At 37.7% G+C, this 61569-nt stretch overlaps 1 protein-coding gene and 1 long non-coding RNA gene across 3 annotated transcripts; one reads left to right on the forward strand and one right to left on the reverse strand.

Annotated features, from left to right (window-relative positions):
• Positions 1-41111: 41111 nt before the first annotated feature.
• On the reverse strand, positions 41112-44572 carry LOC132037890 (uncharacterized). The gene is made up of 2 exons (XR_009410082.1): positions 44381-44572; positions 41112-43947 (listed from the first exon to the last, which is right to left on the reverse strand). It is a non-coding gene; the product is annotated as an uncharacterized LOC132037890 (long non-coding RNA).
• Positions 44573-51467: 6895 nt separating this feature from the next.
• Positions 51468-60703, forward strand: LOC132037891 (probable 1-acyl-sn-glycerol-3-phosphate acyltransferase 4). 2 transcript variants are annotated; one of them, XM_059428530.1, is made up of 5 exons: positions 51468-51609; positions 54657-55346; positions 55498-55572; positions 59900-59955; positions 60148-60703. In XM_059428530.1, the coding sequence occupies exons 2-5, from the start codon at positions 54775-54777 to the stop codon at positions 60597-60599; spliced, it is 1155 nt and encodes a 384-aa protein (XP_059284513.1). In that variant the 5' UTR covers positions 51468-51609; positions 54657-54774; the 3' UTR covers positions 60600-60703. The 2 variants fall into 2 exon arrangements, with proteins under 2 accessions (XP_059284513.1, XP_059284514.1); XM_059428531.1 differs by lacking the exon at positions 51468-51609 and adding an exon at positions 51714-52334.
• Positions 60704-61569: the final 866 nt, after the last annotated feature.

Raw genomic sequence — 61569 nt, forward strand, 5'->3', positions numbered from 1 at the left:
ATCCAACTCGGATGAGACATTCTTGGTGAACGGGCAGAGAGTGAAGCATTACTACGGGGAGGCCACTGACCGTGTGAGGTACTCCATTGATCTAGAAGAGGCTTGAGAGAAGCCTACGTCGTGCTGCCATGTTAAATCAAGCGCTTCTCGAGAGGCAACCCGTGTTTGTAAAAAAAAAAATGGAAAAATGAGAAAAATACAAAAAAGTGTCGTGCCACGACCTTAACTAAGGCGCTTGTTGGGAGGCAACCCAACTTTTGTATGATATATGTCATGTTTGTTCATATTGTAGGAATTGGGCGGAAAGAAAAAATAAAAGTGCCCAGTGATTTGCGCATTGGTCCCGCGATGCGGAGCCATCGCGTGTGGTTAATATTTGGACTGCAATACAAAAATCAGGGTTTCCTTCCGCGAAGCGGAGGAATCGCCTGATTGAAAAAAAAATTCAGTGTCCAGTGATCCTCGCGTTTCTTCCGCGATGCGGACTGATCGCGCGGGTCAACCCGGGTTTGTATTTTTTTCTCCTATTTATGTTATAACCCATGGCGACCCTTCCTATTCCCTCACAAAGCACTCTCTCTTCACACACAATCCCTCTCAAACGAAAAATCCCCATCCCTATTCCCTCTCTAACAAAAACAAATTCAAGTTATTCAAATCCATCCTCCATTAACTTCACAAAGGTGAGTGGGTTCATCTTCCATGTTTTCCCCCTTTCCCCTTGTTCTTGATGTTGGTAAGTTGTAAAGTTGGGTTATGGGTATGGGCGAATTTTGGGCGGGGATTGGTATTGCTTGGGTTGTATGAGTTGTTTATGGCTAGAATATGACTCCCATTGCACAAGGGAGGGGTTTCCAAACCCACAATTGTTGTCAAAAGCTAAGGGACGATTCTATTCCCACAAGGTGCTCGATAAAAGTCCTAAACCAAGTTTTTGTCGAAATTGTGAAGTCTTGAGTAGCAATGGAACGTTAAACAAGCATAGGAACCCTTGTGCATCTCTTTTCACCATAAAATTCGAATTGTAATGGAGAATTAGAAAGTTGTGATTTTCCACCCCAAGCCCTACAACATGAATTTGCTTACTTTGTGTTTTGTTTACTTTGTCATATAGGAGTAGTTAACTTCTTTGATTTTGATTTTTGTAACATAGTCTGAAGTAAGTGTGGGGTTGTTCCCTAAAATTGTGCTAAAAGAAAAAATTTGCACTTGAGGTCCGAAAATCGAAAGGGGCCACACATTCTCGACTTAAGTGCATGTAATAGAATTAAGTGTGGGGTTGTGCCACGACTCCCTTTTATTTATTAACTTGTACTTCTCTCTTGGTATTGTGATTGTTTTGCAGGCAAGATGGTTCACACCAAGTCCAAGGGCAAATCCGTCGCCTTCTCTTCCCAAGGCACAAAAAGAGGAAGAGCACAAAACCCGTCCAAAGCGCTAAAAGGGCAAACATCCGGCATGGGAAAGCATCCCGCAGTTGCCATTCCTCAGGCATCTAAAAGGAAGCCTCACCCCCATCTATTTGGGGACGGGGAGGAGTGGTATGCGGGTTTCGACACCTCGAAGGGTTACAATCATGAGCGCGTGATCAGTCTAGTCCCTTTGAAGAGAAATTTTCGGGACATATACAACCGCATAGTCGCCATAGGGTGGAAGTCTGCGTTTGAGCAACCGGGGCCAGTGAATATTGATTTGGTCATGGAATTTTACGCTAGCATTGAAAGTTGCGGGAACCGAGATTCTGTGTTCGTTCGAAAAAATTGGGTGCCATTGACGGCTTCGACTTTGTGCGGGGCAATTGGAGTCCCGGATGTGCCTACCGAGCCCTTGCTAGAATTCATCAAAAGACCCGATTACAGGGCTATTCGGGAAACTCTTTGTGGAGCCAACTTTAAAGCTCAATGGGCACGATACTCAGGGCCTCTTCGGAAGCATCGGAGCATGAGTATGAGTAATTTTTGTAGAGAAGCCCGGGTTTGGTTGCGCCTTTCCGAATGCTAGAATCATGCCACTTGATCACTTCTCGGAGGTACAAAAGGACAGGGTGTGCATAGTTTATTTCTTGATGACAGGGCAGCCAGTGAACATCGAGTATTGGATGTTGAAGGAAATGCGCAGAGTGCGAGCTGGCAAGTCTAAAAGGCTGAGCTTTGGTAACACTCTCACTGCTTACGTAATGAGGCTTGACGAGGGGTTGGCATACTCTACTGATAGAGTGCCTGAGGCGTCCACTGACGCACTCGACATCTAAAACGTCATGGCCCCACTTCCTCAATGAGTTACTTATAACATGTCCATAACTTCAATTTCTACTCAATGAATTTTACTTATTTTTTCTCTTTTTTTGTTGCAGCTTGGTTGTTTGATTTCTCTTAAATCAGGAATGATAATCTATTTTTAGTAGATAACCATTTTAAAATTTTTGAGGCGCTTACTTCATCAAACTTTAAATATTTCATATTTCAACTACAGCACAAGTGAGGTTTGGAAAGGGTAGGATGTATGCAGACATTACAGCTACCTTTATAGGGTAGGGAGGCTGTTTTCGATAGACCCTCGGCTCAAGAGAAATACAATTGTACTATGATTTTTAGTGATAAGTTTCTTCCATAATTGTCAGTGATGGGTTTGTTTGAACAGAGAAAAATTCTGAAAAAAACTGAATTTACTATGCGAAATTTAGGGAGGAACCAAGGGCACTACAGACGGTCGAGGAAAGAAATTCTCTCAGATGGAGATGGATCGGAACTTAGTTGTACAAAGGTCTGACGGGCCCACAAAAGTTCACTTTGATTAAATATAAGAAATTTACACACAGTTAAAGTTAGTTGTACGAGCCACATGGTAAAATTTAGACCACATTAGAGGAAAGATTTTATACATCTTTCCAGACTACGTTTTCTAAATAAATAACAAAAAAAATCTATTATCGGGACCATTTACTCCTGATCATCTCTGTAGGCTTATCCTTGTTCATTTCTTTAATTTTTCTATTCTTGTATAGTTTATGACTTAAATTATCTTAGCAATTTTTGCTCTTATATGTCTATCATTAAGAGAATATAATGTAAAACCCAAATTCCATTTTTCACAATCCAAATTACATATGTTGCATGATAATACTTTTGATACGGTTTAAGAATTACCAAGACTAAAATATCCAACATTAAACTTCACAATACTTTCGAAATGAAATATAATTGCACGTCAAATATATGCTTTTTGATTTATTTATGTAATTTCTATAAACAATTATACTTATTAATATGGTGTACACGCGCTTCCCAGAGACTAGTATATAAGAATATGCACTAAACATTAATTAAAAAATATTTCTTGTCTTGGCAAAAGAAGAAGATTCTTTTCACGAGCTAGCACACTTAACTACTAAGTGTGGATTGAGCTCTTGTGAATTTAATTGCTTTTCCTTCTCTGTATTTTTGGAATATATTGATTTTGATAAAAATTTACTAGTGCCACAACAAATAGTTGATACCAGACCAAAGTAAATCTAGTTTCACTTGACAAGGCTTTTCATCTCATTTCATGATACATAACACCATTGCACCTAGATCATTTTCAACTATTAATAGCTTGAATGATCAAACAGAATGTATTAAAATTATGTGGGAAGTCAACTCGTATAAAATTTATCACTCTATAAAGAAAAAAGCTACAAACTCATTATAGTAGGAACCTTCCTGTTTGAAATACTAACAAATTTGACAAAAATTTGCACTTTTATGTACTCCAGAGCTTAAAAGTGCAAAGAAATGTCTCGCAAAAAAAAATAGTTTTCCATGAACATATGCAAAAAGAAAAGGTCAAACTAGAAATTCGTGAAGATGTGGGGTAAAGTTCTGCCTTTAATAGGCATATCTTTCCTATTATTCGACGAAAGATAAAATATAATAGTCTTTTCTTACAAATCATTACTTACACAGTTGCAATCATCAGAATTTTTGCCACCTTCATTCTTGTTGTGTCCTTAGCTCATTCTGTGAAAGGGGACAAATTAGGCTTTGAATGTAGATTCCCGTTGAAAGAGTAATATAATCAAATTTACTAGACTTTAGATATCTGATAGAGTTTTCCTTTGGATTGTATCTTAAAGGTTAATCAGCTCATTTGTGGAATTACACTAAGTATGTTGTTGTTATTGTTGTTACTAACCAGAATTTAGTTAGTATCACTACTAAAAACCGGGCTCAAACCGAGGGCAGAAACCGAAGGACGCCCTCGATTTTTTAATGAAAAAAAACCCATAACCGATGGCCTACGCATCGTCGGTTTAAAGTGGGTTAGTTTTTCCAAACCGGCGGACACCGTCGATTTTCGTAAATTTATTTCGCTCGATTTTTACTTAAAATCTGATATAAAAAAACCCGAGGGACTCCCTAGATTTATTAGAAATGATAAATGAATGAAATGTAGCAATTAGGAGTCGAACCCAAGTATATGGATGATAACATTTAACAATTTTACCACTAGCCCACTCAAGCTCTTTAATCAATTACTTCCGTTCTTTTATTTATATTTGTCAATTGCAGTTTTGCGCTTTACAAACCAATGCTGTCCATCGAATTTTTAAAATAATAATTAAAAACAGATGGACGTCGTTCGGTTCTATAAAAAAATATTAAATATTTTCTAAAAAAATATTTCACTTATTTTTCTGCCAAAATATCGACGGATGGCCGTCGGTTTTTCTTTATTTATTTTTTAAAACATTCATTAAAAATCGACGTAGCCTCTCGATTTTTTACGTCAGTTTTTGTCCGTCGGGTTTCCAGTTTTTTTAGTCGGAAAAGGGTCAGATTCGCCCTTATACTCTACAAATAAGCTATATTTACCATTTGTTATTTTCAACATATTTGCCCTTGTCATCCAACTTTAGGGCCATAGTTTCCCCTATACTCTAAAAAAAGTCATTTTTATCACTATTCCATTAAATTCCCATGTCCAACCTGAATTTTCCTATGTGATGCCTACGTGACTTCTTCTTTTTTTTATCAAATTAAATCTATTCACCCATTTAATTATATAGTTTAATTGAAAAAGTAAGAAGAAAAATAAGCAATTGGATTCCCAAAAGTATATAAATAAATAGAAGAAGCAGCAAGATATGAAGTATCTCTTCGTTTGTGGACCACAGAACCCCAACATTAATCTCCATATTCATGGTATTGTTCTCTTATTCCGTATGTCTTATAACCCACAAATTACGGCGCATTCGATGTCAATTGCTTAGTCTTTTGTTAATCCTCAAGTACTTTTGATGTCGTTTGTCGTGTTTTTGTGTTGATTTGTAGAATAACAAGTGTTGGAAGCACTATGAGGCAAAATGAAGCAAAAACAAGCTAAAGTGAACCAAAACACCACTGCGAGTCGCATGTCTTGCGTGATGCGAGTCGCGTGTCTTGCAGCAGCCGATGATAACAGAGATACTCGGGCGAAGATAGTGGTGCAGCACATGCAAGCACCACATGGAGTCACACCTGATGCAGCAGATGCTGCACCACAGCTGTTTGAAGATGTAGTACCTGCGAGACTTTGTTGCAACCTGCGACTCGCAGGTTGCACATGTGACACCAAGTGCAATTCGCACCAAATGCGCAGGGGTATTTTTGTCTGGAATTTGTTCCCGTTTTGGAAAGTCTATAAATAGATTTCTAGGGTTTTGGACTCATTATTCTACAGATTTAAAAGTTGTCTTTTTGTGGAGCTCATTTATTATTGGTTGGTGAAGCTTTTAAGAGATTCTTTTGCTTATGTCATCTTCTCCATTCAATACTCTTGTAAGTTTTATGAAAACACTTTATATTATTACTTTACTTTTAATGAATATTAGTGGCTAAACTCTTTAGCTAAGGTTGTGGGACCAAATGTGTTAGTTATGTGATTGAGTTTCATATTCATACTTCATTTATAAGCTAATGGTGTTTTCTATTAACTCTTCAAGCGTTAATGTCTTGTGATGGTGTACAACATTACTTGTGCCTTAATACCATTACTTTGCTTGGAAAAGAAAGTAGAGGTTAGGAAAAGAGTTAATAGCAACAATTTGGGTCATTAAATCCATCTAATAGCTTGAGCTAGGAATAGGAGAGCTAGTTGAGACTAAATGGGTGTTCTCATATAAAACATTCTAGGGCTTGGAAAAGCCTAGAATGAAATTTGCTAATTTGGTTGGAAAACTTTTGGCAAGAATCACGTGACCCTTGGTTCAATACACCTAGGCATATGAATGAGTTGAAGTGATACCCAAGCGCATTACTTTCCATTGGGACCACAACCTTAGTTCAATTTCCAAATAGTTAAATCTCATACCCGCAACTCATAGACATCATGGTCAAAGACCAAAATCAAATATTATTATATTCCCCTTCCCTTGAAATATAGATTAAAAGTCAAGCGTTACACTTAACAAGTATATTTCTTCATTGTATTCTCTGTGGGATTCGATCCCAACCTCGTTGGGTTCTATATTTGACAACGACCGCTTACTCCTACTATTAAAGGTGTAATTTGGGCGTATCAGTTACTAACCAGAATCTAGTTAGTATCACTACTAAAAACTGGGCTCAAACCGAGGGCAGAAACCGAAGGACGCCCTCGATTTTTTAATGAAAAACAACCCATAACCGATGGCCTACGCATCGTTGGTTTAAAGTGGGTTAGTTTTTCCAAACCGGCGGACACAATCGATTTTCATAATTTTATTTCGCTCGATTATTATTTAAAATCCGATATAAAAAAACTCGGGGGACTCCCTAGATTTATTACAAATGATAAATGAATGAAATGTAGCAATTAGGAATGGAATCCAAGTATATGGATGATAACATTTAACAATTTTACCACTAGCCCACTCAAGCTCTTTAATCAATTACTTCCGTTCTTTTATTTATATTCGTCAATTGCAGTTTTGCGTTTTACAAACCGATGCCGTCCATCAATTTTTTAAAATGATAATTAAAAATAGATGGACGTCGTTCGGTTCTATAAAAAAATATTAAATATTTGCTAAAAAATAAAAACATTACATTTTCACGTATTTTTCCACCAAAATAAATGACGGATGGCCGTCGGTTTTTCTTTAATTTTTTTTAAATTCATTAAAAACCGACGTAGCCTCTCGATTTTTTACGTCAATTTTTGTCCGTCGGGTTTCTAGTTTTTTTTAGTCAGAAAAGGGTCAGATTTTCCCTTATACTCTCAAAAATAAACTATATTTACCATTCGTTATTTTCAACATATTTTCCCTTGTCAGCCAACTTTAGGGCCATAGTTTCCCCTGTACTCTAAAAAAGTCATTTCTATCACTACTCCATTAAATTCCCATGTCCTAGGTTGGGTCTTGCAGTGTGATTGGGGTTAGCCACCCCGTTGTATTGTGACTAATCTTATTCTATTGTTGTTGGCTTAATGCCACATGGAGATAGTAGATATTGAGACTATTGATATATCTTGACCATAATATTGTAGTATCTTACTTGTTGACGTTTGATACGAGGATAGTATTCTATTATAGCTTATTGTGTAGCCTTTTTATGATATTATTGGTGTGCCCATGCGTGGTACTTGTGATATTGATTTGATTATTGACATTGAACTCATACATTGCACGCATTCTCATCCTTCATGATATATTGTTGATACATTGATGATACTTGAGGAAACGCTGTTATGAGCTGGGCTCAGTTGGATGAGAGTGACGTGAGGACCGATGTCCGATGGTTGTCCCAGAATAGAGGATGTGCGTAGCGATTGCCGAGGTTGTTGCCAGAATCGTAAGGTAGCGGTTGCCGAGGTTGTTGCCGGAATCGTGAGGTACATGATCTTTGCAGGTCCCCCATGGGTTGTGCTATTGAGATGTGATGTTCTATCATCGAAGTACATGTGTACACAACGCATGCATTGCATTCACATTTCATACATTATTGCATTGCATTGCACTATGGCTTCTATTGTGATATTCTTGTGATGTATTTGTGATATACAGATTCAGACTGAGTATTTTGAGACTTGGCAAATTTGGGTTTAGATGCTAAGCATAGGTGATGACGTGTAGTTGGATTCTGGCTCGTCTTTGACTTATACCTTGTTGATTTACCTGTTTATCTTACTTTATTGCCTTTATATGTGTTAGCTATAATTAGTCGGCCTATGATACCTACCATTACTTGTTGTTTGTACTGACCTACATTCGCTGCATTCTTTTATGAATGCAGAGTTCCAGGTAGGATCGACCTCTGCTTCTCGTGGCTGATTGTATTGCGAGAGTTGTTGCTTGGAGTCTTATAGGGTGAGCACAGGGACGTCCGCCACCTTGGAGATTATTTTCTTATTTATATCTTACCCCATATTCCGAGACATATTCAGACTTTTGATGTATTTTATTACTTTCAGACTTGTAGTATCTAGTTAGAGGCTCTTGTATGGATTAGACCAGACTCTGGGTGGTTTTGATGTATTTCTGCATATTCTATCTGTTATTATGTCAGACTTACGTATTTCTATCTCTTCCGCTTATTTATTTATTTATTTATTTATTTATTTATTATTTCATGTATTTGAGATTGTTGGGATAAGGGAGCGCCCACCGAGGTGGGAAAGGTAGGTGCTCGCACGACTTAGCTAAATTGGGTCGTGACAAGTGGGCATAAGAGCCCTAGGTTACTTGTTCTATAATACAAGAGCGTGTCTAGTAGAGTCTCGTGGATCGGTACGATGAGCTCCGTACTTATCGGCGAGAGGCTATAAGACATTTAGGAAACTTCCAATTCTTTCATTCTCTCGTTTGACTTCATTCAAATTTGTATCTGGTTGATTCCAGTTGGTATCTGAACTTTCTTATCTTAACCACCCACGGTGGGTGGACACTCGTCCTTAAATTCTTATACGAATAGTTGGTCTATGACGTGTTGTGGTATGGTACGACATGTGTTATTCTGATTCATACATGTGATCAAGTTCAGTCTCTAGTTATGGACTAAGGATTCGATTGTGTGGAGTCGCAATTAGAATCGTTTATTGTGAGAGTTCGTGAGAAATAGGAAAGATTGTTCAGAGGGTTACATGATCTTCATGTTTTAGTGTTGGGATGCTCAAAAGTGACAAGTGCATTGATAGCTTAACAATAGTGGGTTGCTCGGTGATATGATCGGTTGACTTGAGCTTTGTCAGGTCTTTATGATGGTGTGCATGACACTGGTATACCAATGGTGGGTCGACGATACAGCGGTAGAGTATTAGACGTCGGTATGTGGGGACAAATGTAAGTTCGGTGATGACCATCGAATGTGGGCAAACGTATTGTGATCGTGTGTAATAAGAAAAGAAGTTGGCAATAAAAACATGAAGGAAGACTTATGTGGAAGGCGTGTAGCGAAGTGAGACTTCGTAGAACATCTTAAACATAAGTACTTTTCATGAGATTGGGAAGGAAAAAATTGGTATCTTACATGGTTGTCAGGATAAGGTTGCGACTAGTACTAAAAGTCAGTCTTGGTATAAGCTTGTTGATGTTGAAGGACTACTCTGTTATTAAGGGTATGCTATGGGCACGTCATTTAATCAGTAAATTGACTGCGTTGTAGACATCCGAAGAGTTAGTAATCGACTGGTGGAAATGACTTCAAATATGACGTCATATTCGAAGAATCATCCCTTGAGGAGTTACTTATTGTTTTACTTAATCGGTAAAATGACTTGAGGTAAGGGGTGATTCTTCGAGGACTAGTAACGTTAATGATTTGAGTAAGGGATTAGTAAACATGGATGGATTAGTAAACATAGATACTTGAAATGGTAGATCAATGGAGGGTTAACTGAATTAAGTTCGGGATAACATTTCGGAGATTGAGTAAGACAATTCGGGCAGGGACGCTTCAGTGAGATACATGTCACACCCCCGGTCTTGACTAGGGAGTGATGGGCACCCGACCCCTTGTTCGGAGCCGAGCGAACCCGCTAACTCTTATTACACATATGAACTTATGAACTAGTAGGAATACATAGAACTTTTTTTTCATAAATAAAATCTGACATCATATAAGACCCGTGACACGAAACATAATAACATGTTGGCTGTTGGAGCCGCTACACACGACAACCCAATACCCATGACTCTGTCTGCAAAGTCTCTAACTGTAATCATGAACCATAGCACGTGTATGCTGACTCGGCAACTCTCCAGGGCGAGTGGAGCTTGCCAACGTTGCTGGATCATCTTTTGTAATAGCTTCTACTCGTGGGTGTACCGCGCGCGCATGAAACGCGCGCCCACAAGAAGGGCATCGGTACGAGCAATGTACTAGTATGTAAGGCATGAACGGTAACATAGAGAAATGTAATCATGTGAGAGAGTGTCCCGTACATGTGAGGCATATCGTGTAAAAAAGCCGTAACTTTGTACTTATGAACATTAACGCTTGTATGGAAGCATAGAACATATCATAGTATGAGCGTAACTTTGTGCATATGGTAGAGCGTATGGAAACATAGACCGTACCATGGGATAAATAAAATAACACCGTACATATAAGTGCCCTTGAGGCGTGCTTTCTTAGCTTTCCTTACTCATATATATATATACATATATACATAAAAATAAGTATATCATATTGCCGAGGCGTCGGCGGCAGATCCATTTAACCATACATATGCACATCCCCGTCGGGCATCCCGCGTCCGGGGACGATATCATGTGCCATACTCCAGCGGGATCGGTGGATACGCGTATATAACGCTCTACCCTTGCGTATATAACGCTCGCGCACTTATCCCCATCTTCCCCGTAAATATATGCATATTTCACGTATAAATATCGGCGTCTATACGCGCCCCGGCTCTTTCGTCAAATACATATACTCATATCGTATACATATATCGATCTATATCGCTACGGTTAACTATCATATACATATACTCATACCATATACATATTTCAGCGTCTATAGCGCTCTGATTCTACTATCATATACATATATATACGTATGTCGGGCACACACATCAATCGGGGTCGTAAGGCATAATTCCATGTATTTAGAATCCTTAGGATAGTCATTACCTTACAATAGAATTGGGATATCCAGAAATAGTTTAATATTCCCATATTTTCATTTGTATAGCAAAGTATATCGTCTACATATCTAACGTAGGCATTTTGTTCATTTTCGACTCCATCGTTATCGTTATAGGATCATATTCTTCACCTTAGTCAGGGAATCACCTTTGTCATGCTTATCATGGACATATGTTCTTACTTAGCATTATCGTTGTCACGGTCATCATAGACATATTTACATATGCTACGTGTCATAACACTATTTATAATGATTTAAGATAATCGGGTCCTCTTTATGCCAGTTCTAGGATATTTGGACACTTCTTTCGCAATTCATGCACTTTTGGTTCAATCTTACTGAATGAATAGTAACTATTTTCAATCTCGGATTTCTAGGAAAGGGATTGTCCCCGAGGTACGCATTCGAGCCTACTACGTCTAAGACATGCCAAGAAAGGAAGGGGAAACCTTACATACCTCTTTCCGCTCCTTCTGGTACTCCAAATTCAGCTTCCAGTTTCGCCAAAATCTACAATTTGGTCATGTTTACCAAACATTGATTAGAAGCCTTTAAGAATCCAAATCTTGAATCAACATTTGTCTATAGAAATTTCGGCAGCATTTCCTAATAAATGCGCCATCCCCGAGATTCAATTAAATTGATTCCAATCGACAACTTAACAACCCGGGAATTCAACAAGCCAAAACAACATCAACACTAGCAATACTTCGATATTCAATTCAATTCAATTCCTCAACATTCCATTTACCTTCAAATAAACTACATTCATTCAAACTCACATTATTGATCATATGTTCAAGTATGAATCCGAGACCATTCAAACATGATTCAAGCACGTTTCAAGCAATCCATATAATATTCGAAACAATGCAAACACTAAGCCATGGAACCCGAAATCTTCCAACTACATTAGGAGCATCAATAACACTTTTCTTCTTCCAAATTCATAAACTATATCTACAATTCCATACGCTAGCATTATCATTTCATCAATACAAGAAATCATATTACAACCTCATTATATTCCAAATCAGCCCACAACACTCTTATCTCAATTTGAATCATCAATCATTCATTTTACATCATAAGATTCACAACAACGACAAGTAAACTACTAAATAAAATTTGCCCATTTCTTCCACATAAAACCACCACCATTCGGCCACCACACCATTCACACACAACTTCATGAATTTTATTCATTTCAACACACTACAACATTCAACATGTTAATTAGAATTAATTCGTCACCCCTAGACATATAACACACACACACACGCCCATAACACAACTTTCATGGCTCAACTTCCATATCCATATTCCCATGTTTTTCATTCATTTCTCTACGTTGCACAACATGTACAAATCATGCATGACATATGGAAATAAAATTAAATCTACACCTTCTTCATACTTCTCCTCCATTCGGCTAGGGTGGGTTTGCATGGAAGAGTGCTTCTCTTGCTTCAACAACTACTCCATGGCGTAGAGAACCTCTTAATTAGTAGGAAGACATGAAGAAAAGAATTTTTCTCCTTCAACTTTTCCATGACCGAACTCGGCCATGTTGGCCGTGTTCTCCTTTCTTTTCTTCTTCATTTCTCTTGAAATTTCTAGAGAGTTAAATGATAACTTTTGCCTTCCCTTGCAAGACTTGTCCATATATATACTTAGCTATGGTCACATGGCCAAGCACGTAGCCTCTTGGCCTACCATGCCCCGATTTCTTTTCTTTCTTTTTTTTTTTTTTTCCTTTTCCTTTCCCTCCAAATTATTCTTCAAATTTCTAGAATTTTCCCAAGTCATAAAAGATGACTAAATGGTCTTGCTTGTCATCTTTGACTACCCATATACATATATAACTCCCCACAACTATGAGATGAACACATAAGCCCCCTTTTGACTCATAACAATTGGCTAGCCATTTCACGAAATATTTCTCTAACTTTTAGCCTCCAATATTTCCTCATTCCAAATTTATCCCTAACGCTCCATTCCAATACAAGGGATGAATAAACAACCTTACGCATTCTAAAAAAAATTTAACCTTGTCCTTAGCTTCCCGACATTAACTCGGAATATTCAAACGTATAAAATGCGAGGTGTAACAATACATGAGGATATTAGTGAGACTATTCATGTTATACGCTAGTTTTAGAGATTTTTCAGTTTAGAGTTGAGTGAGTTAAGAGAAAACTATGATGTATAGTGTGTTTGGCCTACTATTATCTCCAGGTGTGATTCAGCTAGTGTACGAGACTTATGGTTATGTGATAGACTACTGAGTGGGTCCGAGTAATGGTCAGACAATGGCGGTGCATGTGAACTGATAGAAATTGGGGAATTGAAGAGTCAAGAAAGGTATAGTTGATTGAGAATCGATAAGAAAAAGGTACATCTTGGGGATTTATTGGGTCAGTATGGATTGTGGTGTTGTTTTCTTGCATATTTCAGATGGTGTGTGATTGCGTGAGTTTAAGGAAGGAAGTTTACAGAAATAGACTAAGTGATGTGAGGAAAATTCCGTGAGATTCGTGATCGGCAGCTAGTGATAAGCATATTTAAGTGAACCGATATGTTGAGATTTATAAGAAGTGGCTTGGTGGTACACCGTTAGAAAAGTTTGTAACATTTTACAGTGGATGAGTTAGCGTGCTTTAAGAGAAGATTTGTGAAATCCCTATCATGTGAGAACTAGAGTTATATTTTCGAGGTGAGACCCTACTCGTGGCAATACAGTATGATTGCATGTAATATTGACTGGACAGTTTAGGTAAGCGCTTTTGGATATTAAGGACTAGGGTGTAATTGTGTGAAATTTAGAGCGGCAGTTGCAAGACTGGATACTCACCAAAAATTTATGAATATGAGAGGTTCGATGGTTATATAATTATTATATTATATGAGGCTTCGCGTTTTGCATCGAAAAGTTCGGGGTTGTATCAGATTTGCGTGTCTGGTAAGGCTGCGAAGCATGAAGATTGGAATCGTAAGGTATAGCTCTTCGGTACTAAGTTGATAACTTAGATAGGACTCAACTTGTGCAGTCAAGGGTGACAAACAGGATTTGTTATGTGGGGTACGACTGTGATTGGTTTTGAAATTCGGAGTCAGTTCTAATGACTATTGTTGATATTTGAGAGTTTGCATTCAGTCAGGGTCAACATTGTTCGAGTTAAGCTTAAAAGTCTATCATTAGTTTCCAGGAAGATATTAAGGATTCAATGCATTTCGGCTCAGATTTAAGGTATGTCAGATTTACCGAGCTTTGTCAGGGTTTTCTAATGGATTTGATGATATTTTCAAAGAATAGTTACTTCGGTAGAATAATGGTATACAATGAACTTAGTACAGATTTGAGGAGGAACTGTTGTGCGAGAGGTCTTTATAGTGATCATTTGGGTTCCGACGGACTTTACTCGACGAGATACTCAGTGGTATGTTTCTAGATAGTGACTTAAAGGTGTAAGAAGACTTAGAACTAGCCAAGTTGGCTGTCAGTAAGATCAGTTTTGATGGAATTGCGTAGGGATCTCAGATGAATTAAGGATTCTTTCTGGCGGGAGTAAGTTATGGTTTCGGGCTTGTGCTGTATGTTCATGTGTTTCTAAGAAATCACAGTGAGAGTAACGGCCTTAGAAGATGTGGGAGAAAGAGTTAACGAAATCAGAGTATTTTATCGGTTCAGAATAGGCTATGGTTTGTGACCATGTTTCACAGGATTCAATCAAAAGTAATTCATTTATTCGAGGATCAGTTGTAAGGGAAATTCGAATACAGAGATATGAGAATTGGAGCTTGAGCTAAGTTTAGAGGGTTGTGACTGGTAAAGTGAGCGATCAGGTTTTTTTTCTTAATGTTACACCCAACAAGGGTGTCATGCGATTTGGGAAGGAGAGCAAGTGAATCCAAGGTGTAGTAGCCTGTTTGTGACTATTCGTTGTTTGATCCTGTGTTCTATGAGTTATTTTTTCACCAGGCTTGTCAGGTGTTCATCCGGTCTTTCCTATGTCTATGTTGAAGAAGTGTCGTTCTGATTGTACCTATATCATTCGTTGGGATTCAGTTTTGTTCGATGAGAATCTTTCCTAGTAGGAGAAGCCCATTCTGTGTTGAGATATCCCCAGTTGTTGCTGGCTCAGGTATCTTTCCCTGTTCTCTTCCTTGTCACTCGAGGCTGAGCGATTGTTTAATTGGTATCTAATGTAACGATCCGTTTAGTCATTATTGCATTTTCGACCCTTTTGATCCTTATCCTAGCTTTATTTAGCTCATATTTGATCCACAGGGGCCATTGGCATGCTTCCCGAGGTCATCGAAGTTAATTTGGGTAAGTTTTGGGGAAATTTGGCTTAAAAGCGAAAAATGGTCGACTCAAAGTTGACTTCTGGATAAACAGACCTTTTTCGGGAATCCATCGATTTCGAGAGGTCCGGATGGCCTATTAGAACTTGTGCGTATATTCAGTTCGGTTCCCAATGCACTCGAGTACGCTTTGGGACTTGGGTTGGATTACTAGTTTGGAGGTTTTGGGGGTTGACTCGGTCAACGGGGCCCTCAATGGAGATTTTGAGACCACGAGCGCAGTCATAGCGCATTTTTATGAGGGCTAGCGTATATGGCATGTGAACAGGCCTTACCGAGCGATAATGGGATTGCGGATGCAAGTTATGAAATTTGAGTATGTGACCTAGTGTCTGGTGCCCGCTATGGCTGCACCAGAACCGCTTGTCGCTATTGCCACAAAAGGGCCACTGTAGCGGCAATGTGATTTGTTGAAGGACCGCTGTGACGGTCTAAGCTACCATCATAGCGGGACCGCCACTCTGCAGAAGCGGTAATTGCTGAGTCAGAGGCCTTTTAATGTGTTAAAACCCTTAGACACTAAGTCATTTTCCCATGTTTCGCTCTTCAGGCTTGAGGAGGCTATTTTGGAGGGTTTCCATTGATTTCTTCTCTAAGGTAACAATCTTGTCTCTAAATCATTCATTAGCTTTTCCTAATCAATAATCTATACTTAGATTTCTCTTAAAATGGTAAGAGCAAAAGGGGGTTTTGTGGGTTTTCTTCTCTAATGATATTATAATGATAAAACCTTGTTTATTTGGTGGATTTAGCATGGTTTAGCCTGATATTGATGGGTATTAGCTATTGTAACTTGAGTCTTCCATTTTCAAGGCTTAATTTGTGAATTTAAAGTTAGGGTTTATACCCAAATTTGGGGGTTTCGCCTAGAATCCAAAATTAAGTAAATTGTTGATTATTCTAGCTTGCTATTGATAGGAATTGATCACCTAGAGCTTTAATTTCATGCAGGAACCTTTAGACTCCTAATTTAACCCTTCTAGTTCATAAACCCTATTCCTTAGGTTGGGGATTTGGGTCTTGAATAGAAGTAGGGTTGTTTGATATTCTTCTTGATTCTAATTTCTTGATTCGAATATGCCTAGACTTTCTTTGTCTCGAGGCTCAAAGGAAAGGGAAGTCTAAGGAGTGATTGTTGGTGGTATTATTGTTCGGCCTTCCAGGTAGGTTACGATTTACCCTGTGGTGAGACTTCGTTTAGCGAACCATATGTTTAGACAATATTGTTGGAGAAAGCATGCAAACCTTCAGGTATGAAGTTGGGTTGGATATTGTCCTAGGTTGGGCCCTGTTGTGTGATTGGGGTTAGCCACTCTGTTGTTGTGTTGTGACTTATCTTATTCTATTGTTGTTGGCTTAATGCCACGTGGAGATAGTAGATATTGAGACTATTGATATATATTGACCATGATATTGCAGTATCTTGCTTGTTGACGTTTGATATGAGGATAGTGTTCTATTATGGCTTTTTGTGTAGCCTTTTCATGATATTGCTGGTGTGCCCATGAGTGGAACCTATGATATTGATTTGATTATTGACATTGAACTCATAGATTGCACGCATTCTCATCCTTCATGATATATTGTTGATACATTGATGATACATGAGGAAACACTGTTATGAGCTGGGATCAGTCGGATGAGAGTGACGTGAGGACCGATGTCCGCTGGTTATCCCGGAATCCAGGATGTGTGTAGCGATTGCCGAGGTTTTTGCCGGAATCGTGAGGTAACGGTTGCCGAGGTTGTTGCCAGAACTGTGAGGTACATGGACTTCACGGGTCCCCCATGGGTTGGGCTACCGAGATGTGATGTTCCATCATCAGAGTACATGTGTACACAGCATATGCATTGCGTTCACATTTCATACCTTATTGCATTGCATTGCACTATGGCTTCTATTGTGATATTCTTGTGATGTATTTGTGGTATACGGATTCGGACTGAGTTTTTTGAGACTTGGCACATTTGGGTTTAGATGCTGAACATAGGTGATGACGTGTACTTGGATTCTAGCTCGTGTTTGACTTATACCTTGTTGATTTACCTGTTTATCTTACTTTATTGCCTTTATATGTGTTAGCTATAATTAGTCGGCCTATGATACCTACCAGTACTTGTTGTTTGTACTGATCTGCATTCGCTGCATTCTTTTATGAATGCAGAGTTCCATGTAGGATCGACCTCTGCTTCTCATGGCTTATAGTATTGCGAGAGTTACTGCTTAGAGTCTTACAAGTGAGCACGGGGACGTCCGCTGCCTTGGAGATTCTTCTCTTATTTATGTCTTACTTCATATTCCGAGACATATTCAGACTTTTGATATATTTTATTACTTTCAGACTTGTAGTATCTAGTTAGAGGCTCTTGTATGGATTAGACCAGACTCTGGGTGGTTTTGATGTATTTCAGCATATTGTATCTATTATTATGTCAGACTTACGTATTTCTCACTCTTCCGATTATTTATTTATTATTTCATGTATTTGAGATTGTTGGGATAAGGTTTCGCCTACCGAGGTGGGAAAGGTAGGTGCCCGCACAACTTAGCTAAATTGGGTTGTGACAAAAATACCTTTTCTTTTCTGAAATTTTTTCTTAAGTCCAAACAAATTTAAAAATGGATCCAACTTGAAATTTTTGAATGTTTATTTTTTAGTTACCGATCTCTGTTCTGCAAATAAGTCTTGTGTCCAAGTCATTGTTTAGGTCCAATTTCAGTCTAATTCAATGTCGAGGCCCAGGGGTAAAACAGTTAAATATTTCGACCCAAAACAGTCCATTAGCGAGCTTAAGGCCCAAAACCAATTTAATCATTGCTATATCATTTCCAGAGTTTTTTACAAGAGGCGGGAGGCCCAAAAATGCTACTTAGTTCCAATTTTTTCAAAAATTGCTTAGACTTGACCATAAACCATTCTTAGACTTGACCATAAACAATTTTAAACTCAAAGAAAACTTATTACCGATTTACATGCATAAATTAGGATTAATCCAAGTTTAAAAATCATTTGGGCAACTTCCTAATAATACTAAAGTTTTCCTAAGTTCTAACATTCACAAGGGTTTCAATATTATACGAATATCTTTTTTACAAATACATACACGTATATGAATGAAATAAAAAAGAAAAGGTTAGGCAGGAGGGCCTACTTAAGCCCACCAGTTGCCTATTTTCACCCATAGGTGGACCTTCAATGCAAATATTAGCTTCCCTTTCATCGAACTCGATCAAGTACTAAGGGTTGGGCCTCTGGCCCAACAGGTTTAAATGAGAGAAGATGGCCCAAATGACCACGAAGTTTTTTTTTTTTACATAAAACATGAAGAGGGAAACGGAAAATATTGGTTAGAGGACATCTAGAACTTAACTACTTACTTACATAGACTAATTATACACGCACGCTAATTATTAAAACAAAAATGCAAGAACAACACATATATGTTAAGGCAATGATCATATGTAGAGGGATATTCAGCCAAGTTATAAGCATAAGAAAAAGGATCAGAGAACAGACAAGCCCACGTATAGAATAACAAGCAAACATGGCCCAACTAAAAGCTAATCATACTGTGGAAGGCAGGCCCAAATAGAAAGAAACATACAAACAAAGACCAGGCCCACGCCAAGACTATTACAGAGCACAAAACAGCAATCCTGAATCCCCATAGGTGAAATACCATATGTATTGTTATACCCCATTTTAACCGGGTCAAAATCGAGTACAACATATTGGTGATTCCTAAATTATTTAACTAAGGTCGCCACCTAATTATTTTAAAGGAGAATTAGGACACCTATTTTAACTAAATAAATGCTAAAAATTAACTCCGATTAATGATCTACTTAACTAATGTGATTCTAAGTAAGGGTTCTTAGTTATCCTAAAGGGAAAGGGTTAAGCATCCTTTAAGATACCTAACTACGGTTAACCGGGCAAATTTAGGTTAATTAAATTAAAGCTAAGGAAATATAGATATTGCCTTTTAGATATTTAAGAAAAATAGCTTGCAACTATATGCAAATATTAATAATGTTACAAGAGGAGGTTTATAAGGATACTAGTAGCTAAGTTAATTAAGGCAGTAGATGTAGAAGACGATTTTAGCACCAGTCAAGATCTCTAAAATTTGAAATAACTCACTATTAAAGTATCAATTGGTTTAACTACTGAAAATAACATTAATTGATCAAATAGTTAAAATTAATTCGAACAGTAACTTTAAAATCTCTCTTTCGTTAAATAATAATAGGCCAGGACTTGATAAAAATGGAGGCTTCAGAAGATACGAAACATAGTTAAAATCTACTTTCAAAGATGCACTTAAATCAGTTTGTAAAAAATCATTTTTTCTTCATATACACGCACCCTCCAGCAATTATTTGGCTAATTCTTTAAAGTCTTAAATGTATGAGGTAAATACTCCATAAGATAGAATAAGTTCTCCATTAATAATAAGAGGGGAAATTCTGAAGGGGCTTAAGTGAAATATTCCTAATTAATCATGTTAAGCAGTATATCCAACCAAAAACAACCCAAAGCACATAAAAAAAAACAGAGGAAAAGGCAACAAAGTGAACGTATAAAAAGAGAAGTCGCCACAGGCGACTCCAATGCACGGGTTTTGCGTGTCCGGTGTGGTTCAAGAATGTGGAATGTTTTTACTCCATGTAGGGGTGTGGTAATAGCACCGAGTCTCATCTTAAGACTCCGTTTTGAGAGAGTCCCGAATTAAGATTCTATTTGCTCCAAAATGTACATGTAAATAAAAAGGAAAAATAAAGATTAGCAAATGATTTGACTATATTATTTCCTACAACAAGTCAAGCACCTTAGGGTAAATCAAACTTCAAACAACATTGGCATGGTATTTAAAATTAGTCAAACTACAATAAAAGGCATGGTATCCAAAGTTTCTCAACCAGTTAACATTTGGCTAATGTGAATCCGATACCCCCCTCCTAGAGCTAAATAAGTATCACTCATAAAGATGCTTTACAATACATGATGTTGAAACAAAATAACTTCCTACGTACATGCTCTCGGTTATTAATGCAAAGCGAGATAATGGTGCATATTAGATCAAGATTCTTTATTTTAGCTTAAAACAAATTCATGAAGAGATGATTTTTAAATGCAGGGATTTCAACAAGGTAGGGGATAATGGCTAACTACATAATATCTAAGCATATTTTAAGTACAAAAGGGCATGAACAGAATTCTTTCTTTGTTGTATTTTTAAACTCAAAAATGAACATGCTTTCCAAGATGTGAGTAAGATGAGGACATAGACTACACACTCAACCAAAGTTCCTACACTAATTTCCTGAACATAAACACGTATGGACACTCACATTTTAACAAACATTTATTGACAGGATTTAAGTAATGAGGTTTCACAAACAGTGGAAGTCTATGTCAATAATGCACGAATAAATAATAGGTTCAGGTTTTTACATTTTAACTACAAATTGAAAATAACGATATAAAGAAAAGGACTGACCTTTTTTGGGTGCAGCGAACTGGGGCGGGGTCTTAAATCCGATGTACTCTGAGCTTGAATACGCTTAGATTCGAAACATCGTCCGAGACCAAAAATAAATGAAAGGACTGTGTTTTTTGTAAAAAACAGAGCAATTTGAATAGTGTAAGAGCAGTAGCTTTTAGGGTGTTTTTCAGCAAGCCAAAAATCCGTCCCCTGAAAATGGCTAAAGGGCGAGTATTTATAGGGAAATTTTAGGGTTTGATAGGTTCAAAATTTGGGCGCGATTTTGAATTTCAGAATTTGAAATTGGTCAAACTAGTCGTTCAAATCCGAACGTTTGAGATATGGCAGAAATGGGTTCAGAAAAAGGAAGAAGAAGACAAAAAGGAGGTCATCTTAAATACTTATCTTCACGCAAGTTTGATATATAATCAAGCTTTGTCCCAAAGGGAAGGTACAACCTTCTGATATTGAAATATGAAAGTCAATTTTTTACCTAAAAAGAAGAATAAAGCCAAAACCTGCAGTGAGTGAGAGAGACGTTTAGGAAGAGAGTGAGCAGATGAGCAGCGCTTAGGTGTTTAGGATTAGGGCTGCTAATAAGTTATTGGGTCATGGGCTCTTTATTTGGGCTGATGAAGGGGGTCGTTTGGGCTGCCAATTTTGGGCTTCAAGTTGGGCAAGTTGTTGGCCTTTTATCCTTCTTCTTTTGAATTTCTTTGAGCTCCATAGTTGAATAAAAATTTACTTTTAACCATATTATATAATACCATGTAACATTAGCATATTAATATTAAGTAATTAAATTATGTAATAGACCTTAAGAAATTATAGTTGCTAGCACTTCAATAAATTACGACATATTCCAAAGTTTAGCAAAATACAAAATGCTATAGTAAAAATATTATAGTAGCTATTTATAAAGTGTAAAACTAGAATATTATTTCTACTTGATTAAGTCAATTAACACGAGGAGCCTTAAAGATGATAAAAAATGAAAAAGAAAGAAAATGATAATATTAATAGTAATAATAATAATAGTAGTAATAGTGGTAACCACGATAATTATAGTAAAATGGCAGTGATAATAGTAATAGTGGTAGCGGTAATAATAATAATAATAATAATAATAATAATAATAATAATAATAATAATAATAATAATAATAATAATAATAATAATAATAATAATAATATAACTGGTAAAAAGTGTTAAAAGCTAAGGTATTTGACTTATTACCAATTTAGAAGCTCGAGAAAATAAATTGGAAGAAAAGAGGGTCAAAATTGTGTGTCAACATATATATATACTAAATATACAAGTTCCTATTTACCAAAGTATATACCTGGTATATTTAGGTATATCCTCTGTACTTAGCCTTAGAGGATCCCATGGTATGCGAATTCCACATAGGGGAAACCCTAGCAACTTTAAACTTTCAGGTGAAACAAATAACCATACTCAAATAAGTGCCCACTGACTCACAAAGGAAAAGAGAAAGATGCAGCATCCCATAAGAAAACAGTCACAGGCATAAGTATTTGACAGGATCTTTAAACTCTTCTAGCACATAGACATGTATATCAGATGATTTTACTCTTAATGACAGCCTTATATGATCACAAGAAAACAAAGCAAGCATGTTTTTTCATAAGAGACAAACAAATACCAACATTTCTTCGGTTCAAACTGTACTTCTGAAGGAAGAATATGCATTACCAATTCATGTGATGCTTATGAGACAAACATGTAAAATGCAGAAAAGAGAAACAAGCTCAGATGCAGGGAAGCAAAGGAGTATCAATATGCAGCTAGACATTTTTAGCCTTAAGCAGTCAACAGAGAAACTTAAGATACCTATACCAGGCTTGACACATTACCTTAGGACTCTCATACATGTAATACTTCTTTCAATTAATTGACATAGGGACATGGATTGAGTTCACTAGTTAACATGCAGAAATCTATATTACATAGCATGGAAGTTAAATATTTGATTCAACTAAAGATGATATGTAGGATTCAAGACAACCAGGAAAAAGGCTCAATTCAAGTCAATCCACAGGAACCAAAATGTTCTCTTATGTGAACCAATCATAAGGCAAATGACAGAATTTCACTTACTTAAAGTTAACAAACCATTTAATTCTCCTATATGTGTGCTACAGGTGCATTTATCCCCTTTTTAGATTAAGCATAGTTACTTAATGAACTTAAACTCATACCAGTTGCAATATGAAAGCCTTCTGACCATGTTTAAACAGCACAAACATGCATTCAAGGACACTATACATTGACAGGTTGATTGAGGTTGCATTCAGGCTTTATTGGGGTCCTATTTAGACTCCTCTAAGCCATTTGATCCTTATCCTTCCCTATCATGTTGGAGACTGAATGAACAAATTATACTGATTTCAGACTTATCATTTTTAATTTATAAATTAGCATAGTGACCCTTGTGATATCCTGTTAAGCTAAAGCAGACAAACCTTGTTACTCTAAGTTAATACTCATGCCATTTTAATCAACTGGTGCTATACTTAGGTGTGGACTCCTGTCTAGGGGTTCAATCAATCAGACACAAGTTGACAAGATAATGCACACAGGTAAGTTTTGACACATGCTTTAGATGGGATGAGCTTAAGCTAAGCTAATATTGAACTTCATGCAACAGATGGACATCTAAAAAGGCATATTAACACTAAACCAAATAGATAAAAATAAAAAAAAAGGACGGGGGGGGGGGGGGAGGCTGAACAGATCTTCATAGAACACAGAACCCCAACAGAACCACTTAAGATGTCACCAGCAACATGATTTGATGGTCAGGAATACCACATCCAATGGTCAGGAATCAAGTAAACAAGCAAATCAAGGGTCAGATTTGACCCAAAGATAGTCAATCCATATGGTTCTTCATGAACCAATAGAAATTATGGATTCAAAATAAGAACATAACAAAAACTATTAAAAAAAATCAGTCTCTTGACCGTTTCTTTTTAAAAAAAGATAAAGGAAAAACGAAACTAATACTTTGTTTGGTGGAGAGAGGGTGTTAGCATTAAATGCTTACCCAAAACGATCACGCTAAGGCTGAAAAAGGCGACGTACGCTTGAAAAATAGCCATTTCAGGCAACGATGATGTATGAGAGAGGCGAGAGGGTGGGAGCGGAGCGAGGGTTTCAAACCCTGAGAGGGAGAAAAAGCCTTAAAGGGTCGTTTGGCTACTGAAATGGAGAGGGGGAGGGTGTTACCCCCTTTAGCCTTGACATTAGGCTGGGTCATGTCCATCGGGCCTGATCCGGCCGACTTGAATTAAAAGGGGAGTTAGGCCTACTCATGTATACATATGTATATACATGTATACACATGTATACACGTGTATATACACGTATATGAGAGGGCAAAAAAATGCAATTTGAATTAAATAACAAATTTTAAAGAAAAGTCATTAATCTCATTTCAATTATAGCCAAAGTTAAACTAATTTAGCCTAATTAGCTAATTTCAAAACAAAGACGGCTAGTTTTTACAAAGTTTCAATTATGGCATTGGGTTTCAAACCTTGAGAGGGAGAAAAAGCCTTAAAGTGTCGTTTGGCTACTGAAATGGAGAAGGGGAGGGTGTTACCCCTTTAGCCTTGACACTGGGCCGGGTCATGGCTATTGGGCTTGATTCAGCCGACTTGAATTAAAAGAAGAGTTGGGCCTATTCGTGTATACATGTATATATAGTATATACACATGTATACACGCGTATATACGCGTCTATGAGAGGGGAAAATGCAATTTGAATTAAATAACAATTTTAAAGAAAAGTCATTAATCTCATGTAAATTATATCCAAAATTAAACTAATTTAGCCTAATTAGCTAATTTCAAAACAAAGACAGCTAGTTTTTGCAAAGTTTCAATAATGGCATTAATTGTCTTTAAGTCATTAACTTGACCCATTTCAATTATAGCCACTTTGAGCATAAAATTACAATTAAACACACAACTACTTCAAGCAAAAATTATAAGATTAGAGAAGTGGAATAAATCTTATTTAATTAGTCAAATTTCTTGAATTAAACGGAGTAAAATGCTTGTTAATTGATTTCTAATAATTTAAACAATTAAATAAATAATTGTTTTAAATTATTCCCTTGATTAATTTTAGCAGATATCTCATAATTTTTGCAAAAAAAGTAAATTAATTTTCAAAAGACTTATTGTATTATAGAAGCTAAATGGAAAAAATATTATCTAAATAATTTTATAAAATCATTTTAACTTGTAGAAAATGCACATTTCACTCCATTTAATATCCAAGGACTCTGGGTAATTAAAATAAATTATGGGAGGTCAAAAATTAGGTGTCAACAACTGTCCCTTCGATGTTAGGGGATGGCGGGACCATCCCTGAGCAACAAAATTTGACTAACCCTAATTTTTTACTGACCCAACCTCTCATTTTTATACGATTTTAAAATGTATGTGGTCGAATCCTGGTTTCTGGGTTTCCTACATATCTCGGGTTATAGGAGAATTCAGGCCATTTGTAGTTAGACTCAATCTAGACATCTAAATGCAAGTTTAAAAGAATTTTGGATTTTCCAGTCATCAAACTAGGAAGTCTGGAGTGATTGGTCGGAGTGTGACTGACTCTCTGGTATTGAGTCCGCCTACATAACCCTGTTCTTGGGAATTAAATCACTTGTAGTTCGACTCAATAGGAGGAAAAGGATATCCCTCATGCATGAATGCCTTTGTGTGTGTGCCGGTGTGTACCCGACTGGTCACGAAAAAATTTAAAGAAAAGCAAATAAAGCAAATAAGTAAGTAAACACTTTTGTGTGGCTGAGCATGGAGTGGAGTGATCTTCCAAGTCATGGCCGGAGAGCTTGACTCTCATTGGAACCTTATCTCGACCGGCTGCGTAAGAAAAAGTACCACGTTTGCTTCGCATATAACTAGATTTGATTTGATTAGCCTGCTTCATCTGGCTGCTGTAAATCTACTTCCACCTACTGAGTAACGCTGGTTGATTTTGGTGATGAATATTGTGGCCACCTGACCGGATTGACATCGTCTTAACCTTCGTAGGGAATACTGCAGTCGTCTGACCGATTTTACATCGCCTTGACCCGTGGAGCGAATACTGCAGTCATCTGACCGGTTGTACATCTCTTTGATCCTTTGATTATATCCGAAAATTTGTATGTATGAATGACTCTCTCAAAGATATTTGTATGAATATGGCCCTCACGGCATGTTTGTATGAATATGGCCCTCATGGCAAATAAGAAGATATGAATAGCTCTCACGGCGACAGAAAATAAATATGCAGATGGTCCTCACGGCAAATAAGAAAATATGAATGGCCCTCACAGCGACAGAAAGGAAATATGCAAATGGCCCTCATGGCGATAGAAAAAATATGCAAATGGCCCTCATGGCAAATTAGAAAATATGAATGGCCCTCATGGCAACAAGAAAAATATGCAATGGCCCTCATGGCAAATAAGAAAATATGAATGGACCTCACGGCAATAAGAAAAAATATGCAATGGCCCTCATGGCAAATAAAAAAATATGAATGGCCCTCATAGTAAATAAGAAAATATGATGGCCCTTATGGAAACAAGAAAGAATATGCAATGGCCCTCATGCAAATAAGAAAATATGAATGGCCCTCACGGCAACAAGAAAAAATATGCAATGGCCCTCATGGTAACAATAAAAAATATGCAACGGCCCTCATGGCAAATAAGAAAATATGAATGCAATGACAGATATGGCCCCTTCGGCTAAATCGTCCCTCTTTCATCCATTATGCCAGTTGTGACCCTCGTAGTCAAATATGTTGTATTGCTTTGCGGTGACCCTCTCGGTCGGATATTTTCCCTTATGGCGTTTACGTCCTTTCTTAGCCCTTGTGGCATTCAAATCCTTTATAGCCCTCGTGGCTAGATATTTGCCCTTGTGGCATTCAAATCTTTTATAGCCCTCATGGCTTGCTGTTTTTGAACACCCAATCTTTGGTAGTGGCGCCAGTCTCTTCTGGTGAACCATTTTACCTGCACATAAAACAAGGTTAGAAAAATGGGTCGTCCTCCAAACCACTCGGGAACCTGTATGAGAAAAGGGTTAGTTTCTTATCAAAGTTGGTTCGTGTTACCGGCGCTGCCGCATCTTTGGTTTTCCTGGACTCAAAACCCCCTTGGACTCGATATTTGAGAGATGAATTTATTCTATGCAAAAAAATCATTTTATTAAAAAATTAGTACGGAGTAATCTACTTATGAGAGAATAAATGTGTTGTTTTAAAAACTGAAAAATTAGTTGTCATGACATGTGCTTTCGAACGAGGAGCAGTGTTTTTCTATTGCTTGCTGGCTGAGGCTTCCTCATTTCCTTGTGCGAAATTCTTGAGACCCTCTCAAAAATTCTTCCCCAGTTTAAATCTATCTGGCGAACTCTCGCGCCGAATCTTCTAAGATGTAGGAAATTTTGAGGTTTCTTCAAAATTTTTGCCCCAGTTTGAAGTGTTGAAAAGGTGTCCTCTCAAAATTTCTCTCCCGGTTTGAGACTCTGGGTTGGCTGACTCTTGTGGCGGGCGGGCGGCACGAATTTTTGAGACCCTCTCAAAAATTCTGCCCCAGTTAGGCGTGTGGCGATCTTTGCATTCCTATTGAAGTCTTAGCTTTGAGGCTTCCTAGAGGTTTCTTGGGTTTTTCTTTTGGTTCGACCAAGCCCAAAGAGGGCCTACGTATCCTGCTGCAGCAGGAATCAAGTCGAACGTAGTTCGGAATAAAAGTATATGAGTTTTGGTTTTTACTAATAATACGACCGAGTCCCAAATGGACTGCCTACGTATCCTACTGTGGGGAAGTCAAGTCATTGCGTAGTTCATATTACAACAGTTGTTTGCGTTTTTTTCTATCTATTACAAACGATTACAAGAAAATAAAAATAACAATTACAAGCAAAAGATACTATTACAATTGACAAGCCTTTACGCATAGTAGCGTTTGATTGCGTCTGAGTTGATTGGTTTGGGCCACTCTTGCCCATCCATTTCTGCTAGTACTACTGCTCCTCTAGAGAGTACTTTGTGGACCACGTAGGGGCCTTGCCAGTTGGGGGAAAATTTCCCTTTGTATTCTTCCTGGTGAGGAAAAATTCTTTTGAGCACCATTTGCCAAATTTGAAAAAGTCGAGTCCTGACTCGTTTGTTGAAGGCTCTCGCCATCCTTTATCGGTATAGTTGGCTATGGCATACGGTAACCGTCCTCTTCTGATCAATTAAAGCCAGCTGCTCATATCGAGTTCTTACCCATTCTGCATTATCCAATTCCGCCTCTTGAATAATTCTTAATGACGGTATCTCGACCTCAGCCTGTATGACTACTTCAGTGCCATAAACTAGTATGTATAGGGTCGCCCCTGTTGAAGTTCAGGATATGGCACGGTATGCCAATAAAGCAGACAGCAACTGCTCGTGCTAACCTTTGTAATTATCTACCATTTTTCTCAATATCCTCTTGATATTCTTGTTGGCTGCTTCTACGGCTCCGTTCATCTGTGGCCGGTAAGCTGTTGAATTCTAATGAGTGATTTTTAAATTTCTCACAGATTTCCTTCATCAAGTGGATATTCAGATTCACTCCATTGTCAGTTATGATGGACTCAGGTATGCCAAATCGGCATATGATGTTGTTTCGCACAAAGTCGACCACCACTTTCTTTGTCACTGATTTGTGTGACGTTTCTTCTACCCACTTGGTGAAGTAATCAATGGAAACTAGAATGAATCGATGCCCATTTCAAGCGGCGGGTTCGATGGGTCCAATGACATCCATACCCCAAGCGACGAAGGGCCATGGTGAACTCATAGCATTGAGCTCACTCAGCGGGACTTTGATTAAATCGCTGTGAATTTGACATTTATGGCACTTCTGCACAAACTTGCAGCAATCATTTTTCATTGTCATCCAAAAGAGTATCCGGCTCAGAGGATTTTCTTGGCTAGCACAAATCTATTCATATGGGGTCCACAAGTCCCAGCATGTACTTCTTCCAAGAGTTTTGTGGCTTTAATGGCATACACGCACTGGAGTAAACCCAAATTCCCCGTCCGTTTGTATAGCACTTCTTTGTTTAGAAATAAACCATTGGCCATCCTCTTGATGGTTTTCTTTTCTCCACTTGTGATGCCCTCGGGATATTCCCGTTTCTCCAAATACATTGTACCATGGTTTTCCATCTGGCTTTGCTTTCACGTGGGAATAGTAGGCATGCTCTTCTTTCAGGCTTATCCTCAGCGAGTCAATGTGACTGCTTTCGAGGTGCTGGATCATTGATGCTATTGTGGCCAATGCATCGGCAAACTCATTTTAAGTTCTTGGGGTGTGTCGGAACTCAATTTTTCTGAATTTCTTGCACAATCTTTGTGCCAAGTTTACATATGGCAAGATCTTGTCATTTTTGGTGGCCCATTCGCCTTGTACTTGGTGGATCAGCAAGTCGGAATCTCCGATGACCAATAATTCATTCATATCCATGTCCAGTGCCATCTTGAGGCCTAGAATGCAAGCTTCGTACTCAGCCATGTTGTTGATACAACGGAATTTGAGCTTCGCGCCCATTGGGTAGTGTTGTCCATTTTATGATATCAGGATAACTCCGATTCCAGAACCCTTATAATTCTTGCTCCATCGAAGAACAATCTCCAACCTGTATATGATTCCACCATTTCCTCTTCTATGGCTAGTACCCTTTCATCTGGGAAGTGAGTGCGAAGGGGTCAAAATCTTAGTCTACTGGCTTTCAACTAGCAGGTCAGCCAAGGCGTGTCCTTTAACGGCCTTTTGCGCTATGTACACAATATCGAATTCACTTAACAATATTTTCCATTCGGCCAATTTTTCGATGGGCATAGGTTGGCGAAAGATATAACTCAACGGATCCTTCTTGGATATAAGGTGAGTGGTGTATAAAGACATGTAATGTCTCAATTTCTAGGCTACCCAAGTCAGAGCGCAGCAAGTTTTCTCTACCAGTGTGTATCTTGCCTCGCAGGTAGTGAATTTCTTGGTCGAGTAGTAGATGGCATGCTTCTTTTTCCCCGCTTCATCGTGTTGTCCTAACACGCACCCGAAAGCATTTTCAGAAACAAATAGGTATAGCAAAAGTGGGCTCCAGGGCCTAGGAGGTACCAAAATTGACGAATTGGACAGGTATCTCTTGATGGTATGGAATGCCACTTGACACTCTTCTATCCATTTTGCGGGTGCGTCTTTCTTTAGGAGCTTAAGCATAGGCTTCACAATGATGGTGGACTGAGCTATGAATCGTCTAATATAATTTAGTCTTCCCAAAAAACTCATGACTTTCTTTTTTGGTTTTGGGAGGAGGTGGCTCTTAGATTGCTTTAATCTTGGTTGGATCTAGCTTTATGCCCCTTCGGCTGACTATGAATCCCAGCAATTTTCTGGCCAGTACTCCAAATGCATATTTAGCCAGGTTTAGTTTCAGATTGAACTTTCAGAGCCTGTCGAAGAATTTCCTCAGATGTGTGGTATGCTCCGAACTTTTCCTTGACTTGATGATGACATCATCCACGTACACCTCAATCTCTCTATGAATCCTGTCTTGGAAGATAGTGGTCATGGCTCTCATGTAGGTTGTGCCGGCATTCTTGAGGCCGAATGGCATTACCCGGTAGTGATACACTCCCCATGGAGTGATGAAAGCAGCCTTTTCCGCATCTTCTTTGTCTATCAGGATTTGGTGATAGCCAGCGAAACAATCCACAAATGACTGTATCTCGTGCTTGGCACAGTTATCTATGACTATGTGGATATTTGGGAGTGGAAAGTTATCCTTCGAACTAGCTTTGTTGAGGTCCCGGTAATCCATACATATTTGTATCTTCCCGTCCTTTTTGGGTACCGGCACTATGTTGGCCAACCATGTGGGGTAAGAGGTTACTTTTACCACCCCTGATTTGAGTTGTTCTTCTACCTCATCCTTGATGCGGACACTGAGGTCCGGTTTGAATTGTCGGGTTTTCTGTTTCAATGGAGTGAAGCTTGCATTGATGGGCAATCGGTGGGACACTATGCTAGTGCTTAATCCCGGCATGTCAGCATATGACCATGCAAAAATATCCACAACCATGCAAAAATATCCACACTGACCATGCGAAAATATCCACATATTTATTTTGTAAACTTATTAATTCCTCCTTTTGAGGCGCTTCTAGTTGCGCACTTATCCTAGTTTCTTTGATGTTCTCTTCGTCACCTAGATTGATCGCTTCTGTTTTGTCCATGTTTGGTTTTTGTTCATAATCTAACTGTTCTACCTCTTCCATGAGACCCTCAGGTAGCATTATTTCTTCGTCGTATTCCTCATACACCTCTTCCTCTATACTGCGTGACTCATTCATTTTACAACATGTCATGACACTTAAGGTTGCTTTATTGTTTTTATTACTAAAAATTCAAGGCAAAGCAAGGTTAGTATAAAACATGTATGCAAAGTGAATAATAAAATCATTTTTGATGAAATCGGGGCTTTTATTGATTTAATATGAAAAGTACATATTGTGGTCCTAGCTCGGATCAATATCGAACCATTTTCATTTTTTGAAAACATTATGAGGTACATAAAGTGACAAAAAGGTGAGTAATCGGGCCTCAACCGATTCTCTCCATTTTCAAAAATAAATTCGTCATTTCTCCATCGAAGAGCCAAAAGCAAGGTAGAGGTCCAATTGGACAGATGCTCGCCCGGACTAGCATCTCGGATAGTGGGCGCTCCTGCACATTCCTCTAGAATCACTAAGCAATCTTCCTCTCTGAATAGCATCCCTATCCCCTCTAGCATAGGCATTCTAATCGGAAATGACTGGTATAGATTTGGAATAGGCTTGCGGAGATCGGCAACATCCTGTCTCTTCTTGGTATGTATTTCATCAGTTAGTCCTTAACCGAGTCCAAAATGAAAATTATCTTAAAGAATGGGAATCGGCTCAGTGATGCCATGCAAATTCTTTCCCAAACCTTCATGGGTTCGAACCTATTCAGGAGCATGGTTGAAGCAATCATTTTATAAACCGCAGGCATGGGAGCCTCGGGGGAGTCTATCTTGTGGGCAGCTCCTACTAGCTCCATCACATGGAAGTCCGTTCCTTTGGGTGCTACCTCTATAATAGGAACAAAATTATCTGGGTAATCATGCATGCTTCCTTTTTCGTGGATTTCCACCTCATGCCCTTCCCAGAAAAATTTCAAAGACTGATGGAGCGAAGATGGCACAGCTCCTGCCATGTGGATCCACGGTCTTCCCAAGAGCAAATTATAATTGGCGGGTATTTCCATAACTTAGAACTCAGTAACGAACTCTGCCAAACCTATTTGGATGTTAAGGTCAACTTCTCTAGTGGCATCGCCTCGGCCTACGTCAAATGCTCGTATATTGGTGCGGCTCTGGCAAACCTTTCCTAGGTCATATCCCAACTGTACCAAAGTAGACTCGGGATAAAAATTTAGTCCATCCCCATTATCGATTAGAACTCGTATGATTATTTTGTTGCGACACATGACAGTGATGTGCAGTGCCTTGTTATGATCTGTGCCTTCTTTGGGTAATTCCTTTTCTGTGAAGGCAATCTGATGTTCCACCATAACATGGGCGACTATTTCAGCTAGATTTTTGCTATTTGTCCCAGCCGGGACGTGGGCTTCCTCCAACACCTTCATCAAGGCCAAGCGGTGATGGGGTGAACTTAGTAAAAGTGCCAATACCGATATTTAGGCTGGTGTTTTCTTTAAGTGCTCCACAATGGAGTATTCTTTTGGTTGCATTCATCGCCAGAAGTCTTCGGCTTCACCTTCAGTGATTGCTCTCCTTTGATTTTCCTCTTTTCGAGGTGCCTCTTGGGCTAGATATTCGGGAGTATAACATCTTCCCGACCTTGTCATACCATGAGCAGTAGCTACTTGTACCACAAACTCTTTTCGGGGAGATGCCATTGTTACTTAAGCCACGTGCGCAACAACCGGCGTAGGGATTAATACCTTAAATTATGGACGTTCTTGTAGAGAAAGTGACACCACTGTGCACTCGAGCTCTTCTACAAAAACTCAAATTACGGGCCTGCCTGTAACCCAATCCTCTTCTCTTTCAATCATATGAATCACATTGTTGCCATGGTTAGGCAGAGGATTGGTGTTCACATTGGGCGGAGAAGTTTGGAGCACGATCTCCTTTCTGTCAATCATATCTTGTATCTTGTACTTTAGATTAATATAATCCTCAGTACTGTGTCCTACGCCATTGGAATGGTAGGCACATATTTGATCAGCTCGGTAGAACCGGTTCTTTGGATCAACGATCTTCGGAGGAAGCGTTTGAATCATTTCGGTGGCGCTCAACCTCTTAAACAGATCGGTTCGCGTTTCCATTAATGGAGTGAACACGCGAGCAGGCTTTTTCTCAAAGTTATGACATGGCGCGTTGTAGGCATTTAGTGGTGGTTGGTTTTGGTAATTAGTAAGTGGATTATTTTGCGGAGGTCGTAAACAGGTGTGGGAGTTTGGTAATTTGGTGGTGGGGTTTGGAAGGTATTCTGTAGAGCTTGGTAATATGGGGGTGGTGTTTGGAATGTATTGTGTGGAGCTTGGTAATTTGGGAGTAGTGTTTGGAATGTTGGTTGCGCATAATATACGGGTACTGTATTGTATGAGGCGGGTATGTAGGTGTTTGGGGGTGGTGAAGCATAAACTTCCATCGGGGAATGGAATTCTTCCTTTCTTTTGGATCTAGGGCTGGCAGTATGGGAGATGCTTGCCACGTCTTTCTTCTTCTTTCTTATGAACCCTGTCGAGCTTGATCCGGCAGCTTTCCTAGCTATGCTTATGATCCGTCCTATCTTAAGACCATCCTCTATGGCCTCTCCCATTTTGACGAGTTCAGAAAATGGCCTGCCCGCCATTGATAGCATTCGGTCATAGAAATCCATTTCTTAAGAACGGATGAAAATCGAGACTAATTCTTCTTCGCCCATTGGAGGTTGTACTCGGGCGCCATCCGTTCTCCATCTACTTGTATATTCGCGGAAGTTTTCAGTGGATTTCTGTTTTACTTTCTCCAAGTAGTACTGGTCTGGTACTGTTTCCATATTGAAATAGAATCTTTCCATGAAGGCCGCAGCCATGTCTTCCCTGCGACCCAGCGGCGTATGTCTTGTGTTGTAAACCACTCGGAGGCTTCTCCGATCAAACTCTGACTGAATATCCTCATAGTGAGCGCCTGATTATCTCGAACACCAACTAACTGGTCACAGTAGGCCTACAAATAGGCTTTGGGGTTACCCATTCCATTGAACAATTCAAAACGAGCCACCTTGAAACCTTCAAGCAAGTCCAAATTTGGATGCATGCACAGTTCATCATAGCTTAAGCCCGTGCCAGTGAGGGCGGCTCTCATGGACCGTTCCAGCATTGCGGTCATCTTTCGTTCGAGCTTTTCTTCTTGCGTTTCCTGCTCGGCCTTCCACACTTTTTCCATCTCTTCGTAGTGATCTATTTCTTGGTGATTGGGTGAGAAGGTATCCGTGGTGATAGGTGTCTTGAAAGGGACAATTGGGTGTGCAAGGTGATTTCTGGGCGCGTAGGTGGCTTTTGTGATTGGGGATAGAGCTGGGATGGGTGTTTTGTGGCATTTGGTATGAAGGAACGGAATGCATGGTTCCAGGGATTCGGGTAGTATCGGTCGGTAATGGAGTATGGTACGAGGTACCAATATGTTCAGTGAATGGTGCGGGGGTTCCAGCGGGATAGGTAGGAAAATGGTCGGGTAATGGAGAGCTTAGAGATGGAAAAGGTGGCGAAGGCCTTCTTGTTTCAGTGGCTGCTTCTTGGATAGCATTGGCCATTTCAGTTCTTGATGCCTTCTCCTGAAGATCAACGACCTTTTCTAACAGTATTGATTATATCCTCGGAAGGCGGGGGTCCTTGTGGTTCGGCCACAGGTGACTCTCTGAGAGCGAGGTCAGTTTGGTTCTGTTCATTCTCTGGTGTACCAATCTTTATCCCTTTGCCTAGGTCTTTTTGGGATAGGGATGCTATTGCAGCTTTTGATCTTGTGAAGTATACGAGTGTGAACACGAATCAACTTTCTCTTCTACAAGAAAAGAACAACTCAAAAGCAAACAATATTAGTTTGTTAGGCAATAAAAGATAAGCAGAATATCGCACATAATTGGCAGTTAAAGCACGTAGCACATAAATAATCATATGTTTGACTTAAATGCTTGATTGATCTCTTGTACCGAGTTTCGGGTATTTCGGCTTTGTTAAGTGGGGGAATATAATATTTATAATATATAGGGACCGAGTCTTACGTAGACTGCCTACGTATCCCTCCGCGGGAAATCAGGCCCATCCGTAGTTCGGTTTACATAAAATAAGACTCCTTAACTTAAAACCTACCTGTGACTAGGCTCGATAGGGGCTTCCAGAGTATTCTTCCTTGGGACATCAGGTCGGCGCAATTCCTTTTACATATAAATAGGGGGGACAAATCTGTGTTAAATACAAAAATGGGATCCCTTAAAATTTACCCAAAAGGTGATCTCTCCCTGAGATCCAAATGGGTTGTTTGTCCTTTCAACCCTTCTCCCGACCCACAAGACCTAATTCTAATACTGTGACGGGAGCATCACCCAGACGCTGCCTGTGTTGACCAAATGTTCCATCTCAAACTTAAAAGCCTCACACTCCTCAATGTCGAGCCCAAGGGCTCCAGAATGGTAAAGGCACATCCTCCTTCGATTGGTTCCCTCAGTCGGAGCACTGCGAGTTCTGATTGGGATTATCTTCCCAATGCTGACCAATGTGGAAAGTGCTGGCATATGAGTCCTTGAAGACAGTGAAGTCGTAACGCCAAATGTGAGTGTTCAGCGTGATCCCTTCAGTTAGGGGAACACTGTCGTGGACCAATAATGAGTAGGGGGCCCATAACTTAGTGATGCTCTTTTCATTTATCAGCCTCAAAATCCTTTTCCTGAGGGCCAAGCACTCGTTGGCGATATGACCAGCTTTCTCCTGATGAAAAGGGCACCTCTTATGTGCAAAAACCGGAGCACAAGGTGGAAACCTCTCATGGCTGACACAAATTATCCCCTTACTCCTAAGCTTGTCCAAAACTTCCTCACTTGTCACGTGCCTGGCTAAGACACGGTAGGGGCAAGCCACAGCTTTGAGTGCAATGGCCCACCATTCAGGCGATGCCAGCCGGACGAACTCTACATGTTCTTCAGGCTCCCTTCTTGGGCTTGGCTGTGTGACGGAGGCGGCCTCTCTTGATGGCCACGTGGGTTCTAGTGGGTCAGACTATATCTCCTCTTCTTCTAGTTCCTTAACTATGGGAATGTACTCTGAAAGTATCCTTTTTCGCTTGTCTAAAACATTCTTGCCTCGGTGTTGTGTTTCAACATGTTCCTTGGGCGGACTTTTCGCCAAATCCATTAATTCGTCGCCCTCTTTGATTTTGGCCCTGACTGCCCAAATTTGCTTCTCCAGATCTTGAATTTTGCGATGGAGCGAACCCTCGCCTTCCCTCCTAGCCTCGTGCTCTGATACGTTCTTCACATCCATCTTCAGATTCTGAGAATGTCACTAAGCTTAGTATAGGCATTGTTTTTCTTTGGGATAGTTGTCGGTACTTGAGATCAATTAAGCATTTATATGGAACATATGAAGCAAACAAGTCACGTAAAGCAATTTCTACAATTGTAGGTGTACTAATCGCGTTCCTAAGGCATACTAATCTCTTGAACATGAATGTGCCATTTAAGTCAAACCATTGCCCCATAATCATGAAATTTCATTAATAATAATATTCTTCCTCGAAGGGGTACAAAAAAGGATAAAAGTAAAGATAGTGCATAAAATGAATCAGCAGAAGTGTCCTCTGGTAACTGATGATGAAGCTCGGTCAGTCCTGGCCTTCTTTGCCTTTCGGAGGGTAGTCTGGATATGAAGATGGGCCGATGTCAATGTGGCCTCCATTAGAAAACCCTTCTGTGTAAAATTCAATGGAGCAACTGGTTGATCCACACCATCCTCCGTTCTTATAAGATGATACACACTAGCTAACAGCCCGCCAGGCGCTACATCATAGGCACATTGAGAGCGGAGATAATCTAAGGCATACTAATCGCTTGAAACATGAATGTGCCATTTGAGTTAAACCATTGCCCCATAATCATGAAATTTCATTAATAATAATATTCTTCCTCGAAGGGGTACAAAAAAGGATAAAAGTAAAGATAGTGCATAAAATGGATCAGTAGAAGTGTCCTCCAGTAGCTGATGATGAAGCTTGGTCAGTCCTGGCCTTCTTTGCCTTTCGGAGGGTAGTCTGGATATGAAGATAGGCCGATGTCAATGTGGCCTCCATTAGAAAACCCTTCTGTGTAAAATTCAATGGAGCAACTGGTTGATCCACACCATCATCTATTCTCATAAGATGATACACACTAGCTAACAGCCCGCCAGGCGCTACATCATAGGCACATTGAGAGCGGAGATAACTATACCCATATACATAAAAAATGACAGCAATGGAATGCCAATCGCCGGGCTTTATTTGTAAAGTCTCTATTCCTTGGTAATCAAAGCTCAAAGATCTATGAATTAGCCCATGCTTGACTAGCCAAGAAAACAAATGACCCTGCATCTTTTTTATCTCTCCCGCATTTTTATTTGTATAAGCATTTCACATTTACAATGAAATTTATGAAAATTGACCCACCACTTCTTAGTCTGGACAAAGGAATCCTGTCTAATTCACTAATTCGGGGGAAGATACTGAATTTTTGTATTTGAAAAAGATTTCTGTATGGATCTATGAAGTAGATGGTGGTTGATAAAGAACTTTTGGATCATAATTTCCTGTTTGAATACTACTTCGAACCTGAAACTCGTGATTGGTAGTAAAACAGCGATTCGCTCGTTGAGACCTAATTCGATCTTCATAGTGTTCTCAAGATATTTTAGTCATCCAAAGTCTTCTTCATCTGATCATCAAGCTCAACCAAACATTCATGAGTAAACTCCAACTCACGCCTCAAACTAGTTATGGTGGATTTGTCGTGCTCAATCTTTTCTAAATACTTGGCATTTTTATCGTCAGCTCTTCTTTGAACCAGACGGGCTCGAATCTCGACCTATGAATCCTTATTTATACACAACTATAAAGAATGGGTCTAGGAGGGAGAGTGCCCTGTAAGTCGGCCCTTAACTAATCCTTATACTCCACCACACACCCAGAACAAAACCTATCAGGAGCTAAAGTATCGGGACCCCAAGTCATGCAACCTTTCCACTCGCGCAAGCGCTGCAAAGCTTTTGGTGGCCTATCGCCGTCATAGCCAATGATGAAATCTCCCATGCCCCCGACTTGCGGTATGATTTGAATCCTCCCAAACTATCTTAAGACTCTGGTAGGCACATAAGGGCGAATTCCTCGAATCCCCATAAGCGGTAAAAATGGACACTTCCTACCCTTGACCACAATTGTATCGGATACGAAGTCGTGGAACATCCATTGAACACTTTCTTCTTTCAACTTAGAAAAGGTGAAGGTCCAACTCAGCTTGATGTGGTCCCTTAAGTTTGGATAAAAGTTATGGAGACCGTCTTTTTCAGCTGGCTTACTTAGGTATTGGTTACCCCTAACCTTGATCATATGTTTAAGGATCCACCATTGTAGGAGTAGGTTACATCTTTGGAAGTATTTGTAGTGGTTTCTGGAAAAGCTTAAGGCTCGGTACAGATTGGCTAGGATAATTGGGGTTAGGTCGAAGTATTTGGTTTTTTCTTGTTGGGTTATGCCATAGAAGATGGCATGGGTAACTGAAATGACTCGGGTGTCTATGGCTAGTGACTAATCTTTGGGAAAGATCGTGGTTCCAAAAAGCTAGTGGCAAAGGCTAAGGGTCGGGTGGCTAACCATTCAAAGATAGGTTTTGAACTCCCCCGGATGTTCCACAAATCCACTTGGTTTCCCGAACCTTTTGTACAACTCTCTAAAGGGCATGGTTGGATCGTGGGCCCAATTAGCATGGGATAAGGAAAACATTTTGCAAATTTGGGAGTAGGTGGGATTTTCTGGGATTAAGGCATTTTGGTCGGGTTTCTTTCTCCCTTTTAGTCCCTAACCTACACTAGTCAAAACATCCTTAAACTCTTCCAAGGTGGGGGCCATCTCTACATCACTCCCGAAGCGGAAGACCATTCTATCCCGATCCCAAAATCCGGTAATTACCTCTATCAACTCTTTACAACCCGTCTTGTCATAATAGATGTCAAAGTTCCTAAATGACATGAAATACCCTTCTTTTCCTCTTGAGACATTTAGGCCCACCAAATATGTAGTAAGTATGGTGTAGTAAGAACCATGTCGAATCTATAAAACAAAAGCTAAGGTTAATCCCCCCCCCCCCCCCAACAATAGGAAATGGTTTAACTTATAGGCATATTACATATTTCCAAGTAGCCAATAATATGAGATGCGGTATTTTTCGGGTCATAGACCGTACTTGACATGGGGTAGTCTTCCTAACGGGTTTAGATACGTCTAAAATATCCAACCCCCCAGTCTAATTCATCTTTGGATTTGGCTTAGCTCTAATCTTGGGCTTATGCAAGAGTGAATTTTTCGAATTGACCTTGGGCCCGAGCAGACTACTCGGGATGAACTGTTGTCGGCCGTTGGGTGACCGCACTCCAACTTAACATTCAACGTGTTTCAAAGAAAGAGTGTTTCGGGTTTTTTAGTGAAGGCTAGACCGCGATCTCGTGTGTCCCTTTTGAAACCATGCTTTTTGCCAGAAGTGGCGGAATTTATGATATGATATGAATGACAGTTTAAAATTGCGGAAATTAAACACATAAGCAAATAAATACAGTTAAAATCACATTATATTGAAACCCTTATAGTTAGAACGAAGGAAATCCCCAGCAGAGTCGTCATCTGTTACGGTTCACTTTTATGCGGGCGCATAAAAGCTAATAAGAGGTTGTTGGTGCTCTAATTGAATTTTATTATTTTAGAGTCACCACCTAATTTATTTAAGGAAAACTAGAAAAATCGGGTTTAAAAGGGTTTATCAAGCAAGAGAAAAATCCTTTTTTGGACCAGAGTTTGAGGTAAGGGTTACGTGATCCCTTAGGGAAGGTTTTAAGCACCCTAATATTAAGGATCCGTAGAATACGGTTGACCTACGAGCTTCAATGTGTGATTAATGTATTTATTTGCTTAAGATGATTTAGTTTTCCGCAAAATGTCATTCATTATCATAAATTCAAAATTTTGGCAAAAAGTCCCTTAGAAAAAGGGGTTTTGGTTTAAAAAATCCGTATAAGTGTTCAACTCACTTTATTGCCGGACTAAGACGCACTCGGGATTTGTCCCAAGTAGAGTCACTACTATTTTAGTCCTAATAAAATGAGTTTAGTACTTACAGGTTTTTATTATATATATATATATATATATATATATATATATATATATATATATATATATATATATATATGAAAGTTTTATTAAGTCCATTTTAATTCATTGAAGCTCAATAAGTCAACTTATATTCACACCCAAAGCCATCCTACTCTCAAATCGTTCCAAGTATATTTTCTTCGTTTTTATCCCTTTAAGTTAGGCTTTTGGCCCAAAATATTTTTTATTTTCTGAAAAAATTTCTTATGTCCAAACAGATTTAAAAATGGACCAACTTACTTGAAAATTCTAAATGTTTATTTTTTAGTTACTGATCTCAGTTCCGAAAATAAGTCTTGTGTCCAAGTCATTTTTGAGGTCTAATTTCAGTCTAATTCAATGCCGAGGCCCAAAGGGTAAAACAGTTACATATTTCAACCCAAAATAGTCCATTAGCGAGCTTAAGGCCCAAAACCAATTTAATCATTGCTATATCATTTCCAGATTTTTTTTTTACAAGGGCGGGAGGCCCAAAAATGCTACTTAGTTCCAATTTTTTCAGAAATTACTTAGACTTGACCATAAACCAATTTTAAACTCAAAGAAAACTTATAGAGCATTAATTGCCGATTTTCATGCATAAATTAGGATTAGTCCAAGTTTAAAAATCATTTGGGCGACTTCCTAATAATACTAAAGTTTTCCTAAGTTCTAACATTCACAAGGGTTTCAATATTATACGAATATCTTTTTTACAAACACATACACTTATATGAATGAAATAAAAAAGAAAATGTTGGGCTGATGGGCCAACCTAAGCCCACCAGCTGCCTATTTTCACCCATAGGTGGGCCTTCAATGCAAATATTAGCTTCCCTTTCATCGAACTCGATCAAGTAATAAGGGTTGGGCCTCTGGCCCAATAAGTTTAAATGAGAGAAGACGGCCCAAATGACCGCGACGTTTTTTTTACATGCAACACGAAGAGGGAAACGAAAAATATTGGTTAGAGGGCATCTAGAACTTAACTACTTACTTACATAGACTAATTATACTTGCACACTAATTATTCAAACAAAAATGCAAGAACAACACATATATGTTAAGGCAATGATCATATGCAGAGGGATATTCAGCCAAGTTATAAGCATAAGAAAAAAGAACAGAGAACAGACAAAGCCCATGTATAGAATAACAAGCAAACATGGCCCAACTAAAAGCTAATCATAATGTGGAAGGCAGGCCCAAATAGAAAGAAACAGACAAACAAAGACCAGGCCCAAGCCAAGACTATTACAGAGCACAAAACAGCAATCCTGAATTCCCATAGGTGATATACCATATGTATATACTAAATATAAAAGCTCCTATATACCAAAGGTATATGGAAACTGTATATACCTAGAATATTTAGGTATATCCTCTGTACTTAGCCTTAGAGGATCCCATGGTATATGAATTCCATATAGGGGAAACCCCAAAGAACTTTAAACTTTTCAGGTGAAAAAAATAATCATACAAATAAGTGTCCACTGACTCCCAAAGGAAAGAGAAAGATGCAGCATCACATAAGAAAACAGTCACATGCATAAGTATTTGACAGGATGTTTTTCTAGCACATAGACATGTATATCAGATGATTTTACTTTTAATGACAGCCTTATATGATCACAAGAAAACAAAGCAAGTATGTTTTTTCATAAGACACTAACATATACCAACACTTCTTAGGTTCAAACTGTACTTCTGAAGGAAGAATATGCATTGCCAGTTCATGTGATGCTTATGAGACAAACATGTAAAATGCAGAAAAGAGAAACAAGCTCAGATGCAGGGAAGCAGAGGAGTACCAATATGCAGCTAGACATTTTTAGCCTTAAGCAATCAACATAGAAACTTAAGATATCTATACCAGGCTTGACACATTACCTTAGGACTCTCATACATGTAATACTTCTTACAATTAACTAACATAGGGACATGGATTGAGTTCACTAGTTAACATGCAGAAATCTATATTACATAGCATGGAAGTTAAATATTTGATTCAACTCAAGATGATATGTAGGATTCAAGACAACCAGGCAAGAGGCTCGATTCAAGAAAACCAGGCAACAAGCTCAATTCAAGCCAATCCACAAGGATAAAAATGTTCTCTTCTGTGAACCAATCATAAGGCAAATGACAGAATTTCACTTACTTAAAGTTAACAACCCATTTAATTCTCCTATATGTGTGCTACAGGTGCATTTATCCCCTTTTTAGACTAAGCATAGTTACTTAATGAACTTAAACTCATACCAGTTGCAATATGACAGCCTTCTGACCATGTTTAAACAGCACAGACTTGCATTCAAGGACACTATACATTCACAGGTTGATTGAGGCTGCATTCAGGCTTTGTTGGAGTCCTATTTAGACTCCTCTAAGCCATTTGATCCTTCTCCTTCTCTATCATGTTAGAGACTGAATGAACCAAGTAACTTATACTGATTTCAGACTTACCATTTTTTATTTATAAATTAGCATAGTGACCCTAGTGATATCCTGTTAAGCTAAAGCAAACAAACCTTGTTACTCTAAGTTAATACTCATGCCATTTTAATCAACTGGTACTACACTTAGGTGTGGACTCCTGTCTAGGGGTTCAATCAATAAGACACAAGTTGACAAGATAATGCACACAGGTAAGTTTTGACACATGTTTTAGATGGGATGAGCTTAAGCTAAGCTAATAGTGGACTTCATGCAACAGATGGACATCTAAAAAGGCACATTAACAATAAACCAAATAGATAAACAAAGGGGCTGAACAGATCTTCATAGAACACAGAACCCAAACAGAACCACTTAAGATGTTATCAGCAACATGATTTGATCAATAAGAGTGGCACTAATCCTACTTAGTTTAGACAGGTTTCAATAATGAGTGAAAGGCATGGATTACATAAACTATTACTAATTAAGTACTGAACAGAGACACTCTAAACATGCTGAACTATTAAAAAGCAATCAGCCTATAATGTAATTAACAAATATGCTGAATTACACTAAAACATAACTACTAATCAACTAGAAACAACCATAACATCTTAATCATACTTAGACTATAAGCAACAAAGGAACTAACTAACAGCAAACTAAATGTCTATTAATCATGCTCAAACCACTACCAATTAGAAGACTAACCATCTAAATAGGCATACAACAATTACCCTATCCTAACATAACTACAGGAGTTTAACTAAAACATAAATAAGCATGCAGAACTACATTAGGCTATTATAACATTTTTAAAACTAGAATGGCAACCAAATATACTCTAAGCATGCTTAAAATTACTAATGGCAAATAATTAAACTAAACAAAGAAACTTAAAGCACTGCAAGAAAACAACAAATAAGACCCAAAAATGACTAAAAGGAAGGAAATTTACCTTTTGTGAGTGCAGCCAACTGTCGAGATTGAACTTGGAAGATCCTTACTTCCTCAACCCCAAATACTCAACCACAAACAATAAGAAACAATTAAAACTTTTAAAATTTAACGAAATCTAATAAGTAAAGGTCTCAGATAATAGAAACCCTAGGTAATTCAATTTTTGAGTATTTTTTTTTATATTTCAATGTCTTCAAAAGTGTCCAACAATGTGAATTGGATAGAACCCCAATTTCTCAAAACACTAACTTCAATTCGATGGGGAGTTTTGCAATTCTCAGAATTGCATCTCTCAATACCACATCCAATGGTCAGGAATCAAGCAAACAAGTATATCAAGGGTTAGATTTGACCCAAAGATAGTCAATCCATATGGTTCTTCTTGAACCAATAGAAATTGTGGATTCAAAATCACAACACAACAAAACCCATTAAGAAAAATCGGTCTCTTGACCGTTGCTTTGTAAAAAAAAATAAAGGAAAAACGAAACTAATACCTTGTTTGGTTGACAGATTGGTGGAGAGATGCGGTTAGCATTAAATGCTTACCCAAAATGACCACGCTAAGGCTGAAAAAGGCTACGTACACCTGAAAATTTGCCATTTCAGGCAACGGTGACGTATGAGAGAGGAGAGAGGGTGGGGGCGGTGCTAGGGTTTCAAACCTTGAGAGGGAGAAAGAGCCTTAAAGGGTCGTTTGGCTACTAAAATGGAGAAGGGGAGGGTGTTACCGCCTTTAGCCTTGACATTGGGCCGGGTCATGGCCATTGGGCCTGATCCGGCCTTGAATTAAAAGGGGAATTGGGCCTACTCATGTATACGTGTATATATTGTATATACCCATGTATACATGCGTATATACGCGTATATAAGAGGGAAAAAATGCAATTTGAATTAAATAGCAAATTTTAAAGAAAAGTCATTAATCACATTTCAATTATAGCCAAAATTAAACTAATTTAGCCTAATTAGCTAATTTCAAAACAAAGACGGCTAGTTTTTGCAAAGTTTCAATTATGGCATTAATTGTCTTTAAGTCATTAACTTGACCCATTTCAATTATAGCCACTTTGAGCATAAAATTACAATTAAACACATAGCTATTTCATGCAAAATTTAAAAGATTAGAGAAGTGGAATAAATCTTATTTAATTAGTCAGATTTCTTGAATTAAACGGAGTAAAATGCTTGTTAATTTATTTCTAAAAAATTAAACAAATAATTGTTTTAAATTAATCCCTTGATTAATTTTAGCAAATATCTCATATTTTTTGCAAAAAAAGTAAATTAATTTCCAAATGACCTATAGTATTATAGAAACTATTTTGCCAAATGAAATGGCAAAAATATTATCTAAATAATTTTATAAAATCATTTTAACTTGTAGAAAATGCACATTTCACTCCGTTTAATATCCAAGGACTTTGGGTAATTAAAATAAATTATCGGAGGTCAAAAATTAGGTGTCAACAGATATCATAGGCCGACTAAGATTAGTATCATGCATATATTTGTAAAACCAACAAAATAGGCAGATAGGCACAACAGCACAACAACACAACAATATCAAGAGTCAATCATCAACCAGTCCACAATGCACCACAAGAATGAGTTAAAGTCCAATGTAATGCAATCAATGATAATATATCAACCGTACACATATGCTAAGGGTATTGTTCGCATAATAGTCATGACCTGCAGGGGACCCATGGTGTCCATGTCCCACTGGCTTCGGAACTGACCTCGGATCACGGGCCCATAAATAGGCCATATCCTCACCCCATGTCAAATGTGCCTCCAGAACTCAATATGAAACATGATCAATCAATAATATCAGTGTCAATAAATACAAGTCCTCATGCCACAAGTCATATCAAGATCAGATAAATCAACTCAACAATAGCATGAACATACAAGCTATCTTAGATATCAAGAAAAGTATATATTAACCCCTTCCTTCCAATTCACAACAAATACACCTCATGTTCAATACATAAAGTAATGGCGACAAACCCACATAATCAGAAGTCATACCAACCTAAGTAGTATCCAACCAGACTTCATGCCCGAAAGCCTAATCATGCTTTCTCCCGTCAATTCTACTACATATACAAGCTACTAATCAAAGTCTAACTTAAGTAAACCATAACCTACTTCAATGCAGAACTGGGACGAACGCAAGCTACTCCTCGTAAGCTTTCCCCTTGCGTAACGCCTTGGAACGCTCAAAGTCTAGCAATATAATGCTAAGTAAGCAACATACCATCTAATCAAATAAGAAACAACATTTGGAAAATAATACCCAAAATGCCCCTAACCATCCAAAAGCACCAAACTAGAATTTAAGGGTGAATTTATCCTACTCTCAGTCCAAACAATCATAATCCTCCAATTTATAGGTTTCTAATCGTTTTAAACTCTTCAAATCAGAATTTAGGCAAAAACCCCTAATTTGGGTGAAACCCTAAGTCTCAACATATAATCCCAAATAATTAAGCAATTCCATCCTAAAAGGTAACAACCTACACTTCTAGATAACATGAATAACAATATAATCAATAACCCACAATTTGAACAAGGGTTTACTGATTCTAGGGTTCTAGAATTTTCTTACACTATTAGAGAACCTAGAACTTGCATAAGAACTTAATGAAGGAATGAAAGTGAACAAAGTAATGGTTAGGACTAACCCTCAAGGATGATTCCACCAAAGTAATGAAATAAATCGCCTCTATTGCTTTGGGAACTGTTTAGGGGAGTTTATAGCTAATGACTCGTACTTAGCAATATAAAAATGGGTTGCTGTTTCCCGACGAACGTTGCAGCAGTCGATATTTTCGCCCCAGCGGTCCCAAAGATAGCGGTCAGCCACCCCGCTGTGGCGGACATCATTAAAAGGCACGGCTCGCCATAGCGGTCCAGACCACATCGTAGCGGTCCCGCTATGGTGGCCCACTACCTGCTATGGAGGACTTCCCCTAAACCCAACTCACCGCGGTGGCGGTCAACACTCTGATGTGGCGGTCCCGCTGTAGCGGCACCACGCCTACTACGACGGTCACACCGGAATTAGAAACTTCTGGTTTTCACCAAGTTTTTCCAAAATCCCGACATCAGTCCGAGGCCCCACGTACACAAACCAGATATGCACACATAGGTTAAAAAAAAATGTGCTACGAACTCACCCGTTGCCTCGGAATTTCCAATGGAGGTCTAATTTACTAAGTCAACCCCCAAACGGAATAAACAAGTTTTCAAATCGAACCACCCACCCCGCCAAGTCATAATCGACCCTCCGGACCTCATGGAATCGACGAAAATTCAAAAAAGGTCCGTTTACCCAAAATTCAACTATTGGTCAAATTCCTTCACTTAAGGATTCTAACTCCTTAAGTTTTCACTAGACTCGTTCCTAGTCTCGGAAATGGATCAGCAGGGGTAAAATGGTCAAACTGCACATAACGACCTAATGAGTCGTTACAGCTCTTTTCCACTTTTAAAGGAGTATTTAGGAGTGATAAGAACACATAATCATAAATAAGAGAGGTGTTAAGCATAGGAGCAATAAATAAGGGATCTCACGTCCCATCACATTCGCGTAAACAATCTACGCTATCAGCTAATGCCCAAAGCATGACATTCAGATCGGACTATACAACTCTGTACTACACAAGTTCCCATAACTTAGCACCAATACTTGATACGAGTGCTCGCCACCTCACAAGTATTGGGACCCCTTACTTACCCATTACTCCCTCTTTATTAGTCCATTTTGACCACCCACGACGCCTTAAATAGAGTCAAGTAAGGTCTCAACTTGCCTGATTTGAACTCCGAAGCTCAAGCAATCACCACACGTTTTTCCCTTCTTCAAAGCCTCTGAATGATCCCAAATTGTTAAAATACGTAATGTACATAAGTATACTAGTCCGCAGACACCTATATTGCTATGATATTAATTTGGGTCCAAAAATTCACCCAAAAAGCCCGAAGGTTAAAACCGTAATTTCGTTGCAAAATCGGGTACAATTTAGTCAAAATGGTACTCTATGAGGTTAAACGAGTCCAATGATACCCATATTGCTATACTTTAATTCGGAAAATTGGAACTTTATTTGAAAATCGGTTTACCTATAACATTTATACTTTAGATCCAGAAAATCACCCAATTCCATGCATGAATCAATCCCCAAATCAAAATTTTTCATTCTCTCATCCTTAGGGCTCAAAACCCCAACATCTACAACCCAAAAATGGATAAAAATTATAACCAATGGAAATAATCATGGGTAAACACCAAAATAAAGGTTAGATACTTATCCCCTCGTTGAGACGAGAACAACGCCGATAAAATCACCTCAACCAGAGCTCTAGAACTCAAAATATGCTCGACATACTAAACGGACGAAGTCTAAATTTTAAGTACTCAGGGCCTTTGCTTGTGCCTTTTCCGCACCTGTGGACCTATGTGGTTGCAGGTGCGAATCCCTATTTCGCATCTGCGACGCACCAAAGACTAGCGATCCTCTCCGACACTAAAATGAGCATAACTCCTTTATACGACATCCAAATTCGATGATTTTTTTTTTGCTATGGTTCCGTAATCATGATACGGATCTATTGGTTCAATCCAAACACAAATCAAAAGTTGTTTTCTCAATATGGTACCCTTTATGGCCAAAGAAACGACACTGAAACTTCAAACACGAGCACGACATAACCCAAATCCATTCGAAACTCATCGAATCTCACTAAAACTTGCGAAAAATCTAAAATTATCATACGAACTTGTTGGAACTTTTAAAACATCGACATGGGGTCGTCTTGACCCAATGTTGGCCGTGGTCAACTCCAAATCATCTCAAAATCTAGTTTCTCAACCGACCATCTAAATCACACATGAACCTCTTGGGAACTAAACCAACGACTCGACTAAGTCATAAAATCACATTTCGGACCTAATAAAATCGACGAAACTTCGAGAAAGACTCATTTACCCTCGATGTTGACTTTGGTTAACCATTCTCATTGATCTCCAAAATATCCTTTTCCTTACCCAAAATTCACCCGAAGACCTCGAGAATCGCGTCACCCATCACCGCAATTCACAACAATCAATATGAAGCTAACGAAGTCAACAAATTTCCAATATGAGTCTTATTTCTTCTTATGACCATCTTTTCATCATAAATAGGCATATTAAATACTAAAACCAGCTTAATTGTCAAAGACCTACCAAACGAACTCTAAAATTAGTTTCATCAATTGCTACAAGTCATAAATAATATTACAAAGCCTACAAAATCTTCAGTACTTCAATCAGAGCACGTTTTCTCAAAAAGAGCAATTAATCTAAATAATCAAATACTGGAATGCCAAAATGAAACCGTCTCCCAAAGCGAACTAAATGATATCGATTTGACTTTAAATTTTACAAGCAAGTCAAAATAATTATTATGGAGCTTCTGGAATAGACGACATGAAAAACAGAGCATCGGTTCGCAAAATGACCAATTGGGTCTTTACATCTCATAATTCAAAAAAGGTACCGGAATTCTAACAAGAAGTCAGAGAGAGCTCGTGGATCAAACGCCGTAAATTTCTCTACAACCTAAAGCACTCAAGCACTCAAGTGTTTCTCTACAAGTTCTAGAGATCAAGACGAAAAACAAAATCAAGCTTCAAGCCCTTGAATCCAAGCACAAGTTAAAGATCAAGACTATCAGATTCAAGATCAAGCTTCAGGCCCTTGGATTCAAGTACAAGTCAAGATCAAATCCATCAAGCTCAAGATCAAGCTCAAAAGCCCTTGAATTTATTATCGAAAAGAAAAATAAGAGGAATCATGGAAATTGTAACACTCATATCTGAAATCAAATACTACGATTATTGTGATATTTTCCTATCTTGATTATTATTTTCTCTACGTGAATTTTATTGTCTACAGTCGGAAATGGCAAAATTTTTAACACTCCACATAAACTGAAAAATACTACATAACTTATGCCGCACAACTTAATTCCTACATAACTTTTGCCGAGTGAGACAAAAGTTTTGTTTCCGAAAATAAAAATGTTGCAGAACTTATGCCGACCGAAGCATATCTGGATATTTTCATTAAATAAGCAGCATGAGTAAAGATTAAAGACCACATATATGAGGGGAAGATTAATGACCAGTCCGTATAAAGGACAATCCGTGCAAAAATTTGATATAGGACACAAAATACCAAAAAAGAAAAATCTGATTTTAAAAAATCATGTAAAGACACTTGTTTAGTGGACCTTCCCCGGACTCCGCACATAGCGGGAGCTTAGTGCACCGGGCTGCCCTTTTTATGTAAAGACACTTGTTTGAAAACCTTAAACAACTATTGAAAGATACATTGTTTCAGAGAAAATTAGAGAACGAGAAACGTGTTATTAGTTAAGAGACTTAGTTTTCTTAAATCAGAGGTATTAGTTGGGAGAACAGAGAGATTAGAGTAGGAGAGTGAAAGAAAAAAGTTTGGTTACTTTTTTAAAAAATTGAGGTGTTTGGTCAAAAGAAAATGTGTCCTTAGTAGGAGTTGAAGTAGCTTTTCTGTTATGGGTCAGAAGCTTCTTCCCATAAGCACAGAAAATAGTTCTTTTAAGATAAAAGTATTCTTACAAAAAATTTATATTTACAAAACCTTCACTTATTAATTTAACTAATCAATGTCCCAATATACAATACTCCTGTCCTCTATTTATAGTTTTTAACAATCTCTTCTCCTCCTCTCTCTTGGATTAAACTTTAACATTGTTTACGTTTTATATTTTATTAAGTTAAAATAACAGTCTTAAGTATAGTCTTTTATAATAAAATTTTAAAAATTACAGTTGTTTGTTTAAATAATACAGAATGAACCTTGATACTGTTATTTTATTTTATTTGTATAAGCAATTACTTTTGGGGAAAGATTGCCAAACACAATTTTTTTTTTTTTTAAATCAAATGTTGAAAAAGAGCCCTCTTTAATGAATTGATCAAATACAAATTATTATGCTTCAAAACTATTTTTTTGAAAAGTTATTTTGACAAAATACTTTTTTACATAAGCAGTTTTGAGAAATTTGACCAAGATAGTTTGACCAAAGTGCTACTCTGTAAGGTAAAATTGTAATCATCATATTGCAATATCAGTTATAAACAAACTATTCCCCTTACATTATTTCCCTTTAAAAAAAAAAAAAAAAAATAGAAGTGTGTTCATAAATAACGGAGTGAAGGATGAATTAAAAAAGACCACCCTGCGTATGAGCAACATGATGTTTCATGCTGGAACCATGAAGCTGCAAGTCCAAATTAATTAATGGGTTAAGCTGGCGTTATACCCGGAGAAAGATCGTTTATCTGTTAATTAATTATCCACCATTATTTATTTCTCAGTGGATGTCTAATTATTTAATTTTTTGGATTAGTCTTTACGTCTAGAGATCTTCCAACAAACTATGAGCTCTTTGTTTCCATTGGCCAGCATTCTGGCTAACCAATAGAATTATTCCAAAAGGTAGACGTAACATCACCTGATTACTACTCTTTAATTATGAGTTTTTGTTTTTTTTACTTAATTAATAAGATTCATTCTTTGAAGGAGTCTTCCCTCGTTATATTGCTTCAGGTGCAATTCTGCAAAACTCCAAGTCTTTTATCTTTCTCCATTTTCGATGCTTCCATGTTCTCCAGTTTCTCTCTTCTCTAGGTACGCAAATCTCTGTTCTTGTTCCTCTGCATACACAACATATACTGTATTTGTATAGGTATAATATTTTTATATGTTACGTATACACGGTGCACCTATTGCTTATATGTTGGATCTGCCTTCATTTTTGTATACAAGATATGACATTATATTGCTTATCTATGAAGCTCTTGAATGAATCTGAAGATCATGGCTATTCAATTTTCTTTTTTTGATGGTTCTTTTTGTTTTCTGTTAACAGTAGAATTTAATACGTGATTGTTTTGTTGGTTTTAGTTCTGAATATCAAAGAGGAAATTCTGTTTGTTCTCCATGTTTGATTCAATGCTAGCGAGATTAATAAATACTATGGAATATTATGTATATCTATCTGAGAATCTTAAGAACTAAGTTCCATCAATTAACGCGGTCTGTTCATTTCAAATTAGCATATGAACTTTCCATTCACATTTCACCATCCGAACACAATGTAGATAAGTGTTTGGAATAGGGTTCAAGGCCCCCACACTCATAAATTGCAAAATTATCAATATCCTTTTCATGTATAAACTAGAGCCAACTAAAACTATATCTTCAATAACACATCTTCAACATCAACATCATCAAATTTCATCAGCAGGGAAGGAGAGATGATACCTATGCTATACGTGTTCGCAAAAAGGCTTATTTTCTTAATTGGAGGGAGTCTAGGGACTTGTACGATCATTGAGCTCATTCTTCATTAGGTACATTTGTTTTAGTTTTGAGTGTTTCTATACTTGGTAAATTGATAAGAAAAAGAAAAGATTAATCAAATTTTATCTGATATAAATGGCAAATGCAATACTTAATAGAGTAATTTGTAATTAGAGCCCTGCAAAATTGTGATCTGTGTCCTGTCAAGTGCCATGTGCGATTAAGCTGGCAACGACTTCATATTGTGTTGGCATCATGTTACCTACAGCAGGCAAGAAGCTTCCTTTCCTATTTTATATAGTTACATCTAATCAAAATATTGATATGGTTATTCAATTTCTAACTGGATTATACTAATAAAATGTCAGCACATTAGACAATTTTGAGAGTTGACGTCATGTTAATTCGGATGTCATCTAGGATGAAGATGTTTGAAACTAAAATGGTCAAAGAAGAAATAGGAGGAAAAGAACATAATTCAGTATTTGTGAATACTTACGTGTTATCCATGTCTATGCCCTCAGCAGCCAGCATTAATTGCTAAAGTATTTGACTAATCCCAACAACTCCCTGCATCTCATTTTGTCTTAATTTGACTGGGTACCAAGTTTTGAAATATTAAGAAAGACTTTTATAACCAATAGTCGGTTTGAATCTTATAGTCTTTAACTGCTATATAGTGTTAGGTACTAGAATAAAGAATACTCTCATCGATTTTATGTGTCCCTTAGTTTGACTGAGCAGCAGCACAATGCTTAAAAGGAATGAAAGAATTTTGAATCTTATGATTCTAGACTAAATATGTGTTTAGAGTACCGAAATGCCCTTTGAATCATGTGGTCTTACACATGTCACATTGGATATTGAAGTTAAAGAGTAACAAGTGACATTCTTTTTCAAGCATACTAAAAACTAGGAGATTATTATTTTACTCTTCGAAATGGCTGCTAGGTTAAAGAGGAAAATTCAGTTTGGTCAGTTTGGTTCTTTCTGTCAACAAGAATTGCTGAAAGAATCTGTAAAATTCTACATTGCAGGAACAATGTAAAATTCTACATTGCAGGAACAATTTATAAACTATGAATGAAGAGATAGCATGCACCAGGCATCAGCTTTAACTGCAGACTACCTTAGTAACTAGAACAAGTTTATTACAAACAGAGTTTTACAGAGTTCCTTCTTAGCATTTCAGGCACCAAAAAAAAAAAAAAACTGAAATTGCACCTGATTTCTAGCTCTTTTGTTAGGCTGCATAAAGCAAAAGCAAACAACTTTTTTGTTCCTATCAAATACTTTTTCCATTACCGATAAATTTATCCAATATTGTGAAAGAATTATAATAACATCCCCTCACTCTCTTTGCTATTTGCTTAATCAAATGAAAATGTTACTGTATTGTAATACAGTTCAGGCTTTAACTAACTTCATCACATTTTCTACCTTTCTGTCTTAGTTATATGTGAACCAACTGAAAGGTTTGGCCTTTCAATTCCCATTTACTTTATCAGTTGGTATTAGTATGTGATCACTTTGCTACCTTTCCTGATGCATTCTATTGATTGACTAGAATATTATAGTCATATAAGTGAGATATTTTTTCGGGCGACTAGCTGTTTACCTATTAGTTTTATTTATAAATACGCTGCAGTTATCAACAGGGTTGATTTCTTATACGGTCACTCAACTAATAGTTATTATCTCAAAAAGTCACCTTTCTTTTTTATTCCAATTTCCTTCAACGAAAAAAATAGCTTTCTGAGATAATAACTATTAGTTGAGAGACCATCTAAGAAATCAACTCGTTGTCAACAACATATAATGATCAAAGAAACTTTTTTTTCACGGAGAATCACATGTCCACTTTAAGGGTTAGAAATTGTAGCGTGCCATATGAGCTGTTCCTTTTACATGATACGATACATCGCACAGATTTGGACTCTTGGAAAGGCCATTTAGTTCTACTGTTCAAGAAAAACATGTTTATCGCCATGTTTTAGATGAGTGACAACCACATCATTTCCTTGTGATGTCAGACTTAAATATACTCTTCTGGTAACATTTTTACACAGACAAGCTCTCTTCTTTTACCAGAAATGTGTTTCTTGTTATGGTTTACCTGAATCTGGAAATTACTAAGTTAAAATCATGTTAAGGACACAGCAAACTTATGGTAGTTGAGGAGGACTCTCTCTTTGAAACTGGTAAATGAATTTATCATCATCTACTGGCAGAATTTCCTTTAAGGATCACTATTTTCCATGAGCCTAATACTCAGACTAAGTTATACTGTTAGGAGATGTTTCATCGACTTTTTAAGCCTTGAAGGCATAATTCATCTGTTCTCATAGGCTTCATCTTTTGTGTAAGTGCAGATATGAGCTTCAGGAGTCGTAATCCTCTATTGCTGTGGCAATTTATCTCCTGTAAGATTAAAGTTACTTATATTGCATGTGACAAGTTCTAACTGCCTTGAGTATAGAAGAAAGGAGGATGGAACTTACCCAGGCTCTTGCCCCTGAGAAGAAACCGAAACATTTCCCTTTAATGCCCTTCAGAATCATCAGGGGTGTGATATGTTTAGCGACTCTTCTTTCAACTGCATTCATTTGCTTAATTTATTTCTCACCAGTAGCAGCTCTACTCTTGCGCTTCTTCAGCACGCACTATAGTAGGAAAGTAGTAGCATTCCTCTTTGGTCTTTGGCTTGGATTGTGGCCATTCTTATTCGAAAAGATTAACGAAACCAAAGTGGTATTTTCTGGACAACATGTTCCACCAGGAGAACGTGTTCTGCTGATAGCCAACCACAGAACAGAAGTTGATTGGATGTACTTGTGGGATCTTGCATTGCGAAAGGGATGCTTGGGCCACATCAAATACCTACTTAAGAAAAGTTTGATGAGATTGCCTGTCTTTGGATGGGGATTTCATGTGCTGGAGTTCATCCCACTGGAAAGAAAATTGGAAGTTGATGAACCAGTTATTAGACGGATGGTTTCGACTTTTACCAATCCTCAGGATCCACTTTGGCTGACCCTTTTCCCTGAAGGAACTGATTTCACGTAAGGAATTATAATTCTTGGGATCTTATCAAGTGTCCTGTTTTTGCTTCTTTGAACAATTATTAATTGCATAGAACTTCATAAGTTCAATATACTCAGATTACTGGACTTGGTATTATGTTCTAAATTTGGTTCTTGCCTTTACTTGCAGTGAGCAAAAGTGCAAAAGTAGCCAAGAGTTTGCTACCAAGAATGGATTACCTGTCCTAAAGAATGTACTGCTTCCTAACACTCTGTTTGGAACGTTGTTACCCATTGTTTCATAATGTACTGTATTGTACTGTATTGTATTGTACTGTGCTGTTTTGTAGATACAATGTTTGGATAGATCAGTATCGTTTGCTGCTGCGTAATAACATATTTTTTGTTTGGATTGAATGTATCGTACTGTATTTTAATTGGTAAGTTTACTAAAATACCCTAAACTATAAGTTAAGTGCATGTAAATTGTGCAATAGGATAATATCAGACCATTAACAAACACTTAAAATTGAAGAAGACACGAACTCACCATTATAATTGTTGAACCAACAGAACCTCAATTCCATTTTCCAAAGTTTAATAATTCGGGTATTAGGACATATCCAAACTGGTAGATCTTAAATATTGTTGGTGAGGCAACAAAAGCGAGGGGGATCCAATGGAGAAGATTATCAAACACCAATAATGATTAAAAGCATGAATCTGAGACACAAACAAATTCAGATTTCAAATTCAATCCTAAATAGTTAAGAAACGTCATTAACCACTCAAAATCTTTAAAATTTCACTGGTATAGAAAGTTTGAAGACTCCCCACAAATGATTTTCTCACGATGCCTATATTTTTCATATAATCCATAGCTTAAAATGCATAACGAAATAATTGTCAATAACGAAGTATTCATGCGGTCCACAAAATCATAAATACTTAAAATTTAAATAAAATTATTCTAAACTTAATCTTCGGTGACATCATGGTCAATAAAAGAATCTTGCGGTCTTCCCCGTGGACATCCCATCGTTGTGCGACACATATACGCGTTTTTACAAAGAACTATATAAGCCTTATTGCTCATGTGACGTTCCAAATTCATCTCCTTTACCATTTGCCATATCTCGTTCGCAGGAATAGGAGGCATAGTTGAAAGTCGGCTAATTGCATGAGCCAAATTGTCCATCCCACCTCTCAACATGTCAGCCATTCCGTCAAGATGATCATGTTTAGACTTTTTATTTCGGTAGGAGTCGGTGTCTCTAGATAGCTATTCGATGTAGGTTCACCATTAGTTGGTTGATTAAACCCGCTTATCCCCGCCCATGTTCCTCGGTGTTTTCCAACGAGGCGGCATTCACCGAAATCATCTCATCTACCTCATCAATAGTCAACGAACTAGTACTTGATCTTTTCAAATTTTTACGAGCACCTCTTTTTAACATATATACGGTCCATCTCGGCATGCTTTCCAAAAGAGCTCGATCCTTTCCATACGGTATTATTAGCTTATCATAATTTCTAATTGACATGGTCCTCACTTGCTGCAGTTTAGCCTATATATAAAAAATAGAATACAAGCGAAGAAAATGATATGAACATTATCATATGAAAATAAGAACAAAACTAATAAACTAGTAATGCATGAATTTACAGAATTAATCGGTCCCATACTTCGTGTTCAAAGATCCCACATATTTGTTATGGGATCCCATGAAAACCCGCTCATCCCCATTTGAAATGTGTCATAGCATTTGGCAAATTTAGTTTTAATTACTCTTCATTTGTGAATTTTCTCCTTGTTAATAAATTTATCGAAATTTTGATCGTAGCTCCTTCAAGATGTTGTCTAGTGCGTGTGTAGTGAAAGTTCCACCAATTCTATTCCCACGTGTTTGCTCGTTACGAATGCATCAATTAATGTGTCATCCATAGCATTTGACCAAACACATAAAGAGTTATCTCGAAACATTTGTATCGCTTTCGAGGTGGATGCCTTTGACTTTTTCGACATGTTGACAACTACGAATTAAGATAAATTTTCATAAGACATAATTAAAGAAAACATCATCACACATAGTTATTGATAAGTGTTATAAGATAAAGTAAAATGCACGACACAAAATGTTTATAAATCAAATAATAGCATCACAAAATTACATTCAAATGATATCAAATGAATAATAGTGACACAAAAGTTCATTTGAATTTTTATCTAATAAAATTAATCTTGGTAATTAATCCACATAGCATTTGCTATGTTATCTCGAATCAATTCCCCTCTTCTATATTCCTCAGTGCTCTCCCTAGGATGATTTGGAAGTTCTTCATGCACATCATTATCATTCATAAGCTCGCATCAACTTGAGCAAGTAACTCATCATTTGGATCTACACCTCTTAAGTAGTTGTGCAAAATACAACATGCAAAGATAATAAGCTTTTGGGTGTCAATACCATATGAGGACTCCGTTGAACTAGAAATTATAGGAAATCTCTTTTTAAGAACTCCAAATGCTCGTTCGATAGCATTACGCAAAGAAGCGTGTCGCAAATTAAATAATTCACGAGCATTTCGAGGTGGATTTCTTGAATACTCTTTCAAGTGATATCGCTCCCCCCCGATAAGGTGTAATAAGCCCACTTCTTAACATGAGTCCGGATCAACAAGGTAGTATTTTCCTAAACATAAATAAATAAAAGATTCAATTATTTGTTCATCACGTATATCTATGTCTAGACAAATTTATATAACGTTTACCTTTCCTAATTTTTAATGGGTCTTGTCTATTTAGTGCTTCTTTCATAATTCTTGAATCGAATCTTTTGTACCCCATGACTAACACATATGTGAACTTTAAATCAAATGAGCATGCAGCTAATACATTAAGTGTGGATAATCTTTCCTCCCACGGTATTTTGGTGCTTCACTTTGTGAAACTTTAACACGTACGTGTGTTCCATCAATTGCACCAATACAATCCCGATATTATAATAATCAATGAACATGCAAACAATCTTGACATTGCTAAAGTTTGAGTAAAATTATAACTCGTTCACCTTAAAATATGGGTAGAATCTTTGGTTCTTGGCAATTTCGAAGGAACTTGGGATCCATCGGGTTGTTTAATAAATATTTCATATAGCCCCAATATAGCTCGTAGGACAACATGAAAATGACGACCGACCGACTCCCCGATCGTCGAAAGATGAAAGATAGTTCGCGATTTGTCACATTATGTGCTAACGGGTAAAGTGTTTTTACAACCTTGTTCTTCAACCGTAGCTCGAAGTGTTGGTCTAAGACCTCCATCTCTAACTAACATCTCACGGTAGACCGGTAAAAGCCGAAGGGTCATTCTTAAAATATTACGACAAAGTTACGAAGAAAATAGATGACTCAATAGTTCATCTCTAACTTGCTCTCTTTCAAGGCGTATGGCATGTGTGATCGTATGTCGATCATTTTCAATTTCACGTGCATAATTCCAAAACCAAATAAATGCTAAGAGAGCAAAGATATATGATGCTAAAGAGCTCACTTGTCCCAATATTTGTCTATTATCTTGATTATTCGGTCACCATCTATAATAAAATTAAGTGAGATGCATCAACTAATTAAACTACGTAAGATGCTAAAATAAATATGAATATAAACATATGTTACAGAAAATGCCTTTATTCGAGGAGGCAACAAAATGTTCATAGAAATCATCTACTCTAGCTTATCGTTTTGGTTTTTATCAGTTTTTTCAGTTATTTGGGTTTTTCGATTTTTTTCGGTTTTTAAAAAGAAACACATTGTTCACATAGATGAACAATGAACAAGCGAAGATCAACAAGTAAAATTTCAGATTGGCATTTAACTCAACATGAACAATACGAGAAATTTCCACAAAGTAAACCAGCATTCACATATAGGTGTATTACACAATTCTAGAGTCATGGTTTAACAGAAGCATGGGAAAGCACAGCAAATAAGCAAAATATTCTATGCAAAAAAATAAAACAAGAAAGCAAGCAAATTAATGAAATTATGGCAAAGTACTGAGCAAAAAGCAAGCATATGGCAGAATGGAATAAGTAGAATGGAATTAGCTTACCTGTAACTTTGAAACTATGGCACGAGTCTGAGCAAAAAAGCAAACATATAAAATTAAAGAAGGAAGAAGAAAGAGGGGAGCAGGACAATAAAGAAAAAAAGTAGAAGGAGATAAAAGAAGGAAGAAGACGTATAGGGAGCGAGATAAATAGAAGGAAGAAGACGTAGGGAGCCAAACCTAGAAGGAGACGAGTTACGTAGAAGTAGTAGGGTATAGGATTTTTTTGGGTGGAGTTAAATAATATAAGGTAAAGGGTAAAATAGGATTATGAAATATTAAGTAAGGACATAATTGGAAAAAGAAATTAGGTAACGATAGGATAATAAAATCGGTTGTTACGTAAAATGGAGCACCGTTGTTAAGTAACGTACTTGACGAATTTAACGTCTGATCATTTTAAATAGCATCGAAAGCAAACATTGTTTTTGTGGTAACAATACAATACAATACAATGGGTAACAATGTTCCAAACAGAGTGTAAGACAAAAGGTTTTTATGCCTGCTTGGAAATATTAAGGAGCTCATTGGATGCAGGTTTCGTCTTGTAACAGTAATAAATTACTACTTCTTTTTTCTCTAAAAACGTCAAATATTTTGAAACAAGTTCAGTTTGCCAAAACGATTAAATATTTGGGACCGGGGGGAGGCGGGGGGGGGGGGCATCTTCTACTGTCTCTTGACCGTTGTTGTTTTCGTTATATTGTCTTAACATGCTGAAATTTGCAGTTTATGATGTGACAATCGCGTACAACAATAATCAGTGTCCTACTTTACTGGACAATGTTTTCGGTGTGGATCCATCTGAAGTACACATTCATGTAAGACGTATTCCCATTGAGGAGATTCCAGCATCTGAAAGGGAGGCGTCTGCCTGGTTGATGGACACATTTCAGTTGAAGGATCAGTTACTCTCTAATTTTATCGCAAATGGCCATTTCCCTAATGAAGGAACGGAAAAAGAACTCTCTACAGCAAAATGCTTGGTCAATTTTACACTAGTAACTGCTGTCACCGGAATATTTGCATTCTTTACATTTTATTCATTCATCTGGTTCAAAATATATGTAGGTTTATCTTGTGTATACCTTTCTTATGCTACTTACTTCAATTTCAGACCACAACCAATTCTTGGTTGTACTATTGAAATGCCTTGGTGCAGAAAAAAATTCATAGAATGAAAAATCAGCAGAAAGGTGATGATGATTTTGAATTGCTCTTATTGTATTTTTTAAATTGTTAACAATGTTGTTTCTTCTAGAGTTCTAGTTAAGTATTACCCATAGTCCTTCCCTCTCTTTGGCTTAATTACTGTTGGAACTGGAAAGTGATTTTTTTTTTCCTTTCCCTGCCGTGGTTTTCTCAATAATTTAGTATAACATGTTTAATAACTCTCTCAACATGCCACTTTGTTAAAAAGAAATCGAAAAGATAAATTAATCAATGACTAAAATTAGATTTAGAATTAATTAACACGAAGATTAACATCTATTAAGGGCATTGTTTACCCTAAAATTGAATAATAAGTTGAATTTGTAAGTGAGATATAGGATGTGTGGGCAAACTTTAATCTATTTTGGTTTTGAGGGAATATATATATGGGTTCGTGCACAGTGATTTATATATATGAATATATGTGTTAACAACTTGAACAAATATGTTGATATTATAGATTCAAGCTAAATATATATGTACATTATGGTACTAATCGTATTGGATGGACGAATTAAGCCAAGGAACACTGCAAATCCGGACCAAAATTGGAGAGAGAGAGAGAGAGAGAGAGCTTCAATAGAGTTTCAATATAATTTCTATTACAATGTTCTAGATCTGAAAAAAGTTAACCCCTAAAAGTAGGGAAATCACTACTGTTATAGTTTTGCCCTATCGGCTTTCCTACAACTTATAAAGCCATTTTAGAATAAAGAAAGCCCCTAAACGGATAAGGTTGGGTCGTACGGTCGACGCCGTCTTATTGGCGGCGATATACGGCAAAACGGTCTTGACACGTGGCTATTGAATAAGCTGATCAGGGACTAACGGCCACGATCAATTCGGTCATGGAGAAACGGACTAACGGCCACGATCGAAACTCGGCCATGGAGAAACCCGGACTAATGGCCACGATCAACCCCCGGAGAAAGGGAGGCG

The sequence above is a fragment of the Lycium ferocissimum genome, chromosome 11 (assembly GCF_029784015.1).
Source record: "Lycium ferocissimum isolate CSIRO_LF1 chromosome 11, AGI_CSIRO_Lferr_CH_V1, whole genome shotgun sequence".
NCBI classification, from domain to species: domain Eukaryota; kingdom Viridiplantae; phylum Streptophyta; class Magnoliopsida; order Solanales; family Solanaceae; genus Lycium; species Lycium ferocissimum.

Coding starts and splice junctions, on each gene's coding strand:
- LOC132037891 (XM_059428530.1), top strand. CDS start 54,775: ATGGAACTTACCCAGGCTCTTGCCCCTGAGAAGAAACCGAAACATTTC. Junction 55,347..55,497: donor CCTGAAGGAACTGATTTCAC/GTAAGGAATTAT, acceptor CTTTACTTGCAG/TGAGCAAAAGTGCAAAAGTA. Junction 59,956..60,147: donor AAGGAGCTCATTGGATGCAG/GTTTCGTCTTGT, acceptor TGAAATTTGCAG/TTTATGATGTGACAATCGCG.